Below are 72,089 nucleotides of genomic sequence, written 5' to 3' on the forward strand. Positions count from 1 at the left end.
GTCTCTCATGTGGGTTACAGGGACCCACATACTTCAGCCATCACTCCCTCCAAAAGTGCATATTAGCATAAAGCTGGAATTGAGAGTTGTGACTGTAACCTAGGCATGCCAATATAGGATGTGGACATACTAAGCAGGGTTGTAACACATGCCAAATGTCAATCCCTCAGGGAATTTTTGAAGTGCCTCTGTATATCCAAGGCTTTCAGAGAAAGGAGACAGAGCCTTCTGGGCCCTGCCCCTTTACTACATAGTTTCTGCTTCTCCCCAACATTGCACACTGCTTCATGTGTCTCTCTCTGTGCATGCTCACTTCTGAGGTCTCTTCAGGCAGACAGGGAAGAGCAGCAGAGCACAGAAGAGTGGGTCTGGGAGACAAGGCAGATTAGGGAAAAACTGGACTGTGACAGTTTCTGCCTGGATCCTGCCACTTAGTGTTTAGTGACCACATCTGAAGCAGAGGAAAATTGGACATCTACATGCCAAAAACTGAAATATAATATCTTTATATTACCCAGGCATGAAAGTCAAATCAAAATGAATTGAAGGCTTACATAAAAGGTCTGAGAATATAAAACCCCTTACAAATGGAAGCAAATTCATTGATATTAGTCTCAACAATGATTGTTTGATATGACACTAAGTGCATAGGTGACAAAAGCAAAGACTGAAAAAAAATCTAAGAAATATTCTGCATATGATAGGAAAAACAGAACAGATAAAGCAAGGAATGAAGAAAACATTGGACAACCTGAGTTTGAACACAAACAACTCAAAAGCAAATATTGTAATAAAAATTGCACAAAGGATTGATCAGTTTTCCATTGAATATATACAAGTAGCCAACAGGTAACTTAAAAGGGGTCAGAAACAGCTAATGAAGACTACAATGCTAATTAAGACCACAGTGATTATCATCTCATATACGTTAAAATAATTATCCAAAAGTAAAAAGATAACATTGTCCCAGGGTGGAAAAAAGGAATATAAAAATTGTTGCTGAGAAAGTAAATTGTTACATCCAATACAGAAAACATTATGTAGGTTTTCAATCAAAATTAAACAAAGAACATGACAAAGCAATCTCACAACTGTGTGTATATCCAAAGGAAATCAAATCAGTATCTCAAATAGATACCTTTATCTCCACACTACTGGCAGCATTACCTACAAGAACAAGATATGGAGACAACCCCACTGTCAACATATGAATAAAGAAAATGTGATAAACACACATACACAGGAATCGCAGACAACCTTAATAAGGAAATTCTTCCATTTTGTCAGGATGTGGATCCAAAAATATGAATGGACATTAGGCTATTTGAAATAAGGCACAGAAAGATAAATGCCACACAATATCACTCATATGTGTAAGCTAAGAAAGTCCCACTTAATCACAGAATAGAATGGTGGTTGTCATGGGCTGAGAGTGAAGGACATGGGAAAATGTTAGCTGAACACACATTTGCAGCTATGAGATAAATTAACAAAATTAACACCTCAAGACCTTAATATTCAACACAGTAAACAGTTGGTTATGATATCACATACTCACAACTTGCTAATATCTTACATATTCTTTAATAACATAGGGATGTAATGTGATGGATATGTTAGATTGTCTTAATCATTTCACAATGTATATGTACAAGAGGATTCCAGAAAGTTTATGAAAAAATGTAATCAAAAGATAATGTGAATTGTCCATACTTTTTAACGTCCCTCACATAGCAAAATATCAGTTTTCATACCTTGATGATACACAAATTGTGTCAGTCATACTCTGACAATCTTGAAAAAATTAAAACAAGCAAAACTAAACAGGCTCCTATATTAAAATATAAATCCAAAATAACTTGGTAAACTAGACATATCTACAGGATTTGGAAGACTTTCATGCAAGAAAAATCATTTTTAAAACACACATAAATTTGAGTGGTCAAAATTTCTATTTTGAAAGTGCACATAGAGATGGCACCCTGTACAGAGAAAGTGTAAGTGCTAAGACGATGCCCAAATACCAAATTACAGGGTCTTTCTGCTTCTCTAAAACCTGGGTGAAAACCCCAAGCCAAGTAAAACTTCTGTCTCTACCTTACTCAGTCTATGTTACTGTGATATTGGAAACATATGAAGGAGTGAGACATCCTAGAAACAGCTGTGTAAAGAGGTCAATGCCCTGGAAAATACCCTGCAGGCCACATATTGAGAAAACTCGGGGGAACCAGGTCCCTGTGGGGAGGGAAGGAGGAACCGACAGCGCCTGTCCTGCATGAACCGCATACACACAGCCCACATTCTCCCTAGAGACCACCCAGTCCCCACTGCACAATCGGGGGAGACGTGGAGCTACTGCCACACAGCTGGCCTGCTAGGACTCTGGGCTGAGAAGTCTCACCCAAGCAGGGAAGGGGCAGGACCTCGGGGGTCCTGGGTGCCGGTAAAGCCCCCAACCCACAGGTCTGAGGGACCGAGGGGAAGCCCTGTGCCAGCGCCAATATGGAGCCCACAGATGCCGGAGGCCTGTGTCCTCCTGGCCTTCGGCTCCGTTTTCCCCTCTCGGTACAGCCAGGTCCACACACTCACCATGTCGCGGTTGTCAGCTTCCGAGGTGCCCAGCGTCCCCGGTGAGTGAAGATGGAGAGCTGCAGAGGTGGACTTCGCTTGGGAGCCTCCTGGGGGCGGAGCTGTCTCCCAGGAGTTCACTCTGCAGGCAAAACTCTGAGGAGATTGTGACGTCCAGGCCCCGCGTGCTGATGCACTGTGGACGTCACCTTGCCTGATTGGACAGTTTGCCAGCCTTGAGTGCACAGAACGTCACAAAGCACGGAGCCAATCAGCGTCCCCCATAGCAAGGACCCCTAACTTCAAGTTGTCCTGGATGGGAACAGCGAGAGACAGACCTGGGTTCAGGTCTGAAATGGCCGCCCCTGGGCTCTGCCTCCCCGCGGCTGGAGGGCTCTCACCTCTGAGCTCCTGCTACCCACTGGCCTCGCCCTGGGTCCCCGTCCTTCTCCCTGCGGATGCTGCCTGGAGCTGGCGGTAACCTGTTGCAGTGAGTTACAGTTCTGTTTATCCGCTTTCGGCGCTTTCGTTTTCCTTGTATTTCTGCTCATTCTGTTGGGTCGTTTCTATTACTTTTTAATATTGATTTGAATAACACTTAGATATAACATAATTTAATTTTTTTTATTTTCTTCTGTTTTCTACTCTGCCTATTGATCTTTTATATTTTCTAGTTATTTCTTGCTGGCACTTGGTAATCTAATGGATTTTTAAAACATTGATCTTTCCCACAACATTAAATTCATTTATCAGTTTATTTGTTTTTAGATTTTATGGATTCTCCCTAAATAAATATCTCCAATATATTGGCAATTTATTGTTAGAAAATTGATCTTTACATCTTATTTTATTTCTTTTTGCTCTCCCCCTCGCCCCCAACTACTCCTCCAATAAGAAGTTGGCACTAGTGGAGACTTCCTGGTCTAGGTTTACTTCCAGGGTAAAAGCTGTCAATGATTCTGTATTAATTATGGTTTTCATTGTAGGATCCTTTTAAAAAATTTTGATCTGAAAAAGAAAGCCATTGCTCTTTTTTACTATATTGCAAGCAGTTTTTAAAAATTACATGCTGATTTCTAAATGTTTTTGAACATTAAATTGTCATGTGATTTTCTCCTTGAATTTTTCACCTACCTGGAAAATTTACTTGACTTGTTAAGAAATGTTAACCACCTCTTGTATTTTTTATTATATGTGACTTGTTATTCATTATATTTTCATATGTGCTTTCATTTATTATAAAAATACTAAGGATTTATACATCTGTATATGAAAGAGAGGTTTATACTTAATTTATATTGAAAGTTCTAGTCAACCTGGCATCATTATAAATGTAATGCTGGCTTTCTAAAAGAAATCTGAAAATATGCTTTGCTTATTTATACTTTGGTACATCTGAGAAATATAGGTGTTTTATTTCTTAAATGTTTGAAATATTTTGTGTTTCTATAACTGAAGTTTTGCTTCTCTGTTTTATTGGTTGGTGGCCTTCAAATTGAGATTCAACTTGCTTGTTTTAATTTGGAGTTTTCCTATTTTATACTTCTTATATTGGGTTTTAGGAATTTATATTTGTGTTTGTGTTTGGGAATTTGATTTTCAAAGTATAGTGGATTTTTATCTCTAGTCAAGTTTTTACCCTGAGTTTTTTTTTTTTTTTTGACATGCAGTGTTAGGTGGTGAGAGAGACAGAGAGAAAGGTCTTCCTTCCATTGGTTCAACCCCCAAATGGCCACTATGGCCAGGGATACACAGTTCCAAAGCCAGGAGCCAGGTGCTTCCTCCTGGTCTTCCTTACGGGTGCAGGACCCCAGGACTTGGGCCATCCTCCCCTGCCTTCCCGGGCTACAGCAGAAAATGGACTGGAAGAGGAGCAACCGGGACAGAATCCGGTGCCCCAACCAGGATTAGAACTCTGGGTACCGGTACCACAGGTGGAGGATTAGCCTAGTGAGCTGCGGCACTGGCCTTACCCCTAAGAGTTTTACAATATTTTTTTCTGATCTTGACAAGGCTCTTCTCTCTGTAAACAATTGTTTTAATACATGAAAATGGACACTAGTGTTACTTTCCCCTGTGTTTCCTCAATTACTTTTATTCATAGTTTATTAATTTTGTTAAAATTAAAAGGTATATCCTGGGGCTGATGCTATGGCATAGTGGGTAAAGCCACCAATTGCAGTGCTGGCATCCCATATGGGCCACAGTTCAAGTCCCAGTTGCTCCCCTTCATATCTAGCTCTTTGCTATGGCCTGGGAAAGCAGTAGAAGACGGCCCAAGTCCTTGGGCCCCTGCACCCATGTGAGAGACCTAGAAGAAGCTCCTGAATTCAGATAAGGGCAGCTCTTGCTGTTGCAGCCATCTGGAGAGTGAACCAGTAGATGGAAGACCTTTTTCTCTCTCTGCCTCTGCCTCCCTGTAACTCTGCCTTTCAAATATATAAATAAATCTTAAAAAAATATTTCCAGAAATGAATGACAAGATCCTCTAGGCACACCAGGGTTAGAACAAAGCATGTGTGAAGCATCCCAGATTGCAGAGATGCATACAAATTGAACTTGGTGAGTCATAACATCGATTGTGTTCACCTTTGAATAAAGGCATCTGTGAATGAAGGTTCACTACAACAATCATACCCAAGACCAAACATTCTCAGCTTTGTTGACTATTAGAATCATCTAGGCAGCTTTTAAAACACATTGATCTCCAGGGTAAACCTGGGACCAATATAATCATAGTCCCTGGAGGTGGGAAACTAGGCATAGTATTTTTAAAATCTGTCCTGTATGATTCCAATATGTAGTCAGGGTTGAGAGCAGCTGCTGAGGACAGTCACACTGCCTCCTTTCCAGATGCATTTTAGATTTCCTATTATGGACATTCCAGATTTCCAAGATGATATACATTCTCAGATTTAAATCCCTGTGAAGGTCTCACATGTATCAGTGGAATATCGCTGCTTAAGAGAAATGACAATTCCTTATTCATATTGGTCAGAGTTGGGGGAGAGATGAGGGAGAACAGAAGAGATTGAACAATGAGAAGCAGAACTGAAATGCATTTTTGGCAGCGCATGGTTTGCCACCCTGAGGTTGAGCAGCTTTCCTGCCAGCCTCACTGATGCCCATGAGAATGTGGTGCCAAGGAACTGAATCTCTGTATTTCCAGAGCTGCACATTTCTCTCACCTGCAGATGGCTTGATTGTCCTCTATATTTGAGGGAAAGAGTGAATTACAGAAAATTCAATTGAAACAAGGACTTTTAATTCTTGCAAATCAGAAGTCAGGTTGTAAGAACTTGGCCACACAGTTACAGAGCTCAGTAAATAGGCCCATTCAGAGCCAATGTTGGGTGGTAAAATGGAACATGTACTCAACCAGCTGGTATTTCATTCTGTCTCTGTCAGTTTCTTATTCCTTAGCCAGATTATTTAATGAATCCCAGTTTTATTCTGTGGAAAATGGGAGTAACAAAAGCTGTGATTCTTCGGATTTATGTGAGAAATAAAGAAGTTAATCTTTCTAAAGTGCTTGAAAAGAGGCTAGCATGCACTTAGTTCTCAATAAGCTTTAAGAACACATTTAATTCACCTTATGTGGAATGTATTATTGAACGTATATACTGAACTACCACCATTGGTGTTGGAATGGAGTGAGGGATGCTGCAAGATAAGAAAGGGTGCAAGTGGCTTCTTCTCTTACATAACTGGAAGTTATCTGGGGGAAGTCAATGCTTAAAAAATAACCAACACTGCTAGTAGATAAGTGGCATTTTAAGGAATGACAGTTTTAACAATTTTTTTAAAAAACCCGCTGTACATTGTTTTTTTTAAAATAATTTTTAAATTTATTAAATGTGAATAAATTTCATGTATTTCATATATATGTAGATTTAGTTGTATTCTCATCATACCCACACTACCTTTCCTCATCATTCCTTACTTATTCTTTTAATTTTTACAATGATATATACTTCAGTTTATTTTATAATCATAAACTTAACCCTCTACTAAGAAAACAATTCAACAAGTAATAATAAGGAGAAAAAAAACAAAAAACACTGTTCTTCAACAGCAGAGACTTGTGTTGTAAACAATAATCAAATCACAAAATGTCAATTTCACTCATACATTAAATTTCGGTACTCTATTAGTTATTACAAATCAGGAAAAATATTTTTCTTACTGGAACTTGTTTATTTCACTAGGTATAATGTTTTCCAATTTTATCCATTTTGCTGCAAACAGCAGACTTTCAATGTTTTTATAGCTGAATAGTATTCCATAGTGTGCATATGCCACATTTTTTTAACTATTGGTCGATGGACATTTGCCTGGATTTCATTTCTTAGCTACAGTGAATTGAACTGGAGTAAACATAGAGGTACCAATAAGTCTTCCATATGCTGATTTCACTTTGTTTGAGTATATTCTAAGAAGTAGGATGGCTGGGTCATATGGTAGACATATTTCCAGATTCCTGAGCTATCTTTCACAGTTGCTGGACCAGTTTACATTTCAAGCAACAATGGATTGGGGAACCTTTTCCCTCACAACCTCACCAACATTTATTGTTTTTTGATATCTTATGAAAGCTGTTCTAATTGGGGTGAGGTGAAATCTCATTGTGCTTGTTGTTTGCGTTTACTTGATGGATAGTTACCTTGAGAATTTTTTCATGTGTCTATTGGTTATTTAGATTTCATCATTTGAAAAATGCCTCATCAAGTCCTTTACTCATTTCTTAACTGGGTTGTTTGTTTTCTTGTTGTTGAGTTCCTTGAGCTCTTTATAGATTCTGGATATTAATCCCTTTTAAGTTGCATAGTTTGCAAATAATTTCTTCCATTCTCTCAGTTGCTTCTTCACATTGCTGAGCATTCCCTTTGTGGTGCAGAAGATTCTTAGCGTGAGGTAATCCCATGTTTCTATTTTTTGCTTTTATTGCCTGTGATTCTGGGGTCTTTTCAAAGAAGTCTTTGCCTATGCCAGTGTGTTGCAGTTTCCCCATTTTCCCCTAGTAATCTGATTATATCAGTTTGTATATTTAGATCCATGATCTATTTTGAGCTGATTTTTTTTTTGACAGGCAGAGTGGACAGTGAGAGAGAGAGACAGAGAGAGAAAGGTCTTCCTTTGCCGTTGGTTCACCCTCCAATGGCCACCGCTGCAGCCGGCGCACCGCGCTGATCCGATGGCAGGAGCCAGGATCCAGGTGCTTTTCCTGGTCTCCCATGGGGTGCAGGGCCCAAGCACCTGGGCCATCCTCAACTGCACTCCCTGGCCATAGCAGAGAGCTGGCCTGGAAGAGGGGCAACCGGGACAGAATCTGGCGCCCCAACCGGGACTAGAACCCGGTGTGCCGGCGCCACAAGGTGGAGGATTAGCCTATTGAGCCACGGCGCCGGCTCGAGCTGATTTTTGTATAAGTTGTTATATAGCCATTTTGTTTCATACTTCTGCATTTGGAGATACAATAATCTTGCAACCCTTTGTTGAAGAGACTGTCCTTTCTCCAAGGATTAATGTTAGCTCCTTTGTCAAATATTAGTTGGTTTTAGAAGTGTGGATTTATTTATTGGGTTTCTATTCTGTTCCCTTCATCTTCATGTGTAATTTGTGCCCATACCAGGTGGTTTGATTGTAACTGCCCTGTAGGATGTTTTCAAATCTGGTATTGTGCTGGAACTAGCTTTGATTTTCTTGTGTAAAATTGCTGTAGCTATTCAGGGTCTCTTGTCTTCTCTAATAATTTTAGCATTGTTTCTTATTATTTGCATCATTTTGAATATGTAAATTGATATGCATAGTATGAGTACTTTGATTAAATTAATTATTCCTATCCATGAAAATAGAAGATTTTTTGTGTATTCTTTGATTTCTTGCTTTAATATGTTGTAATTTTCATTGCAAAGATTTTTGACATCCTTGGTTAAATTTATTCCAAGGTACTTAAATATTTTGTTGCTATTGTGAATGGTACTGACCTTACAAGTCCTTACTTAGCCATGGCATTTTCTGTGAATACAAAGGTATTGATTTTTTGCATGATGATTTTATATCTCAGTATAGAAATAAAGAGCTAAGTTCAAGAGTGCAAAGCCAAAGTGAGTTTATTGTGTAGAAAGCTGTACAGAGTCCTACGAGACAGGAGAGGCCCAGAGTTTGGAGACCATTATCAGTGAGGTGAACCTGTTGTTTGTGTCTTCAGTTTTAGTCTTTAATATTCTCCCATGGGACATGTTTTGTTGGGACATGCAGAGATTCCTGTTTTAGAATGATTCTTGGAAAATCTCTATGCCTTCCTCTTAATTTTAATAGGAACTTAAGATATCTCTAAAAATAAAAAGATCCATACAAAATTTTGATGGCATAATCCAAAAATGTAGTGAAGCAATAAATGAGTTCAGTGAAGTTAGAAAATACAAAATCTCAAAAGTACATGCATGGGGGAGCCAGAGCAGAGGAGGGTAGTCTTTGCCTCTGCCTATGGTGCTGCCATCCCATATGGGCACCAGCTTCTGTCTTGCTCCTCTTCCTATGCAAATCTCTGTTATGGCCTGGGAAAGCAGTAGAAGAAGGCCCAAGTGCTTATGCCCCTGCACTCATGTGGGAGACCCAAAATAAGATCCTGACCTCTGGTTTTGGATTACCCCAGATGAGGCTGTTGCTGCCATTTGGGGAGTGAACCAACTGATGGAAACTCTTTCTCCCTGTATCTCCCTTTGTGACTCTGCCTTTCAAAAAATAAAATATTAACAAAAAGTACATGCAGGTACCCCTAAGTGATGCACAGCAACCCATTAGGTTGTGGAGAGAATTAAATAGAATTTGTGATTTTTTTTACCTTTAAAGGTACAAGTACAACCTGCTATATATGCTTTTAAGTTAAATGTGTCTGTCTTTTATGTAAGTATGAAAATACACATCTATAGAGCTTTGCATGCATGGCAGAGCAAGGCCTTATTGACAAGGGTGTTTAATCTCCACCTGGTATTGGGGCAACATCCTCAACCCTGATAATATCCTGGCCTATTTAGCCCTAACATGGTTTGCCTTTATTAATTTTTAAAAATATTTTTATTAATTTGTTTGAGCAGGAGAGAGGAAGGAAGAAAGGAAGCCAGCAAGGGAATTGGGAGACAAACGAAAGAGAAAAGAGAGTGCTCCCACCTATTGGTTCACTTTCAAAATGCCTGCAACAGCCGGGAATGGACCAGGACAAAGCTAGGAGCCTGGAATTCCTTCTGGTTCTCTCAAAATCTCAATTTGAGGGAGAAGTCTTCATTCATGTCATTCATGGATTTCTTTAATTTTTGAACTTTTTTTCTTATTGCTTCTGAATAATCCTTTAATTAATTTTTTGAGTTCCATTTCAGGCACTTCATAAATCTCTTCATCTTCAAAGTCTAATATTGGAATGTTTTTGTATTCCTTTGGGGAACTCGTGTTGTCTTCCTTATTCTTGTTTCTTGAATTTCTGAGTTTATTTTTAGGCATTTGTGGAGACACTTGTTGGATCTTTCCTCTGATGGCTTTTATTTTTCTGCTATGCCTGTGTGGCTTCTGCTATATTAGTGAATACCCAGATGCTTGAGCTGGCTGTGGCCTGAGGGCTCTAGTCTGTGCTCCAGAGTGGGGTGAGTATTCAGGGTGACACCCATGTTGGATGTGGTATGTTTTCCTTATTGTCAGCAATGGGGAGTGGATGATCACCTATGCTGGCATCATCACACACCTCCCCCTCTTCTAAGGTGATCAGTGCCTGAGTATTAGGCCTCAGTGGATGCATCCTTCCACCATGCTGATTCATGAGCTGCACAAAGGATCTGTGCAGTCCTCAGGATGAGCACGGATCCTCTGGGATATCCCACCCCAATCAGGGAGCTCAGAATGTGTGGATCTGTAAACAATGATTGCCCAGAAACCCAGAAACACCTTGCACCCACTCAGTCACAGAGTTCACACAGTGTCAGCCCATGGGGCAGGCACAGTCATGTTGTGCAGAGGATCCACTCTGCCCCACTAGCCTTGTCCTATTCATGGAGAGGTAGAGATGTTCCCAGAGCCAACTGCATGTGAATATTCTGCCTAGGCAATTTGAGCTTCAGAGCCAGTGATGTGCTGAGAGGCTAGGGGCACCTTGCACTTGTACATGGGAACCTAGCCCCCTGTCAATCATCCCAACAGACTCAAAGTCTATTGAGAACATGTATTTTTCCCTCCAGTAAAATACTGGATCCCAAACATGCACAATGCATGCTGGACACAGCCTTACTTGTTTCAAAATGATGACTTCTGCCCACCAGTTGCTGGGCACATGCAAGAGATTCTGCGTCCAGTACTGATGTCAGAATGTCACTGTATCTGCACCCATTGCTGGGAGCTGGCAAAATGACATCTGTCCTTGCCAGTTGCTGGGCAAGTACAGACGAGCTGCTGTAGCTGATATGTACTTATGTACAAAATGACACCCATCCTCTTTCACCTGGTTGCCAGGCACTGTTGTGGGGAGGAAGTAGAGATGAATAGAAAGAATAATGCCCCCTTTTTTTCCTGGGTGGGTGTGCATCCTGTTCCCCTCAGGGCTCCAGGCCAGACACAAAGTGTAGGCCTCTAGGCTCTCACTCTGGCTTTATCACCAGTAGCATGGGGTGCTGCAGTCTGATCTAACCTCACTCTCCAAAGCTGATTCTTTCTCCAGCTCTCGGCTTCTGGGGTTGTGTGTTATGTCTGTGATCATTGCTGCACATCTGCACCTTCCACACACAGATCCACAATATCTCCTCCTTCTGCAGAATCTCCACTGCAGTTTTCCCTCCAACTACCCCTGACAAGGCACATTCTCCACTTTTTTATTATTTTCTTCTTGCTTAGAGTAGTCTGCCCTTTCTCTATTCTGCCACCTTGGAATCCTTGTCAAAGTAAATTTTGATTTGAGGTGTAAAACTGTTTTAGCTGTTTGTCATGACTATTTTTTGAAATAAAATTTAAAACTTAAAAAATTAAATTCTTGCAAATAGATGTTGGTAAATATTCTTCCAGGATGAGAAAAAGTGAAATCATGAAATGTAGTTGTTGGAGAGCAGAATAAAAACATATAATAAAGCTCTTTTTGTAAGAAAAAAAGGTATTGATCAAGATATGCAGCATGATGCTAAGAATGGAAAGGTGAATCATGACATGGATATGGTATTATATGCTTTTACAAAATCAAATTTGAAAATCAATTCTCCAAGTTATTAACATTATTTCAGTGTGTATTCCATATTTCAGACTAAAATGCTAATGTGTGTTTGATCACTACAGGTATTCAAAACACTTTCCTTCAATGCACTATATGTATCCAATTAGAACAAACATTCAGCAGCTTTTATTTGATAATGGTGGCAACCCTAATTGCTTGAAATGGCAGCACTTTGGTGCCATGAAATTTTAAAAAAACATATTTTAGATGTGAATTTTGATACTGGAGATCTGGTGGACAGTGCTGCTGATCTATGCCAGCCTTGCCTAATCTTGCCTGATCTTCTGCAACATCTCAGTCTACTATTATAGGATGGCCTCATGTTTGTATGTCTAGTTGCTCGCCATTGAGTAGGTATTTGGAATGCATGTTAAGTCACCGCTTGGTGTTGCTTCACCTCATACATGAATGCCTGGGTTTACATCCTGATTCTGCTTCTGATTTCTGCTGTTGTACACTCTGGGATGCAGCAATATTGAATTATCATTCAAGCGATTGGATGCCTGCTCCTTTTGTGAGATGCACTGATTGAGTTTCTCTGTGACTTTGATCTGACTTAGCATTTGTTGTGAATATTTGGAGAAATGAACCAGAGGATGGAATATTTCTCTGTATCTGTCTGTTCCTTTCAATCAAATACAAGTTTCAAAGAAATGAATTCAAGTTTGTTTGATATTTGTGTATTTGAGGCAATTTGATCATGCTACCCACTGTGAGGCTTGAGAACAAATGGGAAAAATTACTTCAGATGGGAAATTAGCACACGTTTATTAGCATTTTATTGAATTCATAACAGGTTCTATGTTTAATGGAACCATTAGTTCAAGTGATAAAAACTTATATACCTAAAGTCGTGTCAACACATGTAGTCATTAAACTAGAAAGAATCATAGGTTATTGTGCATCTTATATCTGCTAAAATATAGCTTTTCTTATTTTTTATGATCTTTGAACCATCACTTGTCAAGAACATGCACCATAATTGCTAGGATTTAGCTCCTGTTGATGGTTACCTCTGCTCTATCTCAGTTTCCAGCAATCTTTCTGATTCTTTTCTTTCCTCATTTACAATATTGAGTGGGGACACAGAATCTTAAGACATTGCAAACTTAATGCTCACAGTTTCCCCCATGAGTATACAGTTGTCCTTCAAACTGTCCTAGATGGTTTTAAGGGTTACCACAGTTTGTCCCAAGTAGGAAGTTGCACTGCTCTCCCAGTCAGCTAAACAACTGTAGCTGACCTTCTAACTTCCCACAAAACACCTCAGAGCAGGCCTTACAATTACCAATAGCGTACTGAAGGTTTCAGGATAAGTAGGAACAAGAAACATAACACAGGCAAACACCCATGTACATCCATAAGGAAAACAACCTAAAGCTGCCCCATAAGCCTACATCAAATTAGAAGACACCTCCATCATATATTGTAATGATTCCATCATACTACACCAGGAAAACACCAGGCTTTGGAAACCTGCATAATTTGACTGTAGTCTCAGATAGGAAGAACAGTTACATGTTTGTTTCTTTTTTTTTTTTTTGTATCTCCATGTTTGTTTATTTTTTTTAACTTTTATTTAATGAATATAAATTTCCAAAGTATGATTTATGGATTACAATGGTTTCCCCCACATACCGTCCCTCCCACCCACTACCCTCCCCTTTCCCACTCCCTCTCCCCTCCATTCACATCAAGATTCATTTTCGATTATCTTAATATACAGAAGATCAGCTTAGTATACATTAAGTAAGGATTTCAACAGTTTGCTCTCACACAGAAACATAAAGTGAAAAATAATAGATGATTTTTTTTAAATGATGATGAAATCAGATCAGACCTATTGTCATGTTTAATCCCAGTGAGAGTCAAGTTGGGAGTTGATAATTTCTTTTCTTTTCTTTTCTTTTTTTTTTTTTTTTACAGAGGATCAGTTTAGTATACATTAAGTAAAGATTTCAACAGTTTGCACCCCAGTGTTAGCAGGTACTAGACTTGTTTATGTGCTCCCTTTGACTCTTAGTCCTTTCATTATGATCAATTGTGAACTGAAATTGATCACTTGGAATAGTGAGATGGAATTGGTACATGCCACCTTGATGGGATTGAATTGGAATCGCCTGGTATGTTTTCAACTCTACCATTTGGGGCAAGTCAGCTTGAGCATGTCCCAAATTGTACATGTCTTCGCTCTCTTATTCCCACTCTTATGTTTAACAGGGATCACATTTCAGTTAATTTTTAACACTTAAGAATAACTGTGTATTAATTACAGAATTAAACCAGTCGTATTAAGTAGAACAGACAAAAAAACTACTAAGAGGGATAATGTATTAAGTTGTTCATTAACAGTCAGGGCTATGCTGATCAAGTCACCATTTCCCATAGTGTCCATTTCATTTCAGGAGGTTTCCTTTTTGGTGTTCAGTCAGTTGTCACCAATCAGGGAGAACATATGGTATTTGTCCCTTTGGGACTGGCTTATTTCACTCAGCATGATGTGTTCCAGATTCCTCCATTTTGTTGCAAATGACTGGATTTCGTTGTTTCTTACTGCAGTATAGTATTCTAAAGAGTACATATCCCATAATTTCTTTATCCAGTCTACCGTTGAAGGGCATTTAGGTCAGTTCCAGGTCTTAGCTATTGTGAATTGAGCTGCAATAAACATTTGGCTGCAGACCGCTTTTTTGTTTGCCAATTTAAATTCCTTTGGGTAAATTCCAAGGAGTGGGATGGCTGGGTCGAACGGTAGGGTTATCTTCAGGTTTCTGAGGAATCTCCAGACTGACTTCCATAGTGGCTTGACCAGTTTGCATTCCCACCAACAGTGCGTTAGTGTCCCTTTTTCCCCCGCATCCTCGCCAGCATCTGTTGTTGGTAGATTTCTGTATGTGAGACATTCTAACTGGGGTGAGGTGAAACCTCATTGTGGTATTGATTTGCATTTCCCTGATTGCTAGTGACCTTGAACATTTTTTCATGTGCCTGTTGGCCATTTGGATTTCCTCTTTTGAAAAATGTCTATTGAGGTCCTTGGCCCATCTCTTAAGTGGGTTGTTGGTTTTGTTTTTGTGGAGTTTCTTGATCTCTTTGTAGATTCTGGTTATTAACCCTTTATCTGTTGCATAGTTTGCAAATATTTTTTCCCATTCTGTCGGTTGTCTCTTCACTCTCCTGACTGTTTCTTTTGCAGTACAGAAACTTCTCACTTTGATGCAATCCCAATAGTTAATTTTGGCTTTGACTGCCTGTGCCTCCCGGGTCTTTTCCAGAAACTCTTTGCCTGTGCCAATATCTTGAAGGGTTTCTCCAATGTTCTCTAGTAACTTGATGGTGTCAGGTCATAGATTTAGGTCTTTAATCCATGTTGAATGGATTTTTGTGTAAAGTGTAATGTAGGGGTCTTGCTTCATGCTTCTGCATGTGGAAATCCAGTTTTCCCAGCACCATTTATTGAATAGACTGTCCTTGCTCCAGGAATTGGTTTTAGATCCTTGATCAAATATAAGTTGGCTGTAGATGTTTGGGTTGATTTCTGGTGTTTCTATTCTGTTCCATTGGTCTATCCATCTGTTTCTGTACCAGTACCATGCTGTTTTGATTACAACTGCCCTGTAGTATGTCCTGAAATCTGGTATTGTGATGCCTCCGGCTTTCTTTTTGTTGTACAAGATTGCTTTAGCTATTCGAGGTCTCTTGTGCCTCCATATGAATTTCAGCACCAATTTTTCCAGATCTGAGAAGAAGGTCTTCGGTATCTTGATTGGTATTGCATTGAATTTATAAATTGCTTTTGGGAGAATGGACATTTTGATGATATTGATTCTTCCAATCAATGAGCATGGAAGATTTTTCCATTTCTTGGTATCCTCTTCTATTTCTTTCTTTAAGGTTTTGTAATTTTCATCGTAGAGATCTTTAACGTCTTTGGTTAAGTTTATTCCAAGGTATTTGTTTTTGTAGCTATTGTGAATGGGATTGATCTTAGAAGTTCTTCCTCAGCCATGGCATTGTCTGTGTATACAAAGGCTGTTGATTTTTGTGCATTGATTTTATACCCTGCTACTTTGCCTAAATGTTCTATGAGTTCCAATAGTCTCTTAGTAGAGTTCCTTGGGTCCCCTAAATAAAGAATCATGTCGTCTGCAAAGAGGGATAGTTTGAGTTCTTCCTTCCCAATTTGTATCCCTTTAATTTCTTTTTCTTGCCTAATAGCTCTGGCTAGAACCTCCAGAACTATATTGAATAGCAGTGGTGAGAGTGGACATCCCTGTCTGGTACCAGATCTCAGTGGAAATGCTTCCAACTTTTCCCCATTCAATAGGATGTTGGCTGTGGGTTTTTCATAGATTGCTTTGATTGTATTGAGGAATGTTCCTTCCAAACCCAGTTTGCTTAGAGTTTTCATCATGAACGGGTGTTGTATTTTATCGAATGCTTTCTCGGCGTCTATTGAGATAATCATATGGTTTTTCTTCTGCAGTCTGTTAATGTGGTGTATCACACTGATTGTCTTGCGCACATTAAACCATCCCTGCATACCAGGGATAAATCCCACTTGGTCTGGGTGGATGATCTTTCTGATGTGTTGTTGCATTCTATTGGCGAGAATTTTATTGAGGATTTTTGCATCCATGTTCATCAGGGATATTGGTCTGTAATTCTCTTTCAGTGCTGCATCTTTTTCCGGCTTAGGAATTCAATGATGCTGGCTTCATAGAAAGAATTTGGGAGGATTCCCTCTTCTTCGATTGTTCTGAAAAGTTTGAGAAGAATTGGAGTTAGTTCTTCTTTAAATGTCTGGTAGAATTCAGCAGTGAATCCATCTGGTCCTGGGCTTTTCTTTGTTGGGAGGGCCTTTATTACTGTTTCAATTTCTGTCTCTGTTATGGGTCTGTTTAGGTTTTCGATGTCTTCCTGGTTCAATTTAGGTAGGTTGCATGTGTCCAGGAATCTATCCATTTCTGATAGGTTTCCCTGTTTGTTGGCATACAAGTCCTTGTAGTAATTTCTGATGATTCTTTTTATTTCTGTGGTGTCTGTTGTTATGTTTCCTTTTTCATCTCTGATTTTATTGATTTGGGTCTTTTCTCTTCTTTTTTTAGTTAGTTGGGCCAATGGGGTGTCAATTTTGTTTATTTTTTCAAAAAACCAGCTCCTCGTTTGGCTGATTTTTTGTAATGTGTTTTTGGATTCAATCCTGTTGATTTCTTCTCTGATTTTAATTATTTCTCTTCTCCTACTATATTTGGGTCTGGTTTTCTGTAGGTTTTCTAGATCCTTGAGGTGAATTGAAAGCTCATCTATTTGGTGCCTTTCCAATTTCTTGATGTAGGCACCTATTGCTATAAACTTTCCTCTTAACACTGCTTTTGCTGCGTCCCATAAGTTTTGGTATGTTGTGCTGTTATACTCATTTACTTCCAGAAAGTTTTTGATTTCTCTTTTGATTTCTTCTATGACCCATTGTTCATTCAGGAGCATGTTGTTCAATCTCCATGTGTTTGCGTATGCTCTAGGGATTCCTGAGTTGCTAATTTCCAACTTCATTCCTTTATGGTCTGAGAAGCTGCATGGTATGATTCTAATTCTTTTGAATTTGCTGAGACTTGCTTTATGGCCTAGTATGTGGTCAATCCTAGAGAAGGTTCCATGTACTGCTGAGAAGAATGTAAAGTCTTTAGCTGTAGGATTGAAAGTTCTGTATATATCTGTTAGATCCATTTGGGCTATAGTGTTGTTTAAATCTACTGTATCCTTGTTGATCTTCTGTCCTATTGATCTGTCTATTTCTGAGATGGAGTATTGAAGTCCCTCAGTACTATTGTATTGGGGTCTAAGTCTCCCTTTAAGTCCGTTAACAAATCTTTTAGATAAACCGGTGCCCTGTAGTTAGGTGCATATACATTGATAATTGTTATATCTTCATGTTGAATTGATCCCTTAATCATTATGTAGTGTCCCTCTTTGTCTCTCTTAACGGATTTGTGGTAAAGTTTATGTTGTCTGTAATTAAGATGGCTACGCCTGCTCTTTTTTCATTTCTGTTGGCATGGTATATCTTTTTCCAGCCTTTCACTTTCAGTCTGTATGGATCTTTGTTGGAAAGATGTGTTTCTTGTAAGCAGCAAATAGATGGGTTTTGTTCCTTAACCCAATCAGCCAATCGGTGTCTTTTAACTGGACAGTTCAGGCCATTCACGTTCAGTGTGACTAATGATAAGTGGTAACTTTGCCCTGCCATTTGCCAAAGATAAGTTCTAATATATGCTTTGAATTTCCTGTGATCTTTTGCTGTGAGCTTTCCTTCCTTGGTTTCCTTCCTTTACCTTCTTTCATATTGATGACCGTGTTTCTTTGTTTATGTGTGTAACACATATTTATGCATCTTTTGCAGGGCTGGACAAGTGGCAACAAATTCTTTCAATTTCTGTTTGCTATGAAAAGTCTTTATTTCACCTTCATTCACAAATGATAGCTTTGCAGGATATAATATTCTGGGCTGGCAGTTTTTCTCTCTTAGTACCTGGGCTATATCTCGCCATTCCCTCCTAGCTTGTAGAGTTTCTGATGAGAAGTCAGCTGTGATTCTGATTGGAGATCCTCTGAGAGTAATCTGACGTTTCTCTCTTGCCCATTTTAGGATATTTTCTTTATGTTTCACTGTGGAGAGTTTAATTACAACGTGTCGTGGTGAGGATCTCTTTTGGTCGTGTTTATCAGGGGTTCTGTGGGCTTCCTGTACTAGGATTTCTCTGTCCTTCTCCAAACCTGGGAGATTTTCTGCTAATATCTCACTAAAAAGGCCTTCTAATCCTTTCTCCCTCTCCATGCCTTCAGGAACTCCTAGAACCCGAATGTTGTGTTTTTTAATATTATCCTGAAAATTCCTGACAATATGTTTTAGATTCCTAATTTCCTCTTCTTTTCTTTGGTTTGATTGTATATTTTTCTGTTCTCTGTCTTCTAAGTCTGATATTCTCTCTTCTGCTTCACCCATTCTGTTTTTAAGGCTCTCTATTGTGTTTTTCATTTGATCTATTGAATTCTTCACTTCAGTCACTATCCCAGTTTCCTGTTGTACTAGTTGTTTCGTTTCATTTTGATTCCTCCTTAATATTTCATTTTCACGAGAGAGATTTTCTATCTTGTCCATTAAGGATTTCTGTAGTTCAAGAATTTGTTTTTGAGAACTTCTTAATGTTCTTATCAATTTTTGAGATCTGCTTCTTGCATTTCTTCTATGTCATCATCCTCATAATCTTGAATTGGGGTGTCTTTTTCATTTGAGGGCTTCATGGTGACTTCCTTGTTTTTATTACCTTGGTTTTTGCGTTTGTTATTTGGCATATTGGAGATATTTGGTTTCTTCACTTTGGTGCTTTTTCTTGTTATACTATGACTCTAGATTAAGTGGACTATCTGTTTTTGATGGAGCCTTAGGGCTTGAGATGGGTGTGGCCTGAGAGCTCTGTTTGGTGTCCCAAAGGTGACACTCCCAGGTTAGGCGTGGTAAACCTCTCTCTCTTTCTCTCTTTCTTTTTTTTTTTTTTTTGATTCAAAAGGGAAGTTATTCTGCACAACTGAACGAAGTTGGAGGTAGTTAGCAGGCAAATGATATACCCACAGGAGCCAGAGATCAGAAGCTCTTTCCCAAGGACCACACAGGGAATCTGTTCGGCCCTCATAGTGGGCTCAAATTCTCCTTCAGTCTCCCACTGGGTTGCCAAAGTTACGGAATTGTAGCGTCTCTGGAGAGTGCTCACGTGAATTCCGTGAGTTCTCTCCCCCACCATCTCTTTTTTCACAGTCTCAGTTCAGTAGCACCACAAATTTACTAGGTCCTAATCTCCTGTTAATTTGCCCCGCCCAGAGTCAGGTTTTTCTGCTAGGCGCAGGGCCGGTGCAGACCTGAGGTCACTCTGCTTATGACGTATGTCCAAGATGGCGCCTGCTCTTTGTCTTGCTCGCCCTTGAGAGGTGAGTGGAGAGAGAGAAACCCGTGTCCGTACCAGTCACCTTTTTTTTTTCCTCTCTCCCCCACCCCCGGGGGTCGTTCCCTCTAGTCTCCTCTCCCCGCTTGCCTGCCGGTGTCTCGGGCTATTGAGGTTCGGCTCACCTTGCGTTCCAGCGCTGGTGTGTTGAGTCTGCCGCTGGTGTCCCGAACTGTGGTCTCCCATGCTCTCCACGCAGGTCTGCTCCCCTTCCAGTGCCGATGTGTGGACTCGGAGCTCTGGACGTCCCAAGTCTCCCCACTGTTGTCTGTGTGGCACGCACTCCCCTTCGAGCACTGGCACGCAGAGCCTGCAGCTTGCGCAGCTCGGTCCCGCAGCTCGGCTTCCACGTGGTGGGCGACCTTGTTCTCCCAGTAGGTCCTCTGATTCACGACCACTCAATCCAGAAGGGTTTCCTCTGCAATATTTTCCTGGTTCTTTTTTCTGAGGTTACCGTAACTCCCCTTTTATTAAACTAAATTTTCCCGGACTATCGGTGCGCGCCCTCACTATTCCGCCATCCATGTTTGTTTCTTAAGCACAGTTTCAAGGCCTGCTCTGAAATTCTTGTTCTCTGGATCATATTTTTCCCAAGATGGTGACTCCCTTTGGGCCCTTCCTTAAGAGACTTAGCCTGACCCCTGAGACTCAGGAACCCACTGGACCCCTTCTGACCACTGGCCATGATTAAGAAATAGATGCCATTAACCCTGTGACACACCCTCTATAATGGTGCTGAAAAGAGCAGGCTATTTCAGACACAGGTGAGACCCTCAGAATGACCACCCCCACTTGCAGAAGAGGCCTCAGCACTGCATAAACCACAAATACCTCACATCTGGCTCCAGCCCTGCAAGTCATCATGGGTCACTCACTGGGTCAGTCAGATCTAATCTGATGTACACCAGGATGAGCACTGTGATGGCAGCCAGAAGGAGGGTTCCAACCTTGTGGAGACCAGAGGCCTCAGCACTGCATAAACCACAAATACCTCACATCTGGCTCCAGCCCTGCAAGTCATCATGGGTCACTCACTGGGTCAGTCAGATCTAATCTGATGTACACCAGGATGAGCACTGTGATGGCAGCCAGAAGGAGGGTTCCAACCTTGTGGAGACCTGTCTTATCTCAAGGCAGGTGTTTCTACACATAGTCTCACAACTTTGATTAGATGCAACTTGGATGAGACTTGCTCACTGCAGGACCCCTAACCTGTCTATGACTAGGCAGCTGCTCATATCCTTCTCCTCCCTAGGCTCCACCTGCTTCCCTCCTTTGCAGTGCTGCAACCAATAGGGGGAATCAGGTGAATGACCAGAGGCACTTGGAGTCTTGGGGAAGCAGGGTGGCCTGTCTGTCCTGAGGGATCCCAGAGCCCTGTGATCATGGGCACAGTACAATGTTCAGTTCTCCCTCCTTCAGGCAGTATACAGTTCTGTAATTGCTCATTCTTGGCTATGATGTCTGCTCACCCCTTTGCCTACCATACCTTCAGGGCCCACATCTGCTAAAAGCTGCAAGACAGAAATATGTGCATAAAACAGTACTGGATAACTGCAGGTAACTATTCCTCACAGAGCTCTTGTACATTTCATCAAAGGAAGATTCAGATCCACAGACAGGTGTATGGCACCTGGAATCTAGTTCCCAGAAAAGTGACTTCTGCAAAGGACAGAGACAGAGGGAGTATCAGAGTCCTTGTCCAACTTCCTTGACACATGAGAAGACCACTCCTCACACAGATTGGGATTCTGAGTATCCTCCAGTGGCTACAATTTTCCACTGTGAAGGGTCATCCCCATTCCATTATAGTTCACGAAGCCTGTGAGTCTGGTGCACCCACAGCACTGAGATCAGTGCTGACTGTAATGCCTCCCTAGGGACTCATGTACCTCCACAGGCCCATATAAAAGGGAAATTTGAACCCACCCCATAGAGTCAGAAACCACTGTATTCATACTCAGCATACAATGTGCACCACTGAGGGTACAGCAAATAATACCTTCCACAGCAACCAAGAAAAATCAGGGCCACCCACCTTGGATTGACTGTCCCCAACTCTGCAGGAAATGAAGAAAGAGGGTCCTAATCACAGAGGTCCTGAAATTATCCTCCTGTGCTGAATGAACTTCCTATAACAAAATTAAGCCCCAAATCGGTAATTCATCAACAAACCAGTCTCCTCTAACTGCAGGAGAACATAGAGGGGGCACTGGACAACTGTGACATCATGGAACCAGTCCTGTCACCATGGTACACTCCTCAGATACTAGGGCCTATGTCAGTCTCCTCAACCCACACAATAAGCAAAAGCTCTGCCTCTTTGCTTCTGTCTGTCTGTAAATATGCCTTTCAAATAAATAAATACACCTTTAAAAAAGAAAGAAAAGAAATGATATGTTTGAAGACTTAGATTTGTTTTCCCTGATTTGAATGTTATGCAATGTATGCATGTCTCAAAATAGCACTTGGTATCCCATAAATAGAAATATAATTTTAGTTTGATTCATAAAAATTATACTTTTTAGGCTGGTGCTGCAGCTCACTAGACTAATTCTCTGTCTTGCAGCGCCGGCACACCGGGTTCTAGTCCCGGTCGGGGCGCCAGATTCTGTCCCGGTTGCCCCTCTTCCAGGCCAGCTCTCTGCTGTGGCCAGGGAGTGCAGTGGAGGATGGCCCAAGTGCTTGGGCCCTGCACTCCATGGGAGACCAGGAGAAGCACCTGGCTCCTGCCATTGGATCAGCGCGGTGCGCCAGCCGCAGCGGCCATTGGAGGGTGAACCAACGGCAAAGGAAGACCTTTCTCTCTGTCTCTCTCTCTCACTGTCCACTCTGCCTGTCAAAAAAAAATATACTTTTTATCACAGTTAAAATTTAAAAATATATAATTTTAAAAACTGGAAAGTAACACCATATTAAGCACAACCAAATTCATAGAGAACACAACAGGATATAAATAAAATGTAAAACAGCTTACAATAGAAAAAATTAAAATTAAAAAATAAGGACACATTAATATCAGAATTTAAATGTTATTTTTTTCTCAAAAGATTTTAGGATCACAATAAGAATATTTGGAAAATATCAAATAAATTTAATGTATTAGCAAAAACCTCAGGAAGGAAGGTGAGCATGCAAAATTCAACGAAATTTGTTATAGGAACAAATTCAATGAAATAAAACTATTTACAAAAGCTATGGCCTGGGAAGGCAGTACAAGATGGCCCAACTCCTTGGGCCCCTGCACCAATGTGGGAGACCCAGAAGAAGCTCCTGGCTCCTGGCTTTGGATCAGCGCAGCTCCAGCTGTTGCAGCCAATTGGGGAATGAACCAACAGATGGAAGACCTCTTTCTCGCTCTTTCTCTCTCTGCCTTTCCTTCTCTCTTTGTGTAACTCTTTCAAATAAATAAATAAATCTTTTAAAAAAGCATTAAAATATAAAATACTTGGGAAAAAATAACATGTTATGTAATACCCCATATTGTGAAAAACAAAATATTACTGGTTGTATGTAAAGAAGATTCAAGTGAAGTGGAAAGTTGGAATATGTGCATTGGCTATAAAACTCAGTGTTGGGGTGGTCATTGTCATGCAGTGGGTTAAGTTGCCATTTGGGGTGCTAATTTCCCATATTAGACTACTTGGGATCAAATCCCACCTCCACATTTGATATAGCTCTCTACTTATCTGTCTAGGGGGCAGAGATTATACACTGAAAGCTTGGGGTCCTGCCACTCATGTGGGAGAGCTAGATGAATTTGTGTGTGTGTGTTTGTGTGTGTGCCCTTGTGAAAAATCACCTAGTTGAAAAATGTACTTTAAAATGGAAAGGACATAAAATAGTCAAGCTTATTTTAAGAAAGATCAAATATTGTGATTTTCAACTACCTGATACCAAGAGTTAAAAAGGGGGTATGGCATTTCGGCATAGAGCATAAAGCTACTGCCTGTGATGCTGACATCCCATAAAGGTGCTGGTTCATGTTCTGGCTGCTTCACTTCCATCCAGCTCACTGCTAATGTGCTTAGGAAAGCAGTGGAATGTGACCCAAGTGCTTGGGCCTCCGCATCCATATGGGAGACCCAGAAGAAGCTCCTGACCCCTGGCTTTAGCCTGGTTCAGCCCTGGCTGTTGTGGTTATTTGGGGAGTGAATCAGCATGTGGAAGATCTCATTCTCTCTCTCTCTCTCTCTCTCTCTCTCTCTCTCTGTGTGTGTGTGTGTGTGTGTGTGTGTGTTCTTCTATCTCTGGAACTCTGCTTTTTCAAATATATAATTAAGAGTCAAGAAACAAACCTGAACATTTCAGTTGACGATATTCAACTAATGAACCTCATGTAATCAAAGGGTTAAAAGTTAGACTTTTCTATAAATGGTCTCTGTGGAATGAAATTTACCTTGATCCCTGCATGGAAACACGCATATACACATTTAGAAAACTATAGAGTTCCTGGCAAAAACAAACACAACAAAATTTCAAAAACAAATTATAGAAGAAAACCATGCTGACTATAATTGAACAGTATTTCTTAGATATCAAATAAGCACACACATCACAATGGAAAATTGTTCTAAAATAAACTTTTAATATTTAATTCTTCAAAAAGCATGACATTCTGTCATTTACTTAATAAAAAAGTTCAGTGATTGATGGACCCCATAGAACCATAGTCATCACATCAGATTATATTGACTAGTAATGGTGTACATCCTAGCTTGTGTGGTTATATTTTGTGATGTCCATCAGTGACAAACTTGCCTAATGATGCATTCCCAAAATGTAGTCTCACTGTGATATAATACATGAGCATTTTATGGAAGCCATTTACTTGGGAAATAAATTCACCAAAATTTGAATTATGTATTTATATTCATTTGATTTGAAAGGCAGAGAGAGAGAGATACAGAAAGATACAAGGAGAAAAATAGAAGGGCCATCGCTGTGGTGTAGTAGGTAAAGCCACTACCTGCAGTGCTGGCATCACATACAGGCACTGGTTTGTGACCTGGCTGCTTTATTTCCAATCCAGCTCTCTGCTAAGGCCTGGGAAATCAGTGGAAGATAGTCCAAGTCCTTGGGCCCCTGCCCCCTATTGGGAGACCCAGAAGAATCTCCTGGCTCCTGGCTTCAGATCGTCCCAGTTCTGGCCACTGAGACCATTTGGGGAATGAACCAAAAGATGGAAGATTCTCTCTCTCTCTCTCTCTCTCTCTCTCTCTCTCTCTCTCTCTCTTTCTCTGCATCTCTGTAACTCTGCCTTCCAAATAAATAAAGAAATTTTGTGACCTTTCACACTAGCAAAAGTCCCCAAACTTGGAAAATGTTTTTATGGGGAGGAAGTTCCCTCCCTGATTGCTGTGTGGAATGCAAATTGTTACAGCTTCTGTGGATGTGGATATGAGGATGTTTAGCAAAGTGTATGTTCTTTTATGCCTTGATGCCATGATTCCACATACAGAAAATCTGCCCCATAATTATGTAAATTGACAAAAAAAAGGATGATTTCACTCTCTCTCCATCTCTCCTGTGTCACACTATCCTTCAAGTAAATAAATAAACTAATAAAATTTTAAAAAATAAAATGGAAAGGGAATGTAGCAAAATTGCACATCATGTGTTAATGTGAGATATATAAATTTATAAGAAATTAACAGTCACACGAAGAAGAGAATACATATATGGACAAAAACAGATAAAAGCATTATTTTTTTCTATGTCAAAGTCCTATGGCTACTTTTTGTATGTCAAATTCCTAATGAACTTAATATCTTTTGCATTTCCAAAGATTTTAAATTAATTATGAGAGAAAGAGAGAGAGAATAAATATTCCATCTGCTGTTCCACTTCTTAAATGCTCACAACACTTGGGGTGAGATGGACTGAAGCCATGGTTCTAGAATTGAATTTAGTTTTCCCATGTGGGTGCAGGGACCACATACCTGCTGCCTCCCAGGGTATGCATTGGTAGAAAGCAGAATTGGAAACAGAGCCTGGACTCAAGCCCAGGTTCTGTGATATAGGATGTGGTCAACCCAAGCAGTTGTGGGATGTAACATAGCGGCAGGAGTGACAGGGTTGGTGGCAGAATGTCATATGTGGCAAAGGCGGGTGGTGGGGAAGGCTGTGACAGGATTTCAGATGCCAGCAGGGACATCTTAGATGCCAAAGAGAGAGATTTGCACAGAATATAGCTAATTCAAACTCCACATGCTGTATTCAGGGACGGTCCATGGTCTGGCCTTCTGGTTTGGTGTTGCTCTTACTGGCTCCATAATGATCATGTGGCTGTGCATGGCCATGACAAGTCCCAGCCACAATGCTACCAGATGTTGTGCCTGCTCCAGGCACCACAGTTTGCCAAGGCTAGGGGAATGCTTTCAGGAACATAACTGCTTTGTGAACTTGGTACTTTCTATACTATATGGACAGCTGTTGCTGCTCATGTCCTGGAGATCACCACATATCATTGTCATATCTTATATAAGATCACATCAGGAAAGCCATCATTACCAACCCCCATGCTGCCCTCTGCAACGTGACCTTGATTTGACATCTGCTGTCCCAGGCCTGTTGGGCCTGACAGCTGTACCTGGGTGGGGTGAGAGGAGAGGAATGGCTGCTAATGGGCCCAGCTGGCTGGAAACCCCATTTCAGCTACCAGGCCTTTATCACCATGGTTTGGCAAGATGCTTTTCAGTAAATTATTTATTTTTGGAAAGGAACCAGTGTCAGTTGACAGACCCTCTAAGAAACCCAGCCAGGTGGGCTCAGCCAGCAACCCCTTCTCCCCTCAGACTCAGAGGCTCAGTGGTGAGGGGTGGCCCTGATGAGTATTGAGGGAAGATTGAGGGCAAGCCTGGGGGACCCCTCTCAACCAGACATTCCCTCACATTTGAGTGTACAACCCACCCCATCAGTCCGACAGCCTCCATCCTCAGGCCCTGCTTTTGCTGCTTTGCTGTCTCTGAGTCCTTCAGATCCCTCTCTCACTCCACACCAAGAGCTGGAACAGGGGCCTGGAGGGAAGGACATCCTCTTTTTTTTTCACCATTTATATATTTATTTGAAAGGCAGAGTTACATCAAGGCAGAGGCAGAGAGGTCTTCCATCCACTGGTTCACTCCTCAAAGGGCCTCAACCAGTGGAGCTGGGCCAATCTGAAGCCAGGAGCCAGGATATTCTTCCAGGCCTCCCACATGGGCACAGGGGCCCAAAGACTTGGGCCATCTTCCACTGCTTTTCCAGGCCATAGCAGAGAGCTGGATCGCAAGTGGAGAAGCATGGAATCCAACCTGTGCCCATATGGGATGCTGGCACTGCAGGTGGCATCTTCACCTGCTACACCACAGCACTAGCCCCATCCCATCCACTTTACTCACAGCTAATGTTAGGCCCATGTTTCCCTCTGTACACATGGCTGCTACAGTCTCTACTGCCATGATGGCATTTTGTTCCCTACCATCCTTGGAAGAGACCAGGCAGAGACCCCATCCTCCAAGTCCAGGAAAAATAGATAAAATGAGGGGAGAACGGCAGAAAGCAGCTATCCCTTTACACTGCTTTGCTCTAGCAGCCATCTTAACAATTGCAAGTGCGGCGGACATCAAGCAGGAGAATGGGATTGAAAGTGCCTCAGAAGGGCAGGAGGCACACTGAGAAGCGGTGGGGGGGGTGTGGCGGCGGGGCTCCCACACCCCCCAACCTAGGCTCCAGCCCCTTTCCCTCTGGAGCCAGGGGACGTTGCTCCCGCTGCCACCAAGGTGAGCAGAGTGGAAGGGGCAGTGGTGGCGGAAGCGACGTGGCGATGAGCAGAGCGGTGCCCAATTAGGTACAACTCCACTTGGAACTTCTGGGCCAACACCAAGCCGCCGTCGCTGTCTTCGCCACTGCTGTGGGCACGGAGACCTCTCTCGCCTTCTCGCTAGACCATGTTCCCTACGTGAGGTGCTGCAGCAGGGGGCAACCTGGACTACCTGGCCAGGTTCCTGTGGTCAATGCCCCAGAGCAACCTGCTACATGGCAACAAGAGCCTGCTGAAGGGGCAGGTGCTCCTGGCCTTCCACTAGGGCATCTTCCCAGATGCCTGGATAAGAAACAGCATCCTGGAGAGCCCCAACCACCTGCTGCTGTAGCAGCTCTGGTACAAGGTGCGCTACACCGGGAAGGTGCACCGAGAAGGCGGCCTAGGCCGAGGGACCCTGCGGCTGTGTGCCATAGACAACTACCAGCTGCACAGGACATTGCCCCTGCTCTGCACCATCTGGACTGGGAGGAGATGGTGTATTGTTTCAAGGAAAAGTTGCACAACATGCTCAAGGAGCTCTACAAGCAGAATCGCTACCCCTCGCCCTCCAAGAAGCTGCACCTGGCCAAGATCACCATCCTCTCCCTCATCCAGGTCAGCAACTGATTCAAGAACCAACAGCACCGTGCCTGGAACCCGTTGGAGAGCCAGTCCAAAAGTGAGTCAGATGGCAATTCCAGCAATGAAGGTGAGTCCAGCAAAGGACAGGAGGATCTGTCTCCTTACCCTCTCCAGAGTTCCTCTTATGGTGTCACCAACCTCAGCTTGTCCAGTCACATGGAGCCCACGAATTGGAAATAATGAGATATCCTTAAGTGGCTGGTGCTGTGGGCTCAGCAGGTTAACGCCCTTGCCTGAAGCAATGGTATCCCATATGGGCACCAGTTCAAGACCTGGCTGCTCCACTTTTGATCCAGCTCTCTGCTATGACCTGGGAAAGGAGTAGAAGATGGCCCATGTCCTTGGGCCCCTGCACCCATGTGGGAGACCCAGAAGAAGCTCCTGGCTTTGGATTGGTGCAGCTCCAGCTGTTTTGGCCAATTGGGGAGTGAACCATCCATTGGATAGAAGACCTCTCTCTCTCTCTCTCTCTGTCTCTATCTCTATTCCTGTCTCTACCTCTCTGCCTCTCCTCTCTCTGTGTAACTCTGACTTGCAATAAAGAAATAAATCTTTAAAAAAAGATATCCTTAAGCTATTCTGGAGTTTTGTTGAATGGAAGCTTAGTACCTGCAATTACTTCGCCTGTTTTCCTTAATGGTAACTATTTCATTCAGGGACCCAGTGGAGTCATCCTAAATGGATTAAATGTGAGAAATACACAGTGTCCTTAGCCCACCAAAAATGTCAACCAACATTGTGAACAATGGTATCTCCATGATGGACATCCTGGGGCCCACATCCTGGGATGTGAAGGAATTCAATGTGCTGCAGTGTTCTGCAGCCAACTTGGCATCCACCACCTCCTACAGCCCCAGTGTCCAAGTGTCATTCCCAGGGTTCATCCCCAGTGCTGAGATGAAAAGAGAAGGCATTCAAACAGTGGCTTCCCTGGAGGGAAGCTCTGTGGTGACTTTCACTACCCCAGGGCAAATCAACCAGTACGGCATTGTCCAGATCCCCAATTCCAGAGCCAAGGGCCAGTTTCTTAATTGGAGCATTGGATTCTCTCCACTGCAGTTGCTGCCTGTCTCAGTGGCAGCTTCACCAAGTAACAGTTCCATAAATTCAAGCACTTCAGACTAGAGCACATTCACCAGCGAGTCCACCCCAGTGCAGCAAGGCAAGGTTTTCTTAAGCTGTCTCACTCCAAGTGCAGTGGTATACACTGTTAGTATTTCTGGCCAGACTTTGGGATCTGTGAAACAGGAAGGCTTGGAAAGGAGCCTGGTGTTTTCTCAGTTGATGGCCATCAATCAGAATGCTCAGGAAATACAAACCTGTCATCTGAAAAATCCCTCAAGGAGTGGCCTTCACCCTCTGGCCTCTTTGTTGGTGAATGTGTCCCTAACTCAGTTTTTCCCTGACTCCACCTGCGCTGCTAACTTCCACTGAGCTCAACCCTGACATCACTGATAACCAGCCAATGCCTGCACCTGTGGCAGGCAAATCCTCAGGGGTGGCGGTCAGCAATGCTAACTATGCAACTCTTCAGAACTGCTCCCTCATTACTGGCCAGGACCTGTTGTCCATGCCCTGGGGGAAATTGTTCCTACCTCTGAAGACCAGATGGGCCATGCCTCCATAGCAGTGCACCAGAATTTTGTCAGAGAACACCATTTGGTTCTGCAATCAGTAGCTAACCTAAAAGAGAACCTCTTATCAGATTCTGAGAACAAAGCAACAAGCAGCCTAATTATGCTGGACACCAAATCTAAATATGTGCTAGATGGCATGATTGAGACTGTGTGTGAAGACCTGGAAACAGACAAAATAGAGCTTGCTATGCTCCAAACTGTCCAGTTGGATGAAGATATACAAGGCTTATAAACTTCGTGTGTCCCTCCTCTCCCTTTTTGGCATCAGAGGCAGATGTTGTCCTGAAGCCCTGAGAACACAAAGAATTTCCCCATTCAAAGGAAAACTATGCTTTTACAAGCATATGCATTCAAGAGACTTTAGATCTGCACAAAGATCACAGTTAATTATATAGAGTACAACTGCATTACTGCAGCCTTTTTGTTCACATACAATGATCTCTTTTAAATTGATGGAGACAAAAGAATCAGATGAAATGTCTCAAGGCAAAGTTTTACCCTTTATTGACAATATCATTCTAAAGTGAAAATGGAACTTAATAATTTTTTAAATTAAAAATGTTTACATGTAACACAGAAAACTAAATACAGCTGCAGACCATTAGAAACAATGCAATTATTTTTGTTTACCTTTATACCATGGCCATTGATAAAGTTAAGCATAAATTGTACTCCAAACTGTTCTAAGGGTGTCTTTTTAAAGTTCAGTGGCTTAATTATATATTTGTGTGTAGGTAGAGAGAGACACACTTCTCTTTTTCAGCATCTTTGGCTTAGGTCTCTGCACATTTGCAAATGTGATTGCTTATAGCTCAGTGTAGCTGAGCAAGCTGGAAACTCCAAGAAAAACTCTGAAAAAACTTCACTGTGAATGTAAATATATGAGTTCTACATGCAGGCTTTGAGTAATTGCAGTGAATTTTATTTATATTATATATTTTCCTCTTACACTTCAGGCACTATGAATTGAAAAGAGAAATGTTTTCTTACTGTTTATTTTTATTGTTTGAACAGGAAGTGAACATAGTTGCTTCCAACAAAGTTTTACTTTTTATAGGATTTTAAAAGCAATGACTTTTTTAACAGGAGTCTCTTTAGGTCAATATTAATAACATTGAAATCAGAAATCTAACACCTAATGTTGGAATTTGGTAATTTTTTCAAATCTTTGTTCTTTAGTTAGCAACTCTGATTCATTTAAATATGTTTTCTATAGAATTCTGCATGCCTTGTTACTTTGTGGCCTTTTAATTAGTAGTAACATATGGAACTGTCCATGGAAGCACTGATGGTTCTTTTCTACTGTCTAACAGTGTTAATTTCATCACAGAATTTTTCACTAAATTTTAAGTATAAAGTTTATAATGCAAATTGATGAACAGCTAATTATTGTTGCTACTTTCTACTCCACTGAAAATAAGAACAGCATTATAGATACCACATAAAAGCAATTCTTCAGGCTATGAAAACACCATTATAGAGTTAAGAAAGAATTTGTAAATTCTCTTGAGCAAAATCCTGTTGAAACTTCATTCTAAATGTTTTTGAAACAGTTGTTAAGCAATGATACATGACTCTTGTTTGCACTATATTATCATGTCTTCTTTAAAAGTAAATATTTTTTGTTTCTGTAAAAAATGAATAGAGGAAATCTGTGTTTCAAACAATAAATAAGGTATATAAAATGTAAAATCATGTGACATTTAAACAGGTACAAAAGCACTTTATAGAATTATAATTCTCTCTCTCTCTCTCTATATATATATCAATTGGATACAGTAACAAAATGGAGACAAGTAACTATTATTCTGTTGTTGGTTCTGAAACAATGAAGTATAAACTCATTTATTTGATGTGTGGAATATCTCTGAAAGAGTGGAGATTGAAGTGTTATGCACTGCCTTTAAGGGTGAAGACATACATAATTGAACAGCAAGGAATACTGTTTTTTTTTTTTGAGAGAGTGAGAGAGAGAGAGAGAGAGAGAGAGAGAAAGGTCTTCCTTCTGTTGGTTCACCTTCCAAATGACCGCTACAGCTGGCACTGCGCTGATCTGAAGCCAGGAACCAGGTGCTTCCTCCTGGTCTCCCTCATGGGTGCAGGGGCCCAAGCACTTGGGCCATCCTCCACTATCTTCCCAGGCCACAGCAGAGAACTGGACTGGAAAAGGAGCAGCTGGGACTAGAAGCTGGTGCCCATATGGGATGCCTGTGCCGCAGGTGGAGGATTAACCAAGTGAGCCACGGCACCAGCCCCGGGAATACTGTTTTTCATTATGTTGATATCTTACAAAATAAATAAAAATATTTAAATCATTAAAGTTAGAGCATCTTATCAACACCATCACACCACACTCCTTATAAATCTCCCAAATTCATCATCTGTATATAGGAAAATGATTTTTACCTAAAATCATGCACACTATAGGTAATCTTTATTTTTAACATCTATTTTGATCTTCTGCTTTGTTTCATATTGTCTGTTTTCAAATACACTTATTTTTCATTTAGAGTCATATTTTTGGCCCTATGCTTTAATGTTAATTTTCCATGTTATATCTTAAATGTATTAATATTTGATTATTATTTTCAATTCATATTTGCCTTTTTAATTTTATTTTTAAATAGAGAACAGGGTGAACTTTGAACATTTTGCTATATTTTTTCATGTGTATCAACGTGACATGTAAAATCTGTTAGCATATCTTGCTTAATAACTTACAATTCATATGAAAAAATATCTATTGTGATGTATTCTCTTGAAAAATAAGATGAAATAATTGAGATAATTTTGTTGGAATGCTCATTATAAAGGAAAAACCTTTGGCTGCAAAATCATTTTCCTTATTCCTTCCTGAAACACAGTATGCTAGTCATACAGCAGCTATTATGTAGCCATGAGGTAAGATTATGGAGACTATAAGCCACATTGTCAGGATCATGTCAATGTTACATTCTCAGACTACTATATTAGTCCCAAATCATATAATTTGGGGAGCTTGTTACACAGAAAAATAAAATGATTTAGATAAGCCTATGACTTCAATTATCTATTATGTTCAATCAAGTTTATTATTATTATTATTATTTTTTGACAGGCAGAGTGGACAGTGAGAGAGAGAGACAGAGAGAAAGGTCTTCCTTTGCCATTGGTTCACCCTCCAATGGCCACCGCGGCTGGCACGCTGCGGCTGGCACACCACGCTGATCCGATGGCAGGAGCCAGGTGCTTATCCTGGTCTCCCATGGGGTGCAGGGCCCAAGTACTTGGGCCATCCTCCACTGCACTCCCTGGCCACAGCAGAGAGCTGGCCTGGAAGAGGGGCAACCGGGAAAGAATCCAGCACCCCGACCGGGACTAGAACCCGGTGTGCCGGCACCGCAAGGCAGAGGATTAGCCTAGTGAGCCGTGGCCCCGGCCAAGTTTATTCTTAACTGAATGGAAACAGTATTATTTTATTTTATTTATTATTTAATTATAATTATTATAAATCATCCTCCTTATCTCTTACCCAGGTTGTCCCTTATGATATTTTAGTCTCCAACAAATGAGGCATTAAGTCCCTCTGGTAATGAGGAAAAGATTTTCCAGTAGCTGTCTCCTCTCAGTTTCAACATAATCCTAGTATTACTTCAGGAGTAAAACTTTGAGAAAGATCTTCCAAGTCATACAGATATCTTGCAGACTATAATATCTTTTAAAATCTAAAATGACACTTGTTCCTCTTATCTGTTCTATTAAAAGACACTATTGGTTATAATTAATCTAAACCAAAAACAGCAGTATTATTTTTACTTCAGTATCAGTTCACTTATGTGCTTTTTTTTCTTTTTCTACAATAAAGACAAGTATAGAGAAAGCAATTTTCAAGACATTTCTTACAATTTTCCCTTTAGATTAATTAACAGATGGCAGTGAGAGAGCAGGAGAAATTAAGAAAAGATATTATAATTTAAATAAGTATCTATGAAGGGGCATGCTAACACTTGCCTGTTAGTTACACATGTTCAATTCCTGCTAGTAATGCCTAGCTCATTTTTATCACTTATTTACCCACAAAATAATTATCTTAGGGTAACTGCTGTAGCGCATCAGGTTAGGCTGACACTTAGAATGTACACGTCAATCCACCGTCCTGATATTTATTTGTGAGGAAGCAGATATTGGCTCAACTAGATGGGTTCCTGCCACAGATATAGGAAACCTGGGTGGAGTTTATGCCTCCTGGCTTTGACCTAGCCCAGCTGAAGCTACTGAGGGAATTTGGGGAGTAGAACTGAAAATAAGATTCATTCTCAATCTCATTCTCATTCTCATTCCCATTCATTTCTCTCTCTCTCTTTCTCTCTCCCCCCTATCTCTACCATTCTGCTCTTCCAAAAAATAAATGCATTTTTTAAAGATTTGTTTATTTTCTTTGAAAGGCAGAGTTACAGAGAGGCAGAGGCAGAGAGAGAAAAGTCTTCCATCTGCTGGTTCACTCTGCAAATGTCTGCAAGGGCTGGAGCTGGGCTGATCTAAAGCCAGTAGCAAGGAGCTCCTTCCAGGTCCCCTATGTGGCTGCAGAGGCCCATGGACTTGGATCATCTTCCACTCCTTTCCCAGGCCAGAGCAGAGAGCTGGGCTGTAAGTGGAGCATCCTGGACTCAAACTGGTGCCCATATGGAATGTGGGCACTGCAGGCCACAGCTTTACCCACTATGCCACAGAGCCAGCCCCAATGAATACATTTTTAAAAGAATACTTTTTTTTTTTTTTTTTTTTTGAGCACTGAGACTTTAATACACAGCACGACACTGGTGACGGCAGGGGCGGGCGCAGCGCGGCCACGTTCCACGGTCCAGGACCGGTGCTGGGAAAGCCGCCTGCGCAGCTGTCAGTAGTACGGCCGCCTTGGGTTGTTCAGGGGGTTGGGCCGGAAGCGGTAGGCCAGCATCATCCTCTTGCGGAAAGCCTCGTACTCGTCGTCCTCCTTGGAGAGCTCAGCCGGCCGGTCGATGCCGAAGCCGGCGCCGTCCACGGTGGTGGTGCCCTTGCTGACCGGGTTCTTGATGCCCTGGCCCTCGGAGCCCAGCCCCTCGCCCTCCTTCCAGCCCATCTTCATGAGCATCTGGTAGCCGATGTTCTCCACGGTCAGCTTGAACTCCTTGTACTCCGAGTAGTCGGGCTCGCGGCCCTCTTCAGCGCCTTGAAGGTCTCCATGAACTTGTCCAGCTCGTCGGGTAGCAGGAAGTCTCCGATGAAGTGCTTGCCCCGGCCCATCTTGGTCAACTGCTCGGCCCACTCCCGCGTCTTGTCCATCTCCATGCGGCGCAGCCGGTGCTCCCAGGTGCCCAGCTCGCTGTCCACCTCCTCCTCGCTGTCGTAGCCGTGCTGGTGCTGCTGCAGCGCCTTCTCCCACAGCAGCTGCATGTCCTGCATGGCCCGCTTGTGCTGCATGATCATGTCGTACATCTGCTGCATCTCCTGCTGCTCCTTCAGCTGCTTCTTCTGGGCGTCTGACAGCTCCGTGACGCCCACCAGACCCACGGGCTTCCCCTTCTCGTAGCCGAGCCCCTTGAGGTCCTGAACTGAGAGAGGCGAGGGCGAGGCGTCCACCTCTCCCTGCACCAGCTCCGCAGTGGGGAGCTCCACCTTGTCCTCCTCGGGCCCCCACCTGCTCTTCTGCTTTCTTTTCACGGCGGCCATGGCGGAGGCCGGCTTCCTGGGGGCGGCCGGCGCGGGGGCAGTGGCCGGCGCGGGGGCCGATGAGGTGGGGCAGGTGGCGGCAGGGGGCGAGGCCCCCGACGGGGCGTCAGGAGGGGACGTGTGCTTCGGGCTGGGCTCAGGTGCTGGGGGGGTGCCTGTGGAGCCGGCCTTGGCGCTCCGGAACTCCTCTAGCTTCTGCCGGAAGTACTTGTACCCCTGGCTGTTGGGTTCGTACAGAAAGCTGAATGCCTGGTTCTCGCGGTTGTTCTGGAGGGCGATGGTTTCCACCTCGGGACCCCCGTCCGCTATGAACCTGGCCAGCTTTTCTGCGAGGCTCTTGGCCTCCTGGTCCTCTGGGGGTGAAACTTTCTGAGAGGCTCCCTGGGACTTCTGCGCCTCCTTCCTCATCTCAGCCACCTTCTTTCTGTAGTAGAGGAATTCCCTGCTATTCTTATCGTGTAAAAACGCAAACGCTGGGTTATCCTTGTAGTCCTTCATAGCTACTTTTTCTAACTCGGGGTCTCCTTCTGCCACAAAGCGGGCCAATTTCTCTATCACTTTCCGAGTCTCGGCTCCCTCTGGGGGTGAAACTGTGATCTCCAGCCACTGCTCCTAGTCCTCCTCCTCGTCCTCATCGGGGGACTGGAAGACGCTGGGCCGCTGGGCCACGGGCAGCTGCTTGGCGTGCGAGTAGTTCCTCACCTGGCCCCGGGCGCTGCCCAGCCCCAGGCCCGCTCGCTTGCCGAGCAGCAGGGGCCTCTTGCCGGCGCTGGGCGGGGGTGTGCTGGGCGGGGCGCCGGCTGTGCTGGCGGTGGCGTCTGTGGTGGTCTGTGCCTTCTGCAACTTCAGGAACTGCTGCAAGAAGCTGCCGTCATTGGCGAATTTGTTAGAGACGCAGGAAGAGTTGTGTGCGTTCGCGACTTCTCCGGGATGCGGGGGCTGAGGGCTGGCCGCCTGGCTCTGCTTAGCTTTCTGCTCCATTCTGGCCTCGATTTCCCGCTTCTTCTGCGCGATGAGCTCTTCTTGGTGCAGGGTGTTCATGTTCATCTTTGCAGACTTGGGGGGAGCGACCCCAAACCACCGGTTAGCCTTCCCTGCAACATCCCGGTTGTCCATCTTGAGACTCCAAGAATACATTTTTAAAAGGCAGCGGTGTTGTGGTGGTAGTGGCAGCCAGCTGCCAGGGTCTCAGGAGCCTGGCCCTGCACATTGCTGCTGTGGGCTGGACCGACAGCCATGCCACAGGTCTTTTGGAACAAATCATGGGATGCAGCTTCATTCAGATGTGGTAGAATATGCCAAGGAAAAATTTGGGTGCTTTATAAAAATAGTGATAGCTTTGATAAATTTGAGTTCTGTGAACCTTCATTGGTGGTTGGTAATTGCCTCCAGAGATCATCTGACAGACATCAGTATGATCAGATTTATTGTGATTCTAGAGTCCAGAAAAAACTACATGAACATTTTACTGAATGTGGGAGGCATACTAGTTATGCTTACAGAAAATCAGTTAACACAGATTATGCTAACTGGAGAAACCACTTGGGAAAGTAAAAATAACCTTGCTATTTCATTTGCTCCACTTGTGCACCAAAGTGAGAATGATTATGGCAAGCTTGCCATTGTTGGACTGCCTCCTTGACCTGTCAGAAAACTGCAGGACTTGTCGAGTATTTACATTTGCTGCAAACTTAGAACTTTCATAAATGATAAGATGCAGGCCAAAGGGATTTCCCAAAAGGAAAAGAAAGAGAGTGAAACAGAATTAATAGGCAAGTCATTGTAGGTAATAAGCTTATTCCTCAACCTCTAGACAGTGAGGAGGATGAGAAAATGGAAGATTAGATAAAAGAGAAAGACTACAGTGAAGCCGTGAAGCCAGAAGAGCCTCCTCAGAATTCACTGAGACAGCAAACATGAAGCTGCCCCTCGTTGAGTCTTTAAAAATTTACTTGACATATTTTAGAAATAAATTACAGATTGATAAGAAAGAACGACTCCTGATAATTCCTGTAGTCTCAAACCTGTAACATTTGCTAGAAGTTAAGAGAATTATTTCTTTCATAAGAGTGAATTATAGTGGGGCAAAAAGTATAACCTGTTCCTCTCAGTAGCAAAAATGATGTATTCAGTCATTAAAAAGAATCTCTTTTATAAAATCTATTTTTTTAAATCTTGGAAAAATGCTATTTATCTCAGACTGATTTGAAAGTAGAATACAACCATAGTCAAGACCTTGTGACCTATAAATCCTTTTTCTGACTCCTTATGGATTCATAATAGTGAAGCTTAGATGTAATTTTATGTAAGATTTAAATCATTGTTAAGCATATAAATCTGGTTTGAACAGTAGTTATTTTATTTCCTCTACAAAAACTTTCTTATAAGGAAAACAAATGCTTTATAGACCTATTTGCCTTACTTTGTTGCATCATTATTTCTGTGTTGCTGTAGATATATTGCAAGCAATATATGTGTGCACCAATAATGCAACATCACACTAGGACCACAAGGAGTCATAACTTTATGTAATTTTTAGAACTTTCACATGAGTAACATACCTGTATAGACAATTAAAATTAGGCAACCTGTGCAAACCCAGCAATGCATTCTACGCAATCCAAACAACCTAAATAACTATTGCATCTCCAAGATGAGGCTTATATCCTTTGACAGCTCCAGGAATCCAACTGGAAACATCAAAGTCAAAAGAATTAATTTACAACTCTGAATCTAAAAACAAGTCTATCAAAGATGTCAGAGGTTTAAAACACTTGGTCAAAACAGGAACTCAGACCATTCTGAAAAATAACAATCATCTATCCAGACAAGGTGTTTCAGCCAGAGCTATATATAAACTAGATTTAATCAGTCACAAAGTGATCAATCAAATATTTCAGAATGAGTAGATACTCCAGAAAAATCTTAACTCTTTTAAGACTCAGGTATTTTAATTTTAGATTATTTGTTTTTATTGTCACACAATAGTTGTACATTTTATAGGGTACAATGTAACATTTTGATATATGCAAACATTGTATTGATCAAATTAGAATAATTAGCATCTATTGCTTCATATATTCAAGATTTCTTTGAAGTAACAACATTCAAATGTCTTTCTTCTAGCTATTTAGAAATATACAATATGTTATTGTTAACTATTTTTACCCTACTCTGTGCAAGAGAACACCAAGATTTTTTTTACAATAAGAAAAAATAACTTTAATTCAATAAATTACATCTGAGGTTTTTTTTTTTTTTACCTTTTTTGAGAAACTTAACTTACTTTAAAGGAGAACCCAAGAATAATACATCTGTTGCGAGTACTTAGATATAACTATAGTTTATGAGACATAAGAATAAATTCCACTTAATACACTTAAAAAAAGTAAATCTTTGAGAACAAGTTTTACTACTAACTCTCATAATACAACTCTCGGAGGACAGAAGTCCTCCATGGGAAGTTAGTGCACAGTGACACTTGTTAATTTAACTATTAACACTCTTATATATGATGTCAGTGATAACATGAGGCCCTTGACATGGTCTGCCTAGGCTATGGGAGCCCTTCAAATCCACAAACTACTTCAGTATTAGACAAGGCTATAAGCAAAGTGGAAGTTCTCTCCTTCCATCAGAGAAAAGCACATCCTTCTTTGGCGGCCATGTTTTTCCATTGGGATCTCACCCACAGAAGTCCTTCATGTAGGACAGTTTTTTCCACAGTATCTTGGCTTTCCATGACTAAAATGCTCTCATGGGCTTTTCAGCCACACCAGAAAGCCATAAGGGCTTATTCTGAGAACAGAGTGCTACTTCAAGCAATTGTCATTCTATTAGTAAGACTTAGGTATTTTCAAGCAATGAGAGCTTAACAACAATAGCAGAAAATCCAAGACTCAATACACATGAAATCTTCATTTCCTAGCTCAGTTACTAAAACAGCAAAGAAAAAAAACCCTTGAATAGGAGAATTAGCACACATACTCACCCTACTACTTGGAGCAGTTTAAATGTATTGAGAAAAGTAAAGGTCAAGAATCAAATCTCTAAACTTTTTTGGGGGGAGTTTTTTTTCATTTTTTTTAAACTTTGATTTAGTAAATATAAATTTTCAAAGTACAGTTTATGGATTACAATGGATTTTTCCCCCCATAACTTCCCTGCCACCCGCAACCCTCCCATCTCCTGCTCCCTCTCCCATTCCATTCACATCAAGATTCATTTTCAATTATCTTTATATACGGAAGATTGATTTAGTATATATTAAGTAAAGATTTCATCAGTTTGCACCCACACAGAACATAAAGTGTAAAATACTGTTTGAGTACTAGTTATAGCATTAATTCACATTGGACAACACATTAAGGACAGAGATCCCACATGAGGAGTAAGTACACAGTGACTCCTGTTGTTGACTTAACAATTTGACACTCTTGTTTGTGGCGTCAGTAATCTCCCTAGGCTCTAGTCATGAGTTTCCAAGGCTATGGAAGCCTTGTGAGTTCACTGACTTCAATCTTATTTAGACAAGGTCATAGTCAAAGTGGAAGTTCTCTCATCCCTTCAGAGAAAGGTACCTCCTTCATTGAAAAACTGAGGAAATCTCCAACTAAATGCAAACTGTAAAAATAGAAAAGTTGAAACAAGGAAAATTACAATCAAAGATGGGTTAAGAATGTCAAAGATCAGATTTCAAAATTCAAAGATAAAAATTTCTTGTGAGTCTTTTCCTATCAGAAAACCTGGTTGCTTTGATATTAACATTTAACATTAACAAATTCTAACTTCATAACAATATGCCTTTGACATTAATACTTAATTTATAGAAACTCATATGGCCAATTCCATGGTAACATCAGCCAATGTTATTTCACACAGGATCCATCTTTCACAAAACTAGAACATTTTATATTTCTCTCAGCTCATTGTCCTGTTCTGTTACTTTTTCCTTGCCAACACCATTTTACTTCAGGACAAATATTACTCACTTTTCCCCTTAATCAAAACACATCATTTATATTCCATAACTTCATGCATGTCTGTCTATGACAAAGAGATTTTTAAACTTTTCTCTTAATATTGAGTATCATATATTTGTTAGAATTATTCCTTAATCTTAGTTACTCAATATCTAGTGAACGATTAGTAAACAATGTTAAATTGACATATTTTAATAATTTATGATAGCAGCTACTTATCAGCCCAGTGCTTTTTATAGAATTTAAGATGTCAACTTTACATTTAGAAATATTTTCCTTCTTCATATTTACCTAAGTTTTAACAATTATACTTAGATTTAAGAAACCAAACTATTAGACAAGCATGGTTGGGCCATTTTCTTGACAAAAAAAAAACTCTAAAAACTGAATTTTACTTCATATATATGAAGCAGTGCACACTGTTTGGTTTTAGGTCAAAATTATACCTTTATTATTTTAAATGTCTACCAAAAATAAGTAACATTTGCTTGACTAGCATACCTAGGCACAGACATATGTTAATAACTCTGAAAACATTTTTATTTTGTTTTTACAAAAAATTTATTTGAAAGGCAGAGTTATGGGGTGGTGTGAAAGAAAAGAGTACAAGGATGGGCCAGGGCTGGGCCACACAAAAGCTAGTAGCCAGAAAATCTTGGTCTCCCACTTGGTTGGCACCCAACTAGTTGGGACATACCCATTGCCTTCTCAGGCCCATTAGCAAGAACCCAGATCAGTAGTACATAGTTGCTGGGAATTCATCTGGCACTCAAATATGGCTGCAGGCATTGCAAGTGATGGCTTTATCCATCACACTATGCCTACTCCTTTACCAACAAATTTCAGACAACCTAGTGTACCACAGATTTATTTAAGGCATGGGCCCCAAGAGTACTTAGATTAGTTTCTTTGTGTGAGTACACATTTGTCCATGTGCCAAATGATCAGAAATAGTAAGGGGATTTTACATTACAGACACAACTAGTACCATGTACAAAGTGTAACACACATCACAGTTCTCACCCTACAAAATCACATACACAACATGGACAATCACTTACAATGAATCAATTGATGTGGCCCATGGGACACACATTCCCCTCCTCTGCTGTAGATGGGTTCCTCTAGGTGCTGGTGCAGCTTCTCAATTTCACCAAGATGCTCTTCCCACAGGTCAGCCCCTGCAACCATCCCACCAGGACAGAGAAGTGGGAGAGAGAAAATGCTGGTTACTACTTTGCCAGAAGAATGGACTTTGCCAGCAGCCCCTCAGCAAGATCACCATCCTTCTGCCAATCCCTTTGTCTCCTCATACAGGCACCCAGAGGACACTGGTTAACTTTGGCCCAAGAGTAAATGAGCTTTCAAAACCAGAGAGCCTCCTACTAAGAAAATCCCATGGACCTCCTCTCACACAGTTGTCTGCTATGTGAGAGTTCCATGTTTTAGAAAAATAACAGAAGGATTCAAGATAGGACCTACCTAGCATCTGGAAAGCTATGGCCACCTCCTGTATGTGACTTTAAGGATAACAGAGACAGCCTCACTTGACCTGTTTTCTAATATTACCTTTCATTTTACTGATACACAACTGAACATCTTTAGAAAGGACAAATCCTTTTGTACAACCCTTAGAGAGAAGGCTTAATGTAAAAGCACATTATCTTCAACACATCCTACATGGTTAGTTGCTGAAACTGGATGCATCAGACAGCCAGCATTGGTCCATGGGTCTGCAGGTGGGTTACAGGAGGAAGGAGAACCTCCAAGGAAAGAAAAGGATTCAGAAAAACAGGAGGAAGGCTAATGAAAGGTTACATTACCTGTGCATTTCTTTTCTGAAAACTACAATTGTCTTTCTCTTGGAACTGAGCTGCATCACAGTATTTGCCTGCCTAGAGATACCTGCCCACTTGGTATAACTGCCTTTCATGCATTGGGTATATGTGCAGGATGGGGAACTGCTTGCCTCTCTATAACAACATCTTGCAGCTAGAAGCCAGTACTTGTTAGTGCTTGTGCCTAGAAAACTGTAAGAGTGGCCATGGGGACAAGAGATCCTTAATTTTCCCCTTCCCTTGCAGAGCACTGAGGCCTCAGGCATGGAGAATTAAAGGATGTACTTAGAAAGTACCAAGTGTGTGTGCAGCCCTTTCACTTCATACCCACTCTGTGAGAAGGCACCAGAAAGGGAATGGAAAACAAAGCCCGCCCAGAAAGGAAAATAAGTCAAGTCTTTGGTATTCTTCAATTTCTCTTCTTACTTTCACTTAGTTTAGAGATTCTCCCCCTTTAGTTATGTATATATTTTATCCACTAATTCATTTTTAAAGAGGTTAGAAGGTATTTGTATAGTTCAAAGATGCATTTGGCAGCAAGTAGTAGAAAATGCAATTATGGCAGCTTGAAATGAGGGACATTTTTCTTTCTGACTTCATAAGGAGTCCACAACTGGGTGGCTGCTGGCTTTGGTTCAGTCTCAGACAATTATTGCCAATTTTTCTATGCTTCTATTAGATTTTTATGACACAATTCTCATGTTAATATGATATTAATACAAAAATGAAGACGTATTCCATGTAGTTCATAGATACAATTTGGATGTAGCTTTTATTGAAAATACTCCTAATGTGGTTGGCCACAACTGACAAAATAAAATTATACTTCTATTATTAGCCTTGTGTAAGATTTATATATTCTGTGTAGTTTGGAGTTTGGGAGTCACAACTAAAGAAAGACTTTCTACAGTAATATTTTATGTCTTTTACTCTTTTTAGCCCTCCTAATGATCTTGGAACCATCTTGGAAATAGTACAAAGAAGACAAAACTGAAGCTACACCAAAGTCAAATTTAAGGTGGGTTTAAACCTCACTAAAAAGAAGAGAATGTGTTGTGTCATAATTTTGCTCAAATAAATGGATAGACATAATGGATTTCTCCTATTATTTTTTCACACTTGATGTTATAGTTAGTTCTAAGTCCATTTCTAAGTAATTTAGCCTTTATTTGTTAAGTATAAGTTAACTATTCAGTTGAGATGATAAAGCAGATTTTGTGGAATATAGTATTATATGCCAGAAACTTATATCTAAAATGACTATTATAGGCTATTTCTGAAGGAAAGTCAGATTTACACCTTGTGGTGCAATCCCCCTAGAAAAGTAATATACATAGGAGAGCTCATATGAAGCTATTACTTTAGCCCTGATAGTATAAGCCCATATTATCACTCATGAAACTTGTGACCATTTTGTTTCAATGATAGCAAAATCACACCAAATAAAAAGCATTATTTTTTTGAAATTTTATAGAAGTTACACAAATTTCATGCATTTCATATGTACAGATTTAGGAACATAGATATACGTCCCATGCAAACCTCCTAATACCCAAGACCAACCCTTCTTCCTCCCTCTTCCATCCCCATTCTTAATTTTTACAAACATCTACTTTCAGTTTACTTAGTTATCATAAGTTCCAGCCTTCATTAAGTATAAATTAATGATAATCAGTTTAATTTCTAATAAGTTTGCATCTTTTAACTACACAGTTGAGGTCATTTACATTCAAGGTGAGTGATGATAAATAATGACTTGCCCTTCCATTTTTTGATAAATATTCCTATTGTTAAATTTGGATTTCTTTTGTACTTCTACTAGGGGATTTTCTGCCATCTCATTCTTTCACAATTATGGATATCATTCTGTGTTTCTGTGTGTAGCACATCCTGAAGCATCTTTTGAAAGGCTAGATAAGTGGCAACAACTTCTTTCAATTTCTGTTTGTTGTAGAAAGTCTTTATTTCACCTTCATTCATAAGTGAGAGCTTTGCAAGGGTACAGTATTCAGAATTGAAAGCTTTTTTTTCTTCAAAGACTTGGACTATATCTCTCCCTTCCCTCCAGCCTGTAGGGTTTCTGATGAGAAGTCAGCTGTGAGTCCTATTGGAGATCCTCTAGAAGTAATCTGGCATTTCTCTCTTGAATATTTGAGAATCTTTCCTTTATGTTTTATTGTGAAAAGTTAGACTACAATGTGTCAAAGTGAAATCTTTTTCTGGTCATGTCTGTTAGGGGCTCAGTGTGCTTCCTGTACTTGGACATCCCTCTCTTTCCCCAAATTGGTGAAGTTTTTGTAAACATTTTACTAAATAAGCCATCTAGTCCATTCTCTCTTTATACACCTTCAGGAAATCCTAAGACCTGGATGTTGGGTCCTTTGACAATATCCCATAGGTCTCCAAAGCTATTTTTACATTTTCTATTTTTATCTTGTTTTGCTTTTATTTTTTTTTGGTCTAACTGTAATATTTCCAAATATTTCTCTTCTAGTTTGGAAATTCTTTCTTCTTCCTCACCATGTCTGCTGTTATGGCTGTCCATTACATTTTTATTTGATCTGTTGAATTCTTCATTCCTAATATTTCATTGCAATTTCTCTTCTTCCTCCTCCCTCTCCCATTTCCATTCTTACTTTTACAAAGATTTATTTTCAGTTAATTTTATACTCATGGGTTTAACCCTACACTCAATGAGTAGAGAGTCCACTGACTAGCATGAGAAAAAAAGAACATAAACAAATAAACAAACAAAAAACATTGTTCTTCAACAGTCAAGACAAGGGCTGTTCAAAATCTCGGCATATCAAGAAGTGTTCCACTCCTATAGATTAACTTTTAGATATCCATTTAGTAACCACAGATCAGAGAGACCATATAATATTTGTCGTTTTGTGACTGGCTTATTTCAGTAAGTATAATGGTCTCAAGTTGCATCAATTTTGTTGCAAATGACAGGATATCATTTTACCACTGTGTACTATTCCATAGTGTATATATACCATAGTTTCATATCCAATCTTCTGTTAATGGATGTCTAGGTTGATTAAATATCTTCATTTTTAAAGATTTTTTTAATTTATTTTAGAGGTAGAGTTACAGGCAGAGAGAGACAGAGACAAAGGTCTTCCATCCACTGACTCACTCCTCACAATGGCTGGAACAGAGCCAATCTGAAGCCAGGAGCCAGGAGTTTCTTCCAGGTCTCTCACACAGGTTCAGGGGCCCAAATACCTGGGCAATCTTCTGCTTCTTTCCCAGAACATAAGCAGAGAGCTGAATTGGAAGAGGAACAGTTAGGGCATGAACTGGCACCCATACAGAATGTGGGCATCACAGGCAGAGGCTTATCCCACTATAGCACAATGCTGGCACCCCCATATCTTAGCTATTGTAAACTGAGCTGAAATGAACATGGGGGTACATATTACTCTTTCATATACCAATTTCATTTCCTTTGGAAAAATTCCAAAGTGGGATCTCTAGATCATATGGTAGATCTATATTCAGATTTCTGAAGTATCTCCATACTGTCTCCCACAGTTGCTGTATCAGTTAACCTTCTCACTAAGAGTGCAAGAGGATTCACTTTTCCCCACACCCTTACCAGCATTACTTGTTTGTTGATTTCTATGGGAAAGACATTCAAACAGGTGTAAGGTAAAACTTCATTGTGGTTTTGATTTGCACTTCCCTGATGGCTATCCATTCTGAGCATTTTTTCATGTGTCTGTTGGTCATTCGAATTTATGCTCATCAAAAATATTTGTTCTTTTGCCCAATTTTTAACTGGGTTTTTTGTTTTGTAGTTGTTGAGTTTCTAGAACTCTTTTTTAATTTTTTTTATTTTTTTATTTTTTTTGACAGGCAGAGTGGACAGTGAGAGAGACAGAGAGAAAGGTCTTCCTTTGCCATTGGTTCACCCTCCAATGGCCGCTGCGGCCGGCGCACCGCGCTGATCCGATGGCAGGAGCCAGGAGCCAGGTGCTTTTCCTGGTCTCCCATGGGGTGCAGGGCCCAAGGACTTGGGCCATCCTCCACTGCACTCCCTGGCCACAGCAGAGAGCTGGCCTGGAAGAGGGGCAACTGGGACAGAATCCGGCGCCCCAACCGGGACTAGAACCCGGTGTGCCGGCGCCGCTAGGCGGAGCGAGTTTCTAGAACTCTATACATTCTGTAAATTAACCCTTTATCAGTTGTATAGTTTGCAACTACTTGCACCTACTTGTCTGGGTATACAAAGCTAATTGATTTTTTTGTACTGATGTTATATCCTGATGCTTTACAAAACTCTTTTATGAGTTCCAATATTCTCTTTGTGGAGTCTTTTGGGTCCCTTATGTATAGAATCATATCACCTGAAAATAGGAATAATTTGTTTACCTCCTCAGTTTGTATCCCTTTAATTTCTTTTACTTCCTAATGGCTCTTTCTAAATCTTCCAGGACTATATGAAGCAGCAAGGGTGAGAGTGGGCATCCTTGTTTGGTTCTTCATCTGAATGGGAATACCTCCAATATTTTCCTATTCAGTAGGATGCTGGTTGTGTGTTTGTCATAAACTGCCTTGATTATGTTGAGAAATGATCCTTATATACCCAATTTGCTTAATATCTTCAACATAAAAAGGTATTGAATTTAATCAAATGCTTTCTCTTCATCTATTGAGATAAGCATATGATTTTGTTCTTCAGTTTGTTAATGTGATGTATCACATTTATTGATTTTGGGGTGTTGAAGCATCATTGCATACAAATAGATTGCATACAAATCCCACCTGGTTCAGGTGAATGATATTTCTGATGTACTGTTGGATTAGAATGGCTAGTATTTGTTGATGATTTCTGCATCTATATTCATCTGGGAAATTTGTCTCCAATTCTCTTTTTCTGCTGTTTCTTTTATGGCTTAGGAATTAAGGTAATGCTGGTCCCATGGAAGGAGTTTTGGAGGATACGCTACCTTTCAATTGTTTTGAAAAGCTTTATAAGAATTGGAACTATTTCTTCTTTAAGTGTCTGCTAGAATTCAGCAGTGAAACCACCTGGACATGGGATTTTCTTTGTTGGGAGGGTCTTTATTACTGATTCAAATTCCGTATTGGTTATTGGTATGTTTAGATGTTCAATGTCTTCATGACTCAATTTTGGTAGATTGTCTGAGTCCAGGAATCTATCCATTTCTTCTGGGATTCCCAATTTGTTGGCATACAGCTCTTTGTAGTAATTCATGATGATTATTTTTATTTCTGTGGTATCTTTCATTATGTTTCTTTTTTTATCTCTGATTGTATTGATTTGGGTCTTCACTCTCTTTTTTGGTTAGTTGGGCAAACGGTGTATCAATTTTGTTTATTTGTTCAAAAAATCAGCTCTTTCATTTCACTGAATATTTTTTATTTTTTCTTGGTTTCTATTTTGTTTACTTCTCTAGTTTTAAGTATTTCCTCTACTAATTTGAGGCTTGGTTTTCTGTAGTTTTTCTAGTTCCTTGAGATGCATTCATATCTCACTTATTTTGGCCTTTCTGATTTCTTGATGCAGGCACCAATTGTCATAAACTCCCCTCTTAATATTGATTTTGCTGTATCCCATTAAACTTATATGTTGTAATTTATTCTTAATTTAATTCTAGAGTTTTTACTTCTCTTTTGAATTCTTCTGAGATCCACTGTTCATTTACAAGCATGTTGTACTGTCTCAATGTGTTTGCATATGTTCTAGAGATTCCTTAGCTGTTATTATTTTTTTGACAGGCAGAGTGGACAGTGAGAGAGAGACAGAGAGAAAGGTCTTCCTTTGCCATTGATTCACCCTCCAATGGCTGCCGCAGCTGGCTGGAGCGCTGTGGCTGGTGCACCGCACTGATCCAAAGGCAGGAGCCAGTTGCTTATCTTGGTCTCCCATGGGGTGCAGGGCCCAAGCACCTGGGCCATCCTCCACTGCACTCCCTGGCCACAGCAGAGATCTGGCCTGGAAGAGGAGCAACCGGGACAGAATCTGGCACCTGACAGGGACTAGAACCCAGTGTGCCAGTGCCACTAGGCGGAGGATTAACCTATTGAGCCATGGCACCGGGTTGTTTTTTTTCTTTTATGTTAAAGTCTATTTTGTCTGATATTAGGATGGTTACACTTACTTTTTTGCCTTCAGTTAGCATGGAATATCTATTTCCATTCTTTCATTTTCAAACTATGTGTATATTCATTGGTGAAGTGTTTCTTGTAGACAGCAATTAGATCTTATTTTTTAATTCCTTCAGCCAGTCTATATCTTTGAATTGGAGATGATTTTAGGCCATTTAAATTTAAGGTTACTATTGATAAGTGACAATGTGGCCCTGCAATTATTTTCATAAATATTCCTATTGTTTACTTTCTATATTTTGACCTTTTACTAGGAGAATTTTTACCTTCACATTGCATCATAATGATGCATATCATGTTGTGTTTCTGTGTGTAGCACATACTTAATCATGTTTTGTAAGGTTGGATGAGTGTTAACAAATTTCTTCAAGTTCTGTTTGTAATGGAAGGTTGTCATTTCACCTTCAATCATACATGTGAGCTTTGCAATGTACAGTTTTCTGGGTTGACAGTTTCTTTATCTTAAGACTTGTACTATGTCTCTCTAATCTCTTATATCCTATAGAATCTGATGAGAATTCATCTATGTGTCTAATTAGAGATCCTCTGAAACTAATCCATTTTTCTCTCATTCACATTTTTTATATCTCTCCTTATGTTTTACTGTGGAAATTTTGACTACAATGTGTTGTGGTGAAGATTTTTCCTAGCCATGTGTATTAAGAGTTCTATGTTACTTCTGAACTTGGGCATTTATTTCTTTCTCCAAATTATGAAATTTTCTTTAGTTATTTCAGTATAAAGGCCTTCTAATCTGTTCTCTCTTTCTACAGATTCAGGAAATACTAAGACCTGTGTATTTGGTCATTTAATAGTAATCCATAAATCTCTAACACTGTTTATAATTTTTCTATTTTCCTCTTCCATTTGTGTGTGTGTGTGTATATGACTGAAACATTTCCAAAGTTTTGTCTTTTAGATAATATTTTTTCTACCTCACAAAGTCTGTTCTTAAGGCTTTCCACTGTATTTTTTAATTGATATATTGATTTCTTCATTTGTTGTATTTCATTTTGAATTCTAAATCTTAATTTCATGGGCAAATTTTTCATTCACGTCATTTACAGATTTCTTTAATTTGTGAATTTGCTTCTCATTGCTTCTGAGTAATCCTATGATTGTATTCTGTTTCAGACATTTCATCAATCTCTTCATCTTAACATTCTAATATTGAAGTTTCATGTTTCTTTTAGGAAAGTCATTTTGTCTTCCTTATTTTTTTAAAGATTTTTATTTATTTGAGATATACAGCTACAAATATAGAGGGAAAAGACATATTGAAAAGTTTTTGTCGATTGGTTCACTACCCAAATGGAAATTATGGCCAGTACTGAGCTGATTCAAAGCCAGGAGCCAGGTTCCTTGTCCAGGCTTCCCATGCAGGTGCAGGGGTCCAAGCTTTTGGGCCATCTTACATTGGTTTTCCAGGCCACAAGCAGAGAGTTGAATCAGAAGAGGAACAACTGGGAAACAAACTGGTGCCCATATGGGATGCCAGGCCACTGGCAGAGCATTAGCCTACTATGCCAAAACACTGCCTCCAACTTCCTTATTCTTGCTTCTTGAATTTCTGTACTTATTTTTATGCATTTGTGGAGATACTTGTTGATTTTTTCCCTCTTACTGTTCTTACCTTTGAACTATGCCTCTGTGGTTTAATAGGGTGTCTGCTGTTTCAATGAATACCCAGAGGTGTGTGTTGAGTGTTTCCAGGGAGCTCTGATCAGCGCTAAAGGGTAGGCCAAGTATCCAGGTGACTACCAATTTGGGCATGGTAGATCTCTTGTTAACAGAAAGGGAGGTATTGTCATCTCTCTAACCACACCCTCACTTCCTCTCTAAAAATGTGATCAATGCTTAGGTATTAGCCATCAGTGAATGTGATACTCATCTGAGATTCCACATGAACAAGGAATCTGTGCAGTTCTGAATGTGAGCATGGTTCCCACTCCAGTGACCCACCACAGGTAATCAGGGAGCTCTGAGGGTGTGAAGCTGCACACAGTGATTTCCTTGAGATCCAGCTACACTTCATACCCTCTTATGCAGTCACAAAGTTCCTTCTGTCTCAGCACACAAGGCTCCAACATTCATGAGATGTGCACAAAAGAGCTATGACAGCTGCTACCTACTTTTGTCTAAAATGGTGCCCTCCCTTTCTCATCTGGTTTCTGGGCAGCATTGTAGGGGATAGGGAAAAAGAAAAGTGTCCCTTTCTTGATTGAGTGAGCAGGCATCCTGATCCTCTCAGGGCTCTTGGCTAGAATCAAAGACAGTGTAGTCTTCTAGGATCTCCCTCAGGCTAAATCTCCAGTGTCATGGGCAATTACAGTCTGATCTCACCTTCCTCTCCAAGCTGGCACTTTTTTGGCTCTGTGCTGTTGAGGTTTTCTGCTGTGTCTGTGCTCATTGCTGCACATTTGCACCTTCCACACAGTTCCATGATGTCTCTCCTCCTGCTGCAGAATCTCCAATGGAGATTTTCCTCTAACCCTCTCCTGAGAATGCACTTTCTCCACTTTTTAAAAACTATTTTTCCCTAGCCTATAGCAGCCCATCCTTTCCCTATTCTACTATCTTGCAACCCAGAATTTCTTGTAAGGCTAATTTGGTAATGGTGAAGTCTTTTTTTCTTTTTTGCTTATCTTGGAGATACTTTATTTCACATTTAGTTTTTAAAGATAGCATCACTGCTTATAATATTATTGGCTGGAAGATGTTTTTTCAGACCTTGAATACAACCTCTCACTCTCTTCTGGCCTATAGAGTTTCTAATAAAAAGTTTTCTGTTAGGGTGTTTTTTCTTTTTATGTAATTTGACACTTTTATTATCTTTAACATTCTCTACTTGTCTTTATTTTTTTTGACAACTTTTCTACAATATACCTTGGAGAAGATTTTTTTGGTTGAGTCTTATTGGGGTATTTTGTGTTCCTTGTATCCTGATGTCCCTGTCTCTTTCAAGACCAGGAAAATTTATGACTACTATTTTATTTAATAGCTTTTCAATATATTTTACTCATCTTCTTATTCAGAAATCAATATCATGTGAATATTTGTCCATTTAAATCATTAAACCCATATTTCACATAAACTTTGTTCATTCTTTTAAATAACTTTCTATTTGTTTTTTTCTACTTGTTTTTCTTTTTTAAAGATTTATTTATTTATTTGAAAGTCAGAGTTACAGAGAGGCAAAAGCAGAAACAAAGAGAGAGAGGTCTTCCAACTACTGTTTCACTCCCCAGATGGACACATCAGCTAGAGCTGCACTGGGCCACCTTCCACTGATTTTCCCAGACCAGAACAATTGTTAAATCAACAACGGGAGTCACTGGGTACATGCTCCCCAAGTAGGATCTCTGTCCTTAATGTGTTCTACTATGAAACTTAAAAACAACACTACTAGTCAAAAAAAATACCCTATACCTTGTGCAGTTGTGTGAGTGCAGCCTGTTGAAATCCTTGCTTAGTATATACTAAGTTGATCTTCAGTATATGAAGGTAATTGAAAATGAAACTCAATGAAGGGCGGGATGGGAGAGGGAGTGGGAGAGGGGAGGGCCATGGGAGGGAGGGAGGTTGTGGGGGGAAGCCACAACAATACAAAAGCTGCACTTTGTAAATTCACATTTATTAAATAAAAAAATAACTATATAACAAACAAAAAAAAAAACAGAAAAAAAAGAACTTAGTACTTTACCCTTTTAGTATTTTTTATGTTCTACTTAAAACTATTGGTTAAACTCTATAATTAATACACAATTACTCTTAGGTGTTTAATTAATGCTATAACTAGTACTCAAATAGTATTTTACACTTTGTGTTTCTGTGTGGGTGCCAACTGTTGAAATCTTTACTTAACATATGCTAAATTGATCATCTGTATATAAAGATAATTGAAAATTAATCTTGATATAAATGGAAGGGGAGAGGGACTAGGAGAGGGGAGTGTTGTGGGTGGGAGGGAAGTTATGGGGGGGGAAGTTATTGTAATCCATAAGCTGTACTTTGGAAATTTATGTTCATTAAATAAAATAAAATATAAAAAAGTTTTGTCCAGATAATAAATCCTTTCTTCCACTTGATGTATTCTGCTTTTGAAACTATTATATTTTTACTTCACCAACTGAAGTTTTCACTTCCAGTATTTCTACTTTGTTATTCTTAATGATTTGTATCTCTCTAGTGAAATATTCATTCATTTCAACATTGCTCTCTCCATTTCTCTTGCATCTCATTAAGTTTCCTCACAATCATTAATTTGAATTCTAGTTCTGCAATTTCATTGATTTTGTTTAGATGATGATCTAATTATGGAGAAATCCTGTGTGCTTTTGGTGGTGTCTTGCTACATTGCTTCAGTTTTACTTGGTCCCCATGTTGATGTCTTTGCATCTGATGTACTAATCCCTTCTCTAGGGAGCAAGTTTTATTAGAAAAGATTTTATGGTTTAGATGGTATGTAGAGTATCATTTAACTTGTTGCTTTGTCTTTGATTCTAGGTGAGCCCACAAGGGTAGCCTTTGAGTGATTTCTTTTTATTCAGTGTCAAATGTGTCTATAAGTGACACAGTTGTCTATTCTGATGTAGTTCATAGGATAGAAGTGTGACTTGGAAGTGAATGTGGACTTTCAAGTTGTGTATATTCAGTCCCCAGAGAGTTTGGTGCATTACACTAGGGATTGTGATTGCCAGGGTCTAATTTTTGTTCATATTGACAAAAAGCTGACTGTCCCATTGTCTCACCAGAGAGCTTGGGAGATTTGGGGGGCATTTGGCACCAATATCTGGGGATCTATGACTGTATGATGTGACTGGTTCCTTCTTCAGGTCTTGCTGAGAAAGTGGCAATGGTGCTCAGACTGGTAACACCAACATTCCTAGTCCCTGGACTGAGAGATGTGAACTGAACCATATCCAGTCCTACAGAATGAGTATAAGGTATGCAGAATATTTTGCAGTGGCAGATATAGGTTCAGAACAGAATGCAAACAGATCTTCCTTGGGGTCCACAGGGCCAATTCTAGTTGAGTGGAGCAAATTAGTACTGATTTTTACAGTGCTAGAGTATCCAGGAACCATGGAATCATTATTTAGATCTTTCAGAGTACGAGTCAGGTGTGGGGGATAGTGATAGCCACCTATCTGAAGCAAAGTGATGTAGATAGAGCACTCCAGATATCACATGTGCAAATCACTCCAAAGTTTATAACATAAATGTCAACAGTCCCAGTTCTGCAAGTCAAAGAAACTGACCCCAGTTCTCACAAGACATACATGGATTTTTTTTTTTTTTTTTTTTTTTTTTTTTTTTTTTTTTGCTTTGTGTCCATGGCTCCTAGCACTATGGTCTAGGAAGTAATGCGGGAACTTCCTCATGTCAGATCCAGATATTTTGGGGGCTACTGTTCTTGCTATTCCCAAGTAGCAGAAGAGAACTCCCCTGAATCATATAGAGTCAATGGATACAGCGTTTGGGATTATGCCCAAAACTCCTACTGTCACAGGGGGCAAGACATCTGTTCTATATGGTGTGAGTTGCTCTGACTCTGTTCTTGTCACTTCTAATAGCAGCAGAACAGATATTAGCTGCATGACCCTGGAAAGTTGAGTCTGGTGTTCTGCAGATGTAGGGGAGGGGGAGGGAAGCTAGGTGGCTTCATTTTTCAGAACCAAATTGTTGCTCAGACATGGTTGGCTCCCAGTTAGCATGAGTTAGGGACTGTAAGATTCCTCAGGCTGGTGCCATGGCTCACTTGGCTAATCCTCTGCCTGTGGCACCAGCACCCCAGGTTCTAGTCCTTGTTGGGGCACCAGATTCTGTCCCAGTTGCTCCTCTTCCAGTACAGCTCTCTGCTGCAGCCCGGGAGGGCAGTGGAGGATGGCCCAAGTGCTTGGGCCCTGCACCTGCATGGAGACCAGGAGGAAGCACTTGGCTCCTGGCTTCAGATCAGAACAGTGTGCTGGCCCAACAGCCATTTAGGTTGTGAACCAATGGAAAAAGGAAGACCTTTCTCTCTCTGTCTCTCTCTCTCACTATCTAACTCTGCCTGTCCAAAAAAAAAAAAAAAAAAAAAAAAAAAGATTCTCCCTCAAGTGAAACTGCCACCAATGGGGCACAAAAAAACAACTTTTTACAGTGGGAAGGTGGTAATTCCCAGCTGGCAGCTGGCTGTGCCACACAGCTGGCTGCAGACATCTCTCTGTCCTCAATCCTTATGATGTTCGATGGAATCTCTTTTATGTTTTATCATTTCTTCACTGGTGATATATGTCACAGATGTGTCTACTCTACACAGCTTCATGAGGAGCTATACTAGTGGAACTTCCTTATAGTGACTATGGTGCTGGGATGGGCACCCTGATTAAACCATCCTTTGAAATCTGGGTGGAAGTCTCTGTCTTCATGGATTTGTTGGTCTTCACTAAATAGGTGTACTCTGAGGCTGCATGCTGATATTGTTGTCCAGACTACAGTGACACACTTGTTGTAGATTTCCTCAGCATATGTTTCACCTTGCTGGCACCTATGCTGTTTTGTAAATTCCTCTGGAATTCAATTCTTACACTTTCACTTTATATTTCTCCATAGAGGTCTTCCTGCCATTAAGTACAACTCAACCTGGCCTTACATGCTCCTGTTTGATGTCACAGAGACATCAAAGACTGTAAGATTATCTTATCTCTTCAGTGCTATGTGCCTCCAAAACCAGTGCTACATGGAAAATGTCAAGCTCTGACATCAACAGATGACACACCTGCAATTTCTTAAAAAAATTACTGTTTCTTGGAAGATTTTTGAAACATTTCTTCACTTCTGTGAATTTGATGTGGCAGTGATTGAAAGAGGCAACTTCAAATACCTCTATGATGCCTTCTGAATCTTTCTCCATTGTCTTGCTTATTAACACATGATTGTCTTTTGTCTGAATTGACATTTTTAGCAAGACTTTTGTCATTGACATCTGCCTGTCCCAAACATAAGAGTGCTTCTTCTTTCATTCTCTGGCCAACCTAGGAATTTTCCAAGCATTTTTGCCCTGTTCCCTTTGGCTACTGATTATCACTGTAAAATATATGATTAACGCCCATGCCACTTTTTGAATATATTATGGCTTTGAAGTCCCCTCTGCCAAAATAAAATCAATACACAGTCTTTAAACTCAGCATCACACACTCTCAAGACAAGGATGAAAAACAGTGAAGTTATTTGCCACCACGTAACATACATAGTTTTCAGTTCAGTTCCCCATAGGAATCTCATTTCCATCTGAAATCTCATCAGTATGGCCTTTACTGTCCACATTTCTACCAGCATTCTAGTCTTCTGAGCCCTTATCATAAATTTATGATTTCTCTAGCCTTCTCCAATTTCTTACAACCTTTCACATCAAAGCAATTTCAAAGGTTCCTCCACATCCTCATGTACAATTAATTGCATAACTCAACTTCTTGGCACCAATTTTCTGAATTACCCCATTTGTTATTTTACTAAACTACCTGAGAGAAATTTCTTTAAAAAAAGTTTGTTTCATCAAGATGCAGTGGCTTCCATAGTTATATGAGATTAGGTATCATAATTGCTAACCAGGTTCTTGCAGGCCCACAGATATAATTCTAAACAGAAGCATAATATGGTGGACAGTGAAAACAGGATTTACATAATAAATCAACCATTGTTTTGACTTACTCAATTGTGATGTCATAAGCCACCAATGTGATGTGCTAAAAATTGTGATGTCATAATAAATCATGATATCCTAAAAACCATTGTGATTTCATAATCAATTGAGAGGTCATAAAACCACTGTGATGCCAGAAATAATTGGGAGGTCATAAACCAACAATTATGATGTCTTAAATCAATCATTTTTGTCAGAATCTACTGTAATGTCATAAACCTCCATTGTGATATCTTAAATAATCGTGGTGTCCTAAAAGCTATTGTAATGTCATAATGAAATGTATTTTCAAAAACTATTGTGATACCATAAAAACACTGTGATGTTATAAGCTAAGATTGTGATGATGATTTTGTCATCATCAATTGTGATGTAATAAACCATGATGATATCATAAAAATACAATGTGTTGTCATAATCAATTGTGAAATAAAAATAATTGTTATGGGGCCAGTGCTGTGGTGTAGTGGGCTAAGCCTCCACCTGTAGTGCTTGCATCCTATATGGGTGATGGTTTGTTTCTCAGCTGCTCACCTTACAAATCCCACTCTCTACCTATGGCCTGGGAAAACAGTGGAAGATGGCCCAAGTGCTTGGACCTCTGCACTTGTATGGAAGACCCAGAAAAAAGCTCCTGGTCCCTGGCTTCATATCTGTTCAGCTCCACCCATTGTGGCAATTTGGGCACTGAACCAATGGCTAGAAGACCTCTCTGTCTCTGTCTCTGTGTCTCTCTCTGTAACTCTACCTCTCAAATTAATAAACAAAATCTTTTTAAAAATAAAAGAATCATTGTTATCACAAATTTACCATTGTGATGTCATAATAGATCATGAGATTATGAAAATAATTTTATCATAAAAATCATTTTGTTCAAAATCAATTCTGATGTTCTAAACTGCAATTTTAATGTCATAAATATTCAATTCAGATGTAATAAACCTATATTGTGATGTCATAGAAAACCTGATGTCATATCATAATGAATTGGGATTGATAATTCTAAGAGTATGACATCATAATCAGTGATGTCATAAATCGATGTTTTGGTATCATAATCTGTTGTGATATCACTAACCATTGTGATGCTATTAACCAATAGTGTGATACCATAAATTTACCATTGTGATATCTTTTTTTTAAAGATTTTTTTGGAAAGTCAGTTACACAGAGCAGGGAGAGGCAGAGAGAGAGAGAGAGAGAGGTCTTCCATCTGATGGTTCACTTCCAAATTCGCTGCAATGACTGGAGCTGTGCTGATCTGAAGCCAGGAGCGAGGAGCTTCTTACAGGTCTCCAATGTGGGTTCAGGTACCCAAGGACTTGGGTCATCTTCTAATGCTTTCCAAGGCAATAGAAGAGAGCTGTATCAGAAGTTGAGGAGCCAGGACTTGAAGTCATGCCCATATGGGATGCTGGCACTTCAGGCCAGGGCGTTAACCTGCTGTGCTACAGTGCCGACCACTCATTGTGATATCTTCAGGCAACCATTCTGCTATCATAATTAAGCATGACTTCATAAAAACCAGTGCAACATCACAAATCAGATCATCATAATTAATTGTGGTGTCATAAACCACCACCATTTTGATGCCACAAATCAAGTGTGATGTCATAAATCATCATTATGATATTGAGATTGATTGTGATATCATTAAAACCATTTAATGTCATACACCAATAATGGTATGTCATAATTCAAACATTGCAATATAATAAACCATGGCATTGTCATAATCAATGAGAAGATATAAAATGTGACATCATAAGCCTACCATTGCAACATCAAAATTAATTGTGCTGTCATAAAACATTAATCATTTAAAACATTTATCATAAAACATATATCATTTAATTTTGGTGTCACAAATATAGCTATGCCATAAAACATTTATGTGGTGTCATAAATAGACCATTGCTTTGTTAAAACCATTTGTGATGTCAAAAACCCATTGTTGTTAGTCCAGTATGGTGCCACAGTAGATTAATCCACTTCCTGTGTCACCAACATCCCATGTGGATGCCAATCCAAGTATCAGCTGCTTCTCTTCTTTTCTAGCTAACTGCTCATGAAGCTGGGAAAGCAGCAAAGACGGCCCAAATAATTGAGACCCTGTGCTCATGTGGGAGATCCAGTTGAATATCTTGGCTCCTGTCTTTGGACTGGTATAAACCTACAACTGTGAAGATATAATCCATTCTGTCATAAAATGGTCATTGTTTCAAAATGAACAATTGTGACATCAACTGAGATGCCATAATCAATTCTCATGTCATAAATCATGATTGTCGGGGCTGGAACCATGGCTCACTTGGTTAATCCTCTGCCTGTGGAGCTGGCATCCCCTATGGGCACCAGGTTCTAGTCCCAGTTTCTCCTCTTTCAGTCCAGCTCTCCACTGTGGCCCAAGAGGGCAGTGGAGAATGGCCCAAGTTCTTAGGCAACCAAGTGCACTGCAAAAGCATGGGAGACCAGAAAGAAGCACCTGGCTCCTGGCTTCAGATCAGTGCAGCACTGGCCATAGTGGCTATTTGGGGAGTGAACCAACAGAAGGAAGACCTTTCTCTCTGTCTCTCTCTCTCACTGTCTATAACTCTACCTGTCAAATAAATTTTAAAAAATCACCACTGTTATGCTATAAACCTACCATTATGATGTTATGAATCAATTATTGCTTAGTCATAAATCATGACTGCGATATAAGCCAAAATTATGCCATAATAAGTTGTGATGTCCTAGAAACCATTGTTATGTCATAATTTTACATAAAAACATGATATAATAAACAATTGTTATGCCATAAATATAGTATTGTGATGTCATTAAGACATTGTGATGTCAACATCAATTATAATGTCCTTAAAGACATTTTGATATAATAAATATGTATTGTGACATCATAATTAATTGTGATGTCATAAAATCCACTGTGATATCTTTAATCTACTATTATGACTTCATAATCAATTGTGATAACATAAACCAACATTAAATCATAATCAATTGGGGCCAGCACTGTGGTGCAGTGGATTAAAGCCCTGGTCTGAAGCACCGGCATCCCATATGGGCACCAAGTCTAGTTCTGGCTGCTCCTCTATCAATCCAGCTCTCTGCTATGGCCTGGGAAAGTAGTAGAAGATGGCCCATGTCCTTGGGCCCCTGCACCCACTTGGGAGACCTGGAAGAAGCTCCTGGCTTTGGATCGGTGCAACTCTGGCTGTTGTGGCCATCTGGGGAGTGAACCAGTGGATGGAAGACCTCTCTCTCTGTCCCTACCTCTCTCTGTAACTCTTTCTTTCAAATAAATAATGTAAATCTTTAAAAAAATCATAATCAATTGTGCTGTCATGAAAACCATTGATATCAAAAGCAATATTATCATGCCATAAAACAACTCTTGTGATGTTTTAAAACACTGTATTGTCTTAATCAATTATTGTGTCATAAATCATCACTGTGATATTGTAAATGTATTATTGTGCAATATATTTTAATGTCATAAAAACATTGTAAGTCATCCAGAGTCATGCTGTGCATTCATATTTAGAAGCATTGCTGTGCTACTATTGTCCTGAACTTAGAGTTTAGAACATATTCCTGTTTTCACTTTGTGAGGATACCTTTTGGCACACCTACAGCACTATCACTGGGCTCCAGTGGCAGCAAAAATCCAGCAAGGAAGCACCTGATGACACATGTTTTATGTGCATCTAGAAAAGCATGATTTCTTTATAAATTCACCGCATAATAGGGACAATAAAGAAGAAAGACATCTTAGGAATATTTCAAAATGGCAGAATATGGAATAAATAGAATTGTACTAGGCTAGGGAAAAATAGTCAAGAAAAAAAAAGGAAGTACACTTTCAGGGAAAAATTGGAGAAAAAAACACACTAGAAATTCTACAAAGAAAGGGTAATACTGTATACATATGTAGAAAGTGCAAATTCTGGCTGGTGCCATGGCTCACTAGGCTAATCCTCTGCCTTGCGGTGCTGGCACACCAGGTTCTAGTCCTGGTTGGGGTGCCAGATTCTGTCCTGGTTGCCCCTCTTCCAGGCCAGCTCTCTGCTGTGGCCAGGGAGTGCAGTGGAGGATGGCCCAAGTGCTTGGGCCCTGCACCCCATGGGAGACCAGGAGAAGCACCTGGCTCCTGGCTTCAGATCAGCACGGTGCACTGGCCACGGCAGCCATTGGAGGGTGAACCAATGGCAAAGGAAGATCTTTCTCTCTGTCTCTCTCTCTCACTGTCCACTCTGCCTGTCAAAAAATAAAAAGTAAATAAATAAATAAAAAATAAAAAAAGAAAGTGCAAATTCACAGCACAAACACAGACACAACACATGACTGCAGCAGCTGATAGAAGCAAGCAGAGGCTTGGAGACAGAGGTGAGACCAGATTGTAGTATTTTGTGGTGATATAGCCGGAGGGAGAGCATTGCATGAGTTAGCCTGGAGCCTAGAAGCAAGAGATTATCAGTGGCAGACCCAGTGGAAGTAAAAGAGCCACATTTATCTCACCTTATTCTGCCCACAATAGCACCTGCTTCCTGCTGAGAAAGTGAGAACACCACTTTTGGGCTTTTTATATGCAGAGCAACCGGCTGAGATAAGATGTCATCTTCTCAGCAGTACTGGTGGCAGTGGCAGGGAGAGGGCAACATTTGACGAGTGGCTCTTGTATATGAGTGTGATCCAGAGATTCTAGCAGAGGGAAAAATCCACAGTCTCCATAGACTTTGAGCCTGGCTGGGAGGATTGACAGGTGGAGGTGAACCCACTCTGTGCTCCCAGCCCTCCAACATACCATAGGCTCCAGGGCTCAAGCCACCTAGACAGAGGTGGCTCAGGAAACATCTGCCTCTCTTTTGACTTAGAGAGGCTGGCAGAGAAGAGCCAAACCTCTGCACCCAATGACTGAGGGAGCCTTGTGAGCTGAGACTGTGGGGACTTGGTGTCTACATGAGAGGCTACAGGGTATAGCTGTGTCTCTGGGCATCACTGGGAGTGGCCCCAAATGATCAGTGCTCCACATGATCAGTGGTTGCCTGGAGTGGGTCATGGCTGTGGGAACCATACTCAGGGTGAGGACTGTGCAGATAATTTCTGTGGTTCATACAGCAGTGCAGATAAGTGTTGAACACACTGGTAACTAACAAGTGGGCATCACTCAGCTTGCAGGAGAAGAGGTGAAGGGGTGATCGCATCAACAGAGGTGAAAAATTCCCTCTTCTTTTAAAAAGAATGGATCTTCTAAGCCCAACTTGGGTCTTACCCTAGATAATTGCCCCAACCTATAGTACTGACCAGAACTCCTGGGCCACGCCCAGCACACACTTCTTGGTGTTCCCTGAAAGTGCAGACATTCTACTAAGCCGTAGATGAATAGGTCAGAGATAAAAGACATCAAAGGAAAAAAACCAAGACACCACAAATGCCTAAAAATAAATGTAGCAATTCAAGAAACAAGAGAAAGGAAGACACCTTGATCCCCACAAAGGAACACAACAATATATCAACATTAGAATGTGAAGATGAAGAGATTAATGAAATACAGGAAATGAATTCCAAAGATTAAACCTAGGATTAATCAAAAGCAATCTGAAACAAATCCACGAACAAAAGAAAAATGTACATGAAATGAATCAATTTTTCCCATGAAATTGAGATTTCAAATATAAATCAAAATGAAATATTAAATGAAGAACTCAATAGATCAAATATAAAATGATCAAATATAAATAAATATAAATATAAAATAGATCAACTATAAAGTGGAAAAGCAGTGGAAAGCCTTAACAAAAATTCAGTGAGCCATTGGTATTATCTGAACTAGAAGACAAGTCTTTTGAAATCTTTCAGTCAGATAAAAGAAAACACAAAGAAGAAAATAGAAAACTTAAGAACAGTGTTGGAGATTTATAAGATACTATCAAGCAATCAACATACAGTTCTTAGGAGTTCCAAAAGCCCTGGATATAGAGAATGGACTAGAAGGCCTATTTAGTGAAATAACTACAGAAAACAACCCCAATTTAGAGAACCAAAGGGACATCTAATAACAGGAAACACAGACAACTCCTAATAGACATGACCAGACATGACTTCACCATGACACACTGTAGTCAAACTTTCAAGAGAAAAACAAAGAAAAGGGTTTAAAATGTGCAGAAGAGAAATGTCAGACTACTATCAGAGGATCTAAAATTATAATCAAAGCTAACTTCTCATCAGAAACCATATAGGTTAGAAAAGAATGGGGAGATATAGTCCAAGTCTTAAGAGAAGAAAACTTCAACCCAGAATGCTGTACCCTGCAAAGCTCTCATTTATGAATGAAAGTGAAATAAACACCTTCCATAACAAACAGAAATTAAAATAATGTGTCAATAATTCATCCAGCTTTACAAAACATGCTTAAGGGTGTTACACCCAGAAGCACAGAAAGATAACCATGATTATGAAAGAATATGAAGGCAGAAAACACGCAATGAAAGTACAAAAGTAGGCCGGCTCCATGGCTCAATGAGCTAATCCTCCGCCTTGTGGTGCTGGCACACCGGGTTCTAGTCCCAGTCGGGGTGCCGGATTCTGTCCCGGTTGCCCCTCTTCCAGTCCAGCTCTCTGCTGTGGCCCAGGAAGGCAGTGGAGGATGGCCCAAGTCCTTGGGTCCTGCACCCACATGGGAGACCAGGAGAGGCACCTGGCTCCTGGCTTTGGATCAGTGAGATGCGCCAGCTGCAGCGCACTGGCCACGGCAGCCATTGGAGGGTGAACCAACGGCAAAAGGAAGACCTTTCTCTCTCTGTCTCTCTCTCTCATTGTCCACTCTGCCTTTCAAAAAAAATAAATAAAAATTTTTTTTAAAATCACAAAAGTAATCCAAAGTAAACAATATAAATATTTATGAAAAAATGGCAGGGTCAAATCGTTATTTGTCAATAGTCACATTGAATGTAAATGGCCTCAACTCTCCAGATAAAAGATACGGACTGGCTGACTGTATTAAAAAAAAATAATCTATTGTTTGTGTAAATGTAAGCTGGTAAAGCCACCATGGAAGACAATATGGAGATACCTCAGAAATTTGAGCATAGACCTAGCATATGACCCAGCCATCCCACTCCTGGGAATTTATCCAAGGGAAATGAAATCAGCAAATGAAAGAGTGATCTGTACCCCCCATGTTTATTGCAGCTCAAATCACAATAGGTAAGATATGGAATCAACCCAAATACCCATCAGTTCAAGACTGGATAAAGAAATTATGGGATATACACAGTGAAATACTACACAGCAGTAATAAAAAAAACTAAATTCAGTCATTTGCAACAGAATGGATGGAACTGGAAAACATCATACTTAGTGAAATAAGCCAGTGACAAAAAGACAAATATCATATGTTCTCCCTGAACTATGACAACTACTAGAGCACCTAAAATGTAATCTATAGAAGTGAAATTGACTCTTTGAGAAGCAATTACTTTCAACACCCCTTGTCTTGACTACAGAAGAATAGTTTCTTTTCCATACAATTTGTTGAACACTTTACTTCTCAGAGAGTTAATCATATGTGTATAAAGTTAACTGAAAATAGATCTTGGTAAAAAACAAGAATGGAAATAGGAGAGGGAGGAGGAAGTGGGTAGGAGATTATATGGTGGGAAGGATCATCATGTTCCTAAAGATGTAATTATGAAATATATGCAGTTTGTATTCCTTAAATAAAAGGAATATAAGGGGAAAAAAAGAAAGGATCTTTAAGGGCCAACGAATGGAACAGCAGATTATCCTGCAGCCTGGAGTGAGGGCATCCCATAAAACTCACAGTACAATTGCAACCACTCTCCATGCAGTCATCCATTGTTTTAAGTTGGACACATGCTACAATTTTGAATTGATACTTTTGTTACTATACTCCAGAGTGCTAAGATTAAAAATATTTTGAAGTATCTGTTTCCTTTTATAGTTATCAATTTGAATATATAGCACTGCTTCTTTTAATGATTTAAAAAGTATATGGAATAATAGAAAAACTCTAATATCAATGAACCTTTTCACATAAGAAATATAACTAGAAGTCATTTTGAATATTAAATTCCCTACTCATTTTTATATAAAATATTGTTATATGCTCATAAGATATATACATATAAAGGAATATCATAAGAAAAATTCTGTATGTGTATACATATGTGTATCAGCAATTACTCTTCATGCTACCACTCATTTAATTATTTTGTACTGTTTCTTTCAAGCTTTGTCGGAAGTATGCATCTATGCATATTTAAACTCTTATAGTCCATACAACTTGGATCCATGAGATTTTAATTATCTTCATGTTGAATGATACTACTTATGTCCAGAGAAACATTTATTTATCACATATCTCAATAAAGAGAACATTAAGAGCACTTATGAATTACTATATACTTATATTTTATGTTTACTACACTTGTGTTTATTCTTAGACAACTTTGTGCAAACGTGTCATCCAGAATAGATTTGTCTGCACTTGTTTCTTTTAATCTGGCATTAAATATATAAGCTTCATAAATGTAGTTGCTGTAGTTTGTTATCAATTCTGTATAGTATACAAGAATATGAATAAGCCATATGTAAATTAGCCATTTCCTATTAATGAACATTCACATAGTTTACCTTTGTTCTTGTTAATAATGGTATTACTGTATAAACATCTCTATTCACTTCTCCAGGTGTACATAAGCAATATAGTTTCTGTGATATCATGTCCTAGAATTAAATGCTGATTGTAGGGTATGTACTTCATTTTCCTGGATAATGCAAACTATTTTGGAAAAGAGCTGTACTAATTACCCCTCAACCAGTAAAAGTCACTGTTGCTCTGTAATTTGTCAATGCTGGTATTGTCAGATATAAATAATTTAAATTCTGATGTGAATTAAATGCTATTTATTTTTATTACAATTTAAGTTTCTCAGCTGGTGCCATGGCTCAATAGGCTAATCCTCTGCCTACGGCACCAGTACACCGGGTTCTAGTCCCGGTCGGGGCACCGGATTCTGTCCAGGTTGCCCCTCTTCCAGTCCAGCTGTCTGCTGTGGTCCTGGAAGGCAGTGGAGGATGGCCCAAGTCCTTGGGCCCTGCACCCGCATGGGAGACCAGGAGAGGTACCTGGCTCCTGGCTTCGGATCAGCAGGGTGCGCTGGCCACAGCACACTGGCCGCAGCGACCATTGGAGGGTGAACCAATGGTTAAGGAAGACCTTTCTCTCTGTCTCTCTCTCTCTCTCACTGTCCACTCTGCCTGTCAAAAAAAAAAAAAAAACAATTTAAGTTTCTCTCTACAAGGGGGAATTTTTTTTTTAATATTTATTTATCTGAAAATCTGAAAGTAAGTTACAAAGAAAGAATGAAAGAGACAGCAAGAGAGATCTTCTATCACTGGTTCATACCCCAGATGCAACAATGACCAAGGCTACGCCAGGCAGAAAGTAGCAGCCAGGAGGTCTCCTACATGGGTAGTAGGTCTCCCACATGGGTAGCAGGTCCCAAATACCTGGGCCACCTTCCACTACTTTTTCCAGGCCATCATCAGGAAGCTTGATCAGAAGTAGAGCAGCTGGGACATAAACTGGCATCCATATGGAATGCTGGATTTCCAGGTGGCATCATTACCCACACCACAACACAGGTTCTCTGAATGTTTTTCTATGGTTGGTGATTGTTCTAGTTTCTTAGTCTATAAAGTGTGTATTCATGTCTTTTGTCTATTCTTCTATGGTTATCTTTTTTCTTTTTCTTACAGCATTAGCAGTTCTTTATATATTATGGGTATTAATCTCATTAGTAAACATAAGTATCTTGTCTTTCAGGATTGCATTTTCATTCTTTTTATGGTAATTTCAGCAGGACACACATTCCTAATATTACTAAAGTGGTATTTGTCATTTTTTTCTTAAATTCTTTACATATCTTTTTTCCATTTTTTATTTTTAATTTATTTAAGGAATACAAATTTCATGCATTTCATATACACAAACTTAGCAACATAGTGATTCTTCACACATTATCTTCATCTCTGTCCATATTGCCACACTTCTTCCTATTCCCTCTCTGATTCCCATTCTTATTTTTTACAAAGATCTATTTTCATTCAACTTTATACTCATAAGATTAACCCTACACTAAGAGTTCAACAAATAATATGAAGAAAAACAAAACAAAACAAAACAAAAAACATTGCTTCTCAACAGTGAGATACAGGCTGTTCAAAATCATCACATCTCTAAGTGTCAATTCTACTCCTATAGACTGCCTTTTAGATGCCTTTTTGATATGCTGGCCTGACTTTAATATAAAGCATAAATAGTACTTCTGAGTTTCTGAAGACTTAGTAACTCCATACATAACAATGTTAAGAATACTAATCTGTGCTTGCTAGATTTGTTATGTCATACACAAGAGTGTAGCTATGATTCATTAATAAGGTTGGATGCACAAATATTTCATGATAAATTGGATAATCTTGACTAAACAAACTATTATTTATTGAATAATATTTTGCATTTTGCTTGGGCCAAATATATCATTATGCTATGCCACCCTCACACGTTTTACTTAATGTTTCTAATATTGTTTTGTCATTATTTTCTAATGGATAAACTAATTTTCCTGAGTAAGATTATGAAAAAGTTGCTCTGTATATCAATGGTATAAAAACAAAAAATCAGCACCCTGGTAGACATTTTTTAACATAGCAATGCTGTTTCAGACATAATGACTGCTGTTCATTCATTCATTGCAACTGGCCAATGGAATGAACCAAAACATGAAAACTTTCTCTCTTTTTCTGTGTTTCTCTTTCCTACTCAAGAAATAGATTTCTAAAAAATGAATTAAAAGGTTAAGTACCTCAAATGTTAGTAAATAGTGGTATTTAGTGAGTTTAAATATAATCTTGAGTTATAAAATGATATCTATACATGTACTATAGATATACTGTGTTCATTCTCCCACCAATTGTACACTATTCTTAAGCACTTTCATAGAACAAGATCTATCATTCTTTTATATTAAAAACAGTGAGGTGGTGATCTTTTCGCTAATATGTCTTTGCTGTGATTTAAATACTTTTGTAGAATAAATATCTAAAGGATTATTTTTCCCAAGAATTTTTGTCTTCATTGTTGTTTAAAATTGTGAGAAATATTTAGATGTATATATTTGTTTAGTAAAACAAAGTACAGAATAATAATATGTACAAGAAACTTTGACTAATAAACAACCTAGTATATTATATATGGTGTGACAATCGAAAGAAATAGTGTATTTTCTACCTTTCTACTGCAGTTGAAAAGTTCAATAAAATAAATAACTCAAAAAGTGTGATAGTTTTAAACACTTAAAATTTTTGTGCAAAAAAGATATAGCTGTGTTTTGTTAGCAGTTTTCATGTGAGAGAATGATGGCAGAGATTTTGTTTATGAATTTTCGTAAATCATAGCAATTAACATAACAGTGTACATTTAATCTCTCACACTGTAATATTTATTAGAAATCATGTAGAATGTATATAAATACAGTCTACAAGACACCCTACTCTTACATGTCCCTCAGTAATTATCCAGATTCCCTCTTGGTTATAGACTTACCAAGACCAGCTGCAAGTAAAGCCTAAGGAAGAGAACACGATCCAAACTGTGGATACCGTAGTGACACATCCCACATCTCATCTCATGGATTGGGCCATTTTCAGAGACATCTTCCTTGAGAAAGCACTTCTCCCCAAATGCAATTACAATATTGACCCTGGTCAGTATCAGCCAGAATCACATGACCCAAAAATCAGCTCAGTGCTGACAGGGACAGCAGTAGATATGGGGCAGGCACTTGTACACTCAGAACTGAAGCCTTTGCTTCTGCATTTGGGGAGGGTGCAGTCTGAGGCCCCTGCAACTTTCCTGGTGTTGTATGCTTTGGTCAGCAGCATTCCACAGTGACCACAGGCTTAGCATCACAAGTGCCCAGCAGGTCACTAATTTTCAGGACTAAGTTAAAGACCTCTTGAAAAATATCTTAAGTATCTGCCAGGGATGTGAGCTCAGGACCTAAGAAACTACCAAGTGACTCATTTATTCTGAACCATGGCACAGCAGGTTTGCAACCAACTGTGACCAGCCCTAGATCAGTACTGGAGAATTAGACCCTGGTGTGCAGTAACAAGGTCTTTAGTTTGTTCTCACAGTTCTACCTAGACAGGAGGGAAAGGCAGGGACTGGGAAGGTGGCCATAGAGCACCAGATATGGCAGTGGTTTGGGGAATTTTCTGAATGTATCTTACCAAAACTACGTGAAACAAGGATGAAGCAAGTGTTATGAACAAGGAAGTGGGCTTGGGCTCAGGATTTATAGGCTGACTGCACACAGGAAAAGGAGGGGCCAGTGTGACTAGGGTGACCATCACGTCCTCTGGGCCTGACAGGTGTTAGATGGGGGAATCAGGTGTTGCATGCAGTCAGTGAATAGGAGAGACAGATGGACAAGTGGACACCTTCTTAGGGTTGTGACAATGCCACTCTTGATGGCACCAAGCTGCACGATCCCAACAATAACCAATTCTTAACTTAATGTCATAACTGAACATCAGTCAGTTCCTGTGGATGGTTACTGTGGGTAAGCAGCTCACCCAACCATGGGCAGTCCATCTGTTCTCATGAGAAGCCTCTCTCAGTTCCTAACAACAATAATGTATTCTGCCTGGAAAGGACAGCCTGAAATCAAAGCCAGTATCTCCCATGGACACCAAGGAACTTTGCCTAGCCTTGTGCTCTCTGTGTTCCCTGCCCATACTGGATGATCCTTAAGGGCCACCTTGTTCCTTTCCTCCTCAGTTTCCTGGCTGAATCATGGGGCCTGATGGGAGCAATGCTGCTGCTTCTGTGATCCTCCACAGGAGGTGGATGGCACATACCTCTTTCTGCCTTGCTTTACAGTTAGAAGAAGCTGCCATATGACAAGGTTATGTGGACTGTGGGCAATCTCAGCAGTTAGCTGAGCCCAGGTACATTTCCCCCCCCCCACCTTCTGCCAGTCAGGTAAACTACTGGGTGTGGCCAGGTGCATTACGCCCACCTGGGAAGCCAATTGACCTTCAAGCTGATTCAATAGGTATATTGGTGCCAGTGTCCATTCTGTCCAATGGTTAGTGTTCCTCAGAGTTGCTTACACCCCTTTCACCTGCCCTTTATAATGTACGTGCCTGTGAATAAACACAGACATGTTCACAGAAGTCTGTCCCCCATGTCTTTGTGGAGGAAAAAGGTACCACCACCCTGCTCATCCTCGAATGTGGCTTAGCAAGATGAAGCAGCATCTGGCAATCAAACATGGACCTCAATGCATAAGGTAGATGAAGAGCAAAGACATCTCCTCCCAGGTGGAGAGGCATATCCCATTGGCTGGGTGCCCATTACCACCTCCACTAGATGAAGAGAAAACTCCTATATGTCTCATTATAGAGATCTGCCTCACAGGCTTCTGGGCCTCTCTGTCAGGAGAGAGGAAATTGCATCTGGTCATAGAGGCTACTCCCATGACTGGCCCCAAAGACTTCTGTCTGCCACTGCCACAAGCTTCTCATGTGGGAAAGCAACTCAGCAACATGGTGAAAAATAGCCACCCACATCTTTAAGCTCTGCTTCTCCTCCTACACTCATCCTGCTCCACACCCCCTGCCCAGACCGCAGGTGAGGGAGGGGGAAAATGGAGATTGGGTGTGCTTGCGATGTACAGCGTGCTCTTGCAGATCTGTCCCAGACTGGTATTGGCTTCCCACCAGTGGGCAAATTCTACAGGGGGAGGGAACCTCACTCATGGCCACGGTGGCATCCACAGGTGCCATAGCAACCTGCATTCTGGCAGCTCAGACATGTGCCCCAGCCCCAGGACACCATGAGGGATGAGGGCAGTACCCACTCCAGCAAGCCCAACCTGGGCTCCCATGGCTCTGCAGCTCCTTTGCCAACCTGCTGCTGACACAGGTGAGAAAGATCTTTCAATTAACCCTATAATTACCATCACAGGTTGTCCCCACCTTGTAACTGAATACCAAGAAGAAATTTCTCTCTTTGAATCCAGGTGAATTGCTGCCTTCAAAAATATTGCCTTGGACCTGTGCTGTGGCTCACTTGGCTAATCTTTTGCCTGCGGCACTGGCACCCCAGGTTCTAGTCCCAGTTGGGGTGCTGTATTCTGTCCCAGTTGCTCCTCTTCCAGTCCAGCTCTCTGCTGTGGCCCAGGAAGGCAGTGGAGGATGGCCCAAGTGCTTGGGCCCTGCACTCACATGGGAGACCGGGAGGAAGCACCTGGCTCCTGGCTTCAGATTGGCACAGCACACTGGCCATAGTGGCCATCTGGGTGCTGAACCAACGGAAAGGAAGACCTGTCTCTCTCTCTCTCTCTCACTGTCTAGCTATGTCTGTCAAAACATTGCTTTGTAACTCACTGAATTTACTTTGCAATCTATATTTTAACAGGTTTCCAATGCTATAGCAACACACAATCAATCAGTGTTCAATGAAAACAGCAGAGTAATCAATGCTAATTATAGAAAAATGGAATTTTAGTTTTGAGTAAGTTCAGATACTGATATAATATCAGAATCTTAAGTCATTTAGGTTAAGTGCTAAATGTAAAATAGTTCCATACCGCTTTGAATTAACTAAGCTCAAAATCTGATGTTACCTTATTTTTAAAAAAGTCTTAATTTGGAGATTTCTAAAGGAATATTTCAAAATGTAAATCAAGGAAATTGGTAGATGAAAAAAAGCTATTAGTCTAGTCTAGTTTTAGTTCTATTTGACATAGAACTAAAATATATTAAAACAACAAGGTTTTTTACAATACATATATTAATAAATATCCAAACTAGTGTCAAAAATCTATGCAAAATCCCACAGCAACTTCTTTTTTTTTTTTTTTTTGACAGGCAGAGTGGACAGTGAGAGAGAGAGACAAAGAGAAAGGTCTTCCTTTGCCGTTGGTTCACCCTCCAATGGCCGCCGCGGCTGGCGCGCTGCGGCCGGCGCACTGCGCTGATCCGATGGCAGGAGCCAGGAGCCACGTGCTTTTCCTGGTCTCCCATGGGGTGCAGGGCCCAAGCACCTGGGCCATCCTCCACTGCACTCCCTGGCCACAGCAGAGAGCTGGCCTGGAAGAGGGGCAACCGGGACAGAATCCGGCGCCCCAACCGGGACTAGAACCCGGTGTGCTGGCGCCGCTAGGCGGAGGATTAGCCTAGTGAGCCGCGGCGCCCGCCCCACAGCAACTTCTTTTGATAGCTTTGTTTAATTAATGACTCTGCCAGTAAGCTATTCTGTCTTCCCTAGTTCTGATTGTGTTAAAACTTCCAAATTATGGGATTTGATTCAGTACACCAGCTCTTAAATTTAAGGTTTTATTTATAATTCTTGGCTCAACTAAAAAATACAGATTTTGTATTATGTTAAAGTAATCTATTATGTTCTCTTAATAGCTAAAATAGTTGAGTTCTTACTGGAGTTATGATTTGTTTAAATATATGCTTATTCTAAAACATGTGAGTAATCACTTTATAACCATAATTAGATTTGGTGTATATGATGTCATGATGTAAAAGGATCCTATTTCAACCTGATATTTTAGATTTTGAGCCTTCTTGGCATCCTTTACAGGAATTCAAAAAAATCAAAATTCCAAAAAAAATTGGGCTTTGAAATTTCCACATGGGCCCATGGAAATGACAAAGACACATGTCTGTCATCTTGTAGAGATACCAACTAATCAGGCTATTTGAATTATATTAGAAGTACTGTCAAGATGTGAAGTGGTGATAAATTTTAAATTTTGATAA

The 72,089-nt window shown here is 40.3% G+C and overlaps 1 long non-coding RNA gene and 3 pseudogenes across 4 annotated transcripts; 3 read left to right on the forward strand and 1 right to left on the reverse strand.

The window, feature by feature from the left end:
* The first annotated feature begins 2,874 nt into the window (after positions 1-2,874).
* On the forward strand, positions 2,875-58,946 carry LOC138847020 (uncharacterized). 4 transcript variants are annotated; one of them, XR_011384607.1, is made up of 5 exons: positions 2,875-3,058; positions 41,721-42,286; positions 42,632-42,787; positions 43,325-43,403; positions 58,275-58,946. It is a non-coding gene; the product is annotated as an uncharacterized lncRNA (long non-coding RNA). The 4 variants fall into 4 exon arrangements; XR_011384608.1 differs by lacking the exon at positions 58,275-58,946 and adding an exon at positions 55,127-56,003; XR_011384606.1 differs by lacking the exon at positions 58,275-58,946 and having other exon boundaries at positions 2,876-3,058; positions 43,325-43,943.
* On the forward strand, positions 26,879-31,591 carry LOC100350142 (homeobox protein SIX4-like; annotated as a pseudogene).
* On the reverse strand, positions 34,627-36,816 carry LOC127486527 (SURP and G-patch domain-containing protein 1 pseudogene; annotated as a pseudogene).
* Positions 36,685-37,662, forward strand: LOC138847019 (protein-L-isoaspartate O-methyltransferase domain-containing protein 1 pseudogene; annotated as a pseudogene).
* Positions 58,947-72,089: the final 13,143 nt, after the last annotated feature.

The sequence above is a fragment of the Oryctolagus cuniculus genome, chromosome 19 (genome assembly GCF_964237555.1).
Source record: "Oryctolagus cuniculus chromosome 19, mOryCun1.1, whole genome shotgun sequence".
Taxonomy (NCBI): Eukaryota; Metazoa; Chordata; class Mammalia; order Lagomorpha; family Leporidae; genus Oryctolagus; species Oryctolagus cuniculus.